The sequence below is a fragment of the Lethenteron reissneri genome, chromosome 61 (genome assembly GCF_015708825.2).
Source record: "Lethenteron reissneri isolate LAM-NWPU_2019-01 chromosome 61, ASM1570882v1, whole genome shotgun sequence".
In the NCBI taxonomy this organism is placed as follows: Eukaryota; Metazoa; Chordata; class Hyperoartia; order Petromyzontiformes; family Petromyzontidae; genus Lethenteron; species Lethenteron reissneri.
The window spans coordinates 1,939,729-2,010,864 of record NC_083839.1 but is presented as its reverse complement, the minus strand read 5'-3'; the positions used below and the strand labels follow the sequence as shown (position 1 = coordinate 2,010,864).

Genomic DNA, 71,136 nt, shown 5'->3' with positions numbered 1-71,136 from the left:
GGTGGCAGGGAGGGTGGGGCGTTGCAGGCTGCGGCATGGATACCGTGCAGGCGATTGAACGATAACGCGTCTAAACAAATTTTGCGGTGATACTGCGTTGAAAGCAGCGGTGTACACGTAACAAAAACAAACCCCCACAACACGTTTGTCAACAACAACACTGTGTGTGTGGCCTTGCAGGTAAAAGTATATGATGGACGACGTTTCGGATAATGGCCCTTCTTCATAGCAGATAGATCGAGGACACGGGGTGGTCTCTGTCTCTATCACGGTGGCTCGCGTGGTCTCGCAGCACAAAGCCGAGGCTTGTGCTGCGGCGTAGACAGGAGATTGATCGTAAGGCCGGTGGATTATTGAATCCGTCTGTGCGGAGCTTTGAGTTTCAGCCTCTCGTGCTTGCAGGAAATGGGCCAAACATCCCGTGCAGAGATTATAGATTTCTTGTCTTCACTTTTCCTTCAATGATACAAGGCGTTATTTTCAGATTTCCGTATTACAACTCAAATCTCTACTACTACTACTTATTAATCTACCGTATTACAACTCAAATCACTACTACCACTACTTGTTAAACTACCGTATTACAACTCAATCACTACTACTCCTACTTGTTAAACTACCGTATTACAACTCAAATCACTACTACTCCTACTTGTTAAACTACCGTATTACAACTCAAATCTCTACTACCACTACTTGTTAATCTACCGTTATTACAACGCAAATCACTACTACCACTACTTGTTAAACTACCGTATTACAACTCAATCTCTACTACCACTACTTGTTAAACTACCGTATTACAACTCAAATCTCTACTACTCCTACTTGTTAAACTACCGTATTACAACTCAAATCTCTACTACTACTACTTGTTAAACTACCGTATTACAACTCAAATCCCTGCTACCACTACTTGTTAAACTACCGTATTCCAACTCAAATCTCTACTACTCCTACTTGTTAAACTACCGTATTACAACTCAAATCCCTACTACTCCTACTTGTTAAACTACCGTATACAACTCAAATCCCTACTACTCCTACTTGTTAAAATACGTATTACAAACTCAAATCACTACTACTCCTACTTGTTAATCTACCGTATTACAACTCAAATCCCTGCTACCACTACTTGTTAATCTACCGTATTACAACTCCAAATCCCTGCTACCACTACTTGTTAATCTACCGTATTACAACTCAAATCCCTACTACTCCTACTTGTTAATCTACCGTATTACAACTCAAATCCCTGCTACCACTACTTGTTAATCTAACCGTATTACAACTCAAATCTCTACTACTCCTACTTGTTAATCTATCGTATTACAACTCAAATCCCTACTACTCCTACTTGTTAATCTACCGTATTACACATCAAATCCCTACTACTCCTACTTGTTAAACTACCGTATTACAACTCAAATCCCTCATACTCCTACTTGTTATCTAACGTATTACAACTCAATCCCTACTACTCCTACTTGTTAAACTACCGTATTACAACTCAAATCCCTACTACTCCTACTTGTTAATCTACCGTATTACAACTCAAATCACTACTACTCCTACTTGTTAAACTACCGTATTACAACTCAATCCCTACTACTCCTACTTGTTAATCTACCGTATTACAACTCAAATCACTACTACCACTACTTGTTAAACTACCGTATTACAACTCAAATCCCTACTACTCCTACTTGTTTAAACTACCGTATTACAACGCAAATCACTACTACCACTACTTGTTAATCTACCGTATTACAACTCAAATCCCTACTACTCCTACTTGTTAAACTATCGTATTACAACTCAAATCACTACTGACTCCTACTTGTTAATCTACCGTATTACAACTCAAATCCCTGCTACCACTACTTGTTAATCTACCGTATTACAACTCAAATCTCTACTACCACTACTTGTTAAACTACCGTATTACAACTCAAAATCCCTGCTACTCCTACTTGTTAAACTACCGTATTACAACTCAAATCCCTGCTACTCCTACTTGTTAAACTACCGTATTACAACTCAAATCACTACTACTCCTACTTGTTAAACTACCGTATTACAACTCAAATCCCTGCTACTCCTACTTGTTAAACTACCGTATTACAACTCAAATCACTACTACTCCTACTTGTTAAACTACCGTATTACAACTCAAATCCCTGCTACCACTACTTGTTAATCTACCGTATTACAACTCAAATCACTACTACTCCTACTTGTTAATCTACCGTATTACAACTCAAATCCCTACTACTCCTACTTGTTAAACTACCGTATTACAACTCAAATCCCTGCTACCACTACTTGTTAAACTACCGTATTCCAACTCAAATCTCTACTACTCCTACTTGTTAAACTACCGTATTACAACTCAAATCCCTACTACTCCTACTGTTAAACTACCGTATTACAACTCAAATCTCTACTACCACTACTTGTTAAACTACCGTATTACAACCTCAAATCCCTGCTACTCCTACTTGTTAAACTGCCGTATTACAACTCAAATCACTACTACTCCTACTTGTTAAACTACCGTATTACAACTCAAATCCCTGCTACTCTTACTTGTTAAACTACCGTATTACAACTCAAATCACTACTACTCCTACTTGTTAAACTACCGTATTACAACTCAAATCCCTGCTACTCTTACTTGTTAAACTACCGTATTACAACTCAAATCACTACTACTCCTACTTGTTAAACTACCGTATTACAACTCAAATCCCTGCTACTCCTACTTGTTAATCTACCGTATTACAACTCAAATCCCTGCTACCACTACTTGTTAAAACTACCGTATTACAACTCAAATCCCTACTACTCCTACTTATTAAACTACCGTATTACAACTCAAATCACTACTACTCCTACTTGTTAATCTACTGTGTTACAACTCAAATCCCTGCTACCACTACTTGTTAATCTACCGTATTACAACTCAAATCCCTGCTACTCCTACTTGTTAAACTACCGTATTACAACTCAAATCCCTGCTACTCCTACTTGTTAAACTAACCGTATTACAACTCAAATCCCTGCTACCACTACTTGTTAAACTATCGTATTACAACTAAAATCCCTACTACTCCTACTTATTAAACTACCGTATTACAACTCAAATCACTACTACTCCTACTTGTTAATCTACTGTGTTACAACTCAAATCCCTGCTACCACTACTTGTTAATCTACCGTATTACAACTCAAATCCCTACTTACTCTACTTGTTAAACTACCGTATTACAACTCAAATCCCTACTACTCCTACGTGTTAATCTACCGTATTACAACTCAAATCACTACTACTCCTACTTGTTAAACTACCGTAGTCCAACTCAAATCCCTGCTACCACTACTTGTAAACTACCGTATTAACAACTCAAATCCCTACTACTCCTACTTGTTAAACTACCGTATTACAACTCAAATCTCTACTACCACTACTTGTTAACTACCGTATTACAACTCAAATCCCTGCTACTCCTACTTGTTAAACTACCGTATTACAACTCAAATCACTACTACTCCTACTTGTTAAACTACCGTATTACAACTCAAATCCCTGCTACCACTACTTGTTAATCTACCGTATTACAACTCAAATCCCTGCTACCACTACTTGTTAATCTACCGTGTTACAACTCAAATCACTACTACTCCTACTTGTTAAACTACCGTATTACAACTCAAATCACTACTACTCCTACTTGTTAAACTACCGTATTACAACTCAAATCACTACTACTCCTACTTGTTAATCTACCGTATTACAACTCAAATTCCTACTACTCCTACTTATTAATCTACCGTATTACAACTCAAATCACTACTACTCCTACTTGTTAAACTACCGTATTACAACTCAAATCACTACTACTATTACTTGTTAAACTACCTATTACAACTCAAATCCCTACTACTCCTACTTATTAAACTACCGTATTACAACTCAAATCACTACTACTCCTACTTGTTAATCTACCGTATTACAACTCAAATCCCTACTATACTCCTACTTATTAAACTACCGTATTACAACTCAAATCCCTACTACTCCTACTTATTAAACTACCGTATTACAACTCAAATCACTACTACTCCTACTTGTTAAACTACCGTATTACAACTCAAATCACTACTACTCCTACTTGTTAAACTACCGTATTACTAATCAAATCCCTACTACTCCTACTTATTAATCTACCGTATTACACTCAAATCACTACTACTCCTACTTGTTAAACTACCGTATTACAACTCAAATCACTACTACTATTACTTGTTAAACTACCGTATTACAACTCAAATCCCTACTACTCCTACTTATTAAACTACCGTATTACAACTCAATCACTACTACTCCTACTTGTTAAACTACCGTATTACAACTCAAATCCCTACTACTCCTACTTGTTAATCTATCGTGTTACAACTCAATAAATTCTACAACAACCACCCGCCCCTCCCCCCCAGCTGTGGTTTGTGACGTCACCGCGGTTGTGTGGTGGCACGTGGAGGGGAGCAGCGAACGATGAGTGGAGGCAGCAGCTTCTGAATTGGTGAATTCGCCCAAACTTTAAACCACTGCCACGCTGCTGCTGCTGCTACTGCTGCTGCCGAAGGCTTACGGAGGCTGCTATCCCGACGAGAAGAGGCTCGTGGCGACCTCGTGCACGGGCAGAAGCTCCAAGATCCGTCGCTCGCTCGACTCGGCGAGGTGCATTGTACGCGATCGGCTCCAAGTTTGTATCTCTCACCGATTATATTGGAAGCTGATTGTGAATATCGCGTAATGTTACTCCGCGTTCCTGTGCGTGACACTGGGTGCATGCGTTTGATGTTGTGGGGAGCGGTCGTGTCGTGGTTAGCGCGCTGTACTACGAACTCAGCAAACCGGGTTTCGATTCCCGCTCACGGCCAACATCGGTGACGAATATCTGAACCGGTCCTGAGCCTCCCCTAGGTCGACTCAGCCTCAAATGAGTAGCTGGTGCGGTGTGTAAACATCGCCACTGGGGAGACAAAGGCGGCCGGGCGTGGTGCTGGCCACCCACTCCCTCGTGTACCGTGCCTGCCTTCATAGGTTGCTCGCTAACAGCACTCTGTTAAGGCTATCCGGGGGATCTTTGTCTTTGTGTCTGACCGCCCTAACGAGGTGCCCGCTAACAACGCGGCCGTGTGCGCGCGTGTTGTTGTTGTTGTTGCAGGCGTGGTGGTGGTGGTGCTGAACGAGGACGACCGGGTCCCCCGCTATGGTGAGTGACGCCAAAATCGTGCACATCGCGCTGAGTGAACGCCGAGGGTGGGGGATGGGGGGTGGGGGGGGGGTCAAAGGCGCAGGCCTGCAACTTCTCACTCACGCCACTGGCGGTGGAAGAAGCCTCCTCCACTCCTGGGGGGCTCGCTCAACCCCAGAGCCCCCCTCTCACGAGAGGCAACTTTGGCCTACTCTTCCACGCTGGCCTCCTCTAGGGGGCCAGCGTGGCTTGGAGGAGGTGAGAGTTACCCACGTTTTACCCCACCACGCACACGATCGAACGGTAACGACGTTTTGCTATTGGTGATTAAATGAATGATTTAAAAAAAACACAATAAATTGGCAGCAATTGTTTCAAACTGCCGCGTCAAGGAGATCGAACCGAACGGGCAATGGTGATGGTGCATTCACCATCACTATTAAGATCACCATTACCATCACCATTACCATCACTATTAACATCACTATTAAGATCACCATTACCATCTTCATTACCATCACTATTAACATCACTATTAACATCACCATTACCATCACCATTACCATCACCATCACAACCATCCACGGAATTTCTATCGCTGCATCGAGACTGCGTCCTTTGTTTCACCACCACGCGCGTGACGACAGCCGATTGCCCGCACCTCCGATTGGCGCGGTCGGCTACGTACGGTGCGAAAGAAGTTCAACGCGCGTGCGTGCGTCGCGTTATCCGCGGTGTTTATGCTACCCCCAAACCACGCAGGAAAGCACGTACATACAAAGACAAAGATCCCCTGTATAGCCTGAACAGGCTGTTGGGGTAAGTGCTGTTAGCGAGCACCTATGAAGACCGGCACGGCACACGAGGGGGTGGGTGGCCAATACCAGGCCCGGCCGCCTTTGTCTCCTCGATTGGCGGTGTTTACACACCGCACCGGGTACTCATTTGAGGCTGAGTCGACCTCTATGAACGCGCGTACACAATAACACTGGTTTTAGACTAATTTCAGGGTGCTGATTCCAAATCTGATCTCAGATTTGCTCTATCACATCTTATTTTTATGCTATCGGCATACCCCATTTTCATTGATTTTACCAGAAATTAACTCTGTCACTTATAATTGCAAGTTGTTGCGAGTCAGTGACTGCTTTAGGGTTGAAATATGGTGCTGTATTTTTAGGATAGTGTGTTTATAATATCATTTTATGTAGATATCCACATTTATTTAATATTTTTCTTCTGCAGTTTTTATTGAAAATGCAATATTCGATATCTCAAAAACCTGATGTGATAGACAAAAACTGATGCCAGATTTGGAATCAGCACCCCAAAATTACCTTAAACCCGTTGGAATACCTTATGCCAGAAAAAGTGTGGTGACCAGTGTAATTTAGCGGTGATTGTGGATACACTTAAGTGAGAGAGCTCACACGTAACCTGATCTATTGACGCCTCCTTCACAAATGTGTCGCTCCAAAATACCGAAATAAAATACAGAACCCGATTATGTAATTATGCTGAAGGAATCCGATGAGCTATAAAGTTCCCAATGTCCCGTGGGTGCAGATGTGAAATACACATCCCATCGGCCACACGAATCTCTGTCTCTCTCTCTCTGTGAGTGCTTCTCTGATTGATTCGTTCTAGAAGTGCGTCTGAGCTCACTGAAGGCGCCTTTGCTACCAGTACAACACAAGCATCACTTAACGATGAAATCGGCTTTGACATTCGGTCTCTCATCAGCGGCGTCGCGTGAACCGATGTCGTGGAAGGAACTAAGCCCAGAATTTTGACCGCCAAAAAAAACTGCATAACACACACACACACCATAAAACTCTTAGCTCTTCGTCGCGTTCACGTCGTTATAATCGTGATTCATTTGCGATGATAATGAATTTACAATTGTAAGTGATGGTCATTGATTATATTGTGTTGCTTGTATTTGCCAGCAGGGCTCTTAGTGATCGTTTTTCGTCGTGTGCGAATAACGAGTGGCATTGGATGATTAGAGAAGGCGACTGCAAATTTGAATATTTTATTTGGAGGGAACAGAGTTCATGGATGTGAGCATTTTCACGTTGTTGGTAGAATTATATTTGTATCATCATTTATTTAAGTTGTATTACGAGATTTGTCCATTAATTAAAATTCATTTATATTATTATTATTATGAGATCAAACGACTACGTAGTTGTATATTTTATACGGAAGAACAGAGCTAATGGCTGTGAGCATTTACATGTTCTTGGTTTGAATTATATATAATTTATTACCACTTATAGAAGCATTATTTAGGGATTAGTCCATTAATTAAAATGCATTTTATTATTATGTTGTCTATTTTATATAGAGGGACAGAGTTAACGGATGCGAGCATTTTAATATCCTTTGTAGAATTATTTTTATTCGCAATTATTGAAGCTTTATTGCGGGATAAGTCCATTCATTAAAATGCATTTGTATTATTAAAGGTTAAGCAAAGCAGCCCACCCTTGATATTTCACATAAAAAAAATGTGGTGCACGAACTACAACAACCAACCCACACACACGTGCCGTGTCGGCGCGCAGCCTTTACAATACAAACAAGATCGATGCAGCGGGCAACGTTTCAGGCAACGGTCCTTTCTCAGTAACGATGACAAAGAACACGTCCCGATGTATAACGCGCGCGGACACAAACCGTAGCGGGCCACAAAGTGATCACAACCAACGTGTTCATAATGCCAACAACAACAACACGAATTTAACTATTGTCCGTTGACAACTTTGACGGTCGATTTAAAGCTTTCGTGACTGCAGACTCTGTCTTCTCGACAGACCTGTTGTTCACCCGAGAACGGCTGCTTGCGTTGTGGCCGAAACGTCGTGATAATTATTTTATTATGTTTTATTTTTATTATTTTATTATTTCCATTCTACGTGCTGTTTATTGCTCACCACTCGGCGTTTTGGGGTAATTTGCTACCACTACCATTTGATATTTGACCAGGTACGGTCCCACTGAGCTGCTATGTAGCTCTTATTCAGAAGCGACCCTGGCCACCACAAATGATAGCTCAACGAGGTGGGCTCATCGTCATCATAATAATAATAGTACAATTTGTAACGCGCGCAAATTTGCAGACGTAGTGGCCGCAACTCATCATCGTCATCATCGTCATCATCATCGTCGTCATAATCGTTATCATCATCGTCATTATCATCGTCATCATCGTCATCATCGTCCAGGCGAGGTAGTTAACATCCCCTAGCCACCGTGATGATGACGAGAGAGAGAGAGACTGCAAACTCCAAATATACAGCAGGCGTCAGGGTCGGGATCGAACCCACGACCTCCTGCATACCAGGCGAGGTTGTTAACATCTCCTAGCCACCGTGATGATGATGAGAGAGAGATGCCAACTCCAAATATACAGCAGGCGTCAGAATCGGAATCGGACCGATGACCTCCTGTAAACCAGGCGAGGTAGTTAACATCTCCTAGCCACCGTGATGATGATGATGGGAGAGAGAGACGCAAACTCCAAATATACAGCTGGTGTCAGGGTCAGGATCGGACCCACGACCTCTTGTATACCAGGCGAGGTAGTTAACATCTCCTAGCCACCGTGATGATGATGATGAGAGAGAGACGGCAACTCCAAATATACAGCAGCAGGCGTCATAATCAGAATTGAACCCACGACCTCCTGTAAACCAGGCGAGGTAGTTAACGCTCGCCCGCTCTAGACGGCACAGAGCCTCGTCAGTGACTCTGAGCGCGACATCCGTGCAGGAGAGGAGGGCGCTGAGAGAGATATCACGTGTGCGGCTTTCACCACCAATGTTATGGTTCATAATTGATGGGGTGGTAGTGGGGGGGGTGAGTGAAGGGGCTGATCGGGAGACGCTGAGTGCCCCCCCCTCCTCTGCCGTGGCTCTACACAGAACGTAGTCGGGGCCACAACTGCACAACATCGGCCACGCGAATTCGAGAAATTAATTTACGAAATTCACGACGAAATAAACGCGGTGGTTCTTCTTATTCTTCTTCACCTGGGGCTGCACGCTGCACCCCCTGGGGGTGCGAGATGTCCTTTCTGGGGGCTGGCGAGACGTGGCCAGATTTTTTTTTTAGGTCAATCATCGCAAATACTAATTGAGCGCGGCGCATGTAAGTTACAAATTCACTTTGTTTCATCAAACCCCTACGTAGTTTCAATTTAAAGCTTTCGTGACTGCAGAGATTTATATTCTTGGTTCTTTCGGTAAAGTCACGTAGAAGGGAAATAATAAAATAATAATAAAATTACTTTTTTTAATTATTTCCCTTCTACGTGACTTTACCGAAAGAACCAAGAATATGAATCTCTACGTAGTTCATCTTCTTGGTTCTTTCGGTAAAGTCACGTAGAAGGGAAATAATAAAATAATAAAAATACAACATTATAAAATAATATATAATGTTTTATTTATATTATTTTATTATTTCCCTTCTACGTGACTTTACCGAAAGAACCAAGAAGATGAATCCCTGCAGTCACGAAAGCTTTAAATGGAAATTTACCCTACGTAGTTATGAATATCGTAAAATGTTGTACCGACTGAGAACGAAAGACTGCGGTGAAGGTTAAGAAGCACTGATGTAGATTGTTGTTGTTGTTGCCTCTGTTAATGTTTTGTGGGGTGGGTGTTGTGGGGTGGGTGGGCGAGTGGGGGGCGGCAGATGGGTGGAAACGTTTTGTTGATTTGTTTTAGCTGCGCGTGTGTTTGCTCCGACAAAAACAACAACACAAATGTAAAACCGCGTGAAAACAAAGCAAAGTAAACACGACGCAACCAAAATAGATTTTAAAAAATTTCCAGCGGAAATAAAAACAATCTTACCAGAGATTTTTTTCCCCTGAACTAAATCCCACGTAAATCTGGATTTAATATTCAAAGTTTCGCTTTAATCATTACAGCCAATTCTGCGGCCGTCTGGAACGCTCTGCCTTTGGATATCAGGAAGCCCACTGGGAGCGATACACTTGTTAAACATCTATATTGACATGATAATTGTTTTTTTACCCTTCTATCAGGGAACAAAACTGACACCTTTTTTTACAAGGAGTCATGTTTACATAGATCACAATACCTGCAGTCATAATGCAAACAAAAAAACATAACTCTGATAATGTGCACTGTCCTTGAAGTTGATTGGTCCACACCCGAGACAGCTTTCCTTAGAGCCTAGTCTCACATGGGTTAGACCAGATGACTGCAGGTATTGTGGTCTATGTAAACATGACTCCTTGTAAAAAGGTGTCAGTTTTGTTGCCAGATAGAAGGGTAAAAAACAATTATCATATTTTTACTGGCAAATGAGGTTCCAATGATCTATATTGACAAACACATTTTTTTTAGAACTGCTTTTGGTGCGTTTATTTTGTTGTACTTGCGCCACGCACCTCCGATTCAGCACGGTTGGCTGCGTACGGTGCGAAAGAGGTTCAACGCGCACACACACACTACACTATACACTACAATTCAGCACCGTAGGCTTTCGTGACCAACGTTATGATTAAAAAAAAATGTTCTAGGTCAGATCGCGTCAATGAAATGTCTGTCGTTAAAAACCCTCCTTCGCCCGACACTGCCAATTAATAAAGCTGTCACGTGGTGAACAAACGTGCTAATTTATTAATGTGCTGTATCGGGTGGTGGAGGGTGAAACGACACACAATGTGTGATCTTACCCCCCCCCCTCTCCCCGCCCAAAAATAATTTTACTTCTAAATCGCAAACAAATATTCATGATTCGTAATTAGATTTGGAATGGGATTTCATTTTAAAATCTCGCTCGCTTTTCAACTGTAACCGGTTCTGGCGAAAAAAACCCGAGCTAGTGGGCCTTACTTTGTAAACTAAAACATAGTTTAGTTTAGATTTGACAAGCTTGACGAACTTTAAACCGACTGGACTGGATGAGACGAAGCGGCCAGTCTCGAGAAGTCGAAAGGCAATCAGACACATTCGAGATTTGAAGCTTTCGTGACTGCAAGGAATCATACTCTTGGGTGTTTTCGGTAAAGTCACGTAGGAAAAAAATAAAAAAAAATCCTCTCTCTTTACTTGATACAGCAATCGTGCTGTGACGGTTCCACCTGAAGACGGAAGCTTGTGTTTCCTCCGAAACGTCGTGATTTTTATTTTACTTTATTTTTTTTTTTTTTTTTTACCTACGTGACTTTACCGAAAATACCTAAGAGTATGAATCAGACACATTTCAGAAAAATCTGTAGAGAAAGGCAAAACATCCACACTCACCACCAGACCTGGCTCCCAGTTCCTTCCACGTGTCTCGCAGTTCCAGCACGTGTCACAGCAGCAGAACGTGTCTCGCCGTGTCTCTCAGCAGCTCAGAGACTAGCTCGCTCACTCGCTCGCTGGAGACACAGCGACAAAAGCTTCAGAGCGTCGAGTGGAGGTGTCCCAATGAGGCGATGATGGCGATTCTGATGCTGACGATGACGATGATCACGGTGCTGACGATGATGCTGATGAATTCAAATCTGATTACGGTGACGACGTCGATGATGATAACGGCAACGATTCCAGCCTCGCCGCTGTATCGTGACGACGATCCCCGCAAGAAAGGTGGCGACGATGACGACGACGATGATGACGACGACGATGGTGACGACGACGACGATGACAGAGAACCGAGTGCCTTGGAGTCCGTGGCGGAGGGACAGAACTCAGACTCAGCGGCTCCCTCTCCCCTTCTCTATCTTTTTTTAAAAACACATTTTTAAAAATAATGCTAATATTTAAAATAAAGATATTTTTATCACTCTCTCTACCAATCTCTTTCTCCCTCTCTATCTTTTTTGTTTTTTTTACACATTTTTTTTCAATAATGGTAATACTATTTAAAACAAATAGATTTGTATCACTCTCTCCCCCCCCTCTCTCTTCCTCCCTCTCCCCCTCTCTCTCTATCTCTCTAGTTTTTTAAAACATTTTTTAAAAATAATAGTAATAATATTTGAAACAAATAGATTTTGTATCACTCTCTCCCCCCTCTCTCTTCCTCTCTCTCCCCCTCTCTCTCTAGTTTTTTTAAAACAATTTTTTAAAAATAATAGTAATAATATTTGAAACAAATAGATTTTGTATCACTCTCTCCCCCCTCTCTCTTCCTCTCTCTCCCGACGACTGAAACGGCCGCTGCTTAATGGCAAAGGGGCCTTCCGAACCAAAGGAGGTCGTTCCCACGACCCACAGCGACTCACGGCGCCGGGTTAATTACGTTTTATTCCCACGGCTGGTGACTCCGTCGTTCCAACGAAAGCGGGCCGAGTGATACGGGGAATCCGGGACGCGCCGCGGTCAGATTTCGCCGATTTCACAGAACTCGGTTCAACGACACAAAACTGGTTTCGACCATTACGCGGCGCACACCTACTTACCTGCCTTTCCCACACACACACACACACCCACCGTGTTCACACGAGCACACATATTTACATGAACAGGGCTACTGGCGTAAATTTCCGACGATTTCAAATCGATTAATCGCAATTTTAAACAATGCGATTAGCAAATCTCAAAGATTTTTTTGCGATTTGAAAAGTCCATTTACTTTCTTATTGGGATTGCTTTATTTTTTATTCTTATTATAACTTTATGTATTTAACTTAACAACTGTTCTATGTTTGATTGTTCAATTTCAATTAAACATTTTAATAAATACATGTTGGAAGCAATTCATATATGTTAATTTCTCACCCTTGCATTAGAATCAGACGTCGCAATCGGATACCCGATACCCGTACCCTACCCGATACCCGGCTACCCGTACCCGTCTGGGTACGGGTACCCGTTTGCGACCCTGGTGCGGCCGGGTACGGGTAGGCCGTGAGTCACTGGTGAGTAACCGTTTGTCACTCATTTCCCAACGTCTTGTCTCTTCTCACAATTCAAGTTCCTGGAATCAACCCACCCGCGCCTGCAACATGGCTTCATCCCAGAGGTCGCAATCAGGTACCCGATACCCGTGCCCTACCCAGCTGGGTACGGGTAGGGCACGGGTATCGGGTACCTGATTGCGACCCTGGTGCGGCCGGGTACGGGTACGGGTAAGGAATCAAAACCCGTTTACGACCTCTGATGAGAATGTCTAGAGCAGTTCGTATCTTGATGGTATAACGTGGTAATGCTCCATCACGTGTTTTAAATCTAATACACAGCGAATCAAATCTCAGTAAGTGTCAAGAAAAATCGCAATTTAGATAATGTACCCCAAATTGTTTGATTGTTCTATTTCAATTAAAACATTTTAATAAATCCACGTTGGAAGCAATTCATATATTTTAAGTTAGCACCCTTGCATTAGAATATATAGAGCGGTTCATACGTTGATGGTGTCACGTGGTAATGCTCCATCGCGTGTTTGAAATCTATGATACAGCGAATATTGAACTGAAACACCGCAAATGAAATCGCAAAAAGTGTCAAGAAAAATCTCAACTAGATCATATCCCCAACTAGATCATGTCCCCAAAATCGTTCATCCCTAACCCCACCCCACCCCCACCCCCTATCTCTGAATCAAGGCGGACGACGACGAATTCGACCCCAACTACTCATACGACGACGACGACAACTCCACAGAGTTACCGAACAACCTCCTGGCCGCAATCATCGACGTCCCGGCGTGCACGGGCTGGCTTCAAGACTCGGCCATGAGCCTCGTTCCCATCGTGTACGCGGCCGTGGCGCTCGCCGGGATCGCGGGCCACCTCCCGCTGCTGCTGGTGCTCGCACGAGGACCACGCACCAGCACGCGTCTGCACCTGCTGCACCTCGCCGCTTGCGATGTCCTCTTCCTCGCCATGCTGCCCGTGCAGGCGGCGATGCGCGGCGCGGAGCGGTGGAGCCACGGGGAGGTTTGCTGCAGGTGAGGAAGGGTCGGTCGGTCGGTTGGCACGGTCGGATACATACGGTGCGAAAGAAGTTCGGCGCACGTGCGTTGCGTGATGCGCGGGTGTTTCTGCCGGCCTTCATAGGTGCCGCTCGCTAACAGCACTTGCCCCAACAGGCTATGCGGGCGATCTGTGTCTTTGTACCCTCCTTGGCTCGCGTGATGCAGCGGAGGGGGGGGGGTACGTTGAACTTCTTCCGCACCGTACGTAGCCAAATTGGGTGTGGACCGCTAACCTGGCCGTAGTCACCCTGAGTCAACCCTCCTCCTCCCTCCCCCCTCCCTCCTCCCTCCCTCCTCCACCCTCCTACCCGCTCCCTCCTCCTCCCTCCTCCTTTCCTCCTCCTCCACCCTCCCTCCCTCTTCCATCCCTTCCCCCCCCTCCCTCCCTCTACGCCCCTCCTCCCTCTACCTCCCCCCTCCCTCCATCCCTCCCTCCATCCCCCCTCCTCCCTCCCCCCTCTACCTCCCTCCCCCCTCCCTCTAACCTCCCCCCCTCCCTCCCCCCTCCCTACCCCCTCCCTCCATCCCTCCTCCCTCCCCCCTCCCTCTACCTCCCCCTCCTCCCACCCCCTCCCTCCACCCCCTCCTCCCTCCTACCCCCTCCTCCCTCCCCCCTCCCCCTCCCCCCCTCCCCCTCCCCCCCCTCCTCCCCCGCCCCCCCCCCGCCCCTCCCCCCGGTGCAGTCTCCTGGGCGGCCTCTTCAGCACCAACCTGTGCGGCGCCTCCCTCATGCTCCCCCTCCCTCTACCCCCCCCGCCCCTCCCCCCGGTGCAGTCTCCTGGGCGGCCTCTTCAGCACCAACCTGTGCGGCGCCTCCTCATGCTCGCCGCGCTCGGGGTCGACCGCTACCTGGCCGTGGTGCGCGCGCGCGGCTGGGCGCGCGCGCCGCGAGCCGCCGCGCGGCGCGTGCACGCCACGTGCGCGTGCGCGTGGCTCGCCGCGCTGCTGATGAGCGCGCCCAGCTTCGCCAACTACCGCGTGCTCGCGGCCGAGTGCGTGTACGGCAACGGGAGTGGCAAGGCGACTGTGCGGCTGTTGCAGGTGAGCTGTGTGTGTGTGTGTTTGTGTGTGTGTGTTTGTGTGTGTGTTTGTGTGTGTGTGACTGTGTGTGTGTTTGTGTGTTTGTGTGTGTGTGTCTGTGTGTGTTTGTGTGTGTGTGTTTGTGTGTGTGTTTGTGTGTGTGTGTTTGTGTGTGTTTGTGTGTGTCTGTGTGTGTGTCTGTGTGTGTGTTTGTTTGTGTGTGTGTCTGTGTGTGTGTGTTTGTGTGTCTGTGTGTGTGTTTGTGTGTGACTGTGTGTGTGTGTTTGTGTGTGTTTGTGTGTGTGTTTGTGTGTGTTTGTGTGTTTGTTTGTGTGTCTGTTGTGTGTGTCTGTGTGTTTGTGTGTGTGTTTGTGTGTTTGTGTGTGTGTGTTTGTGTGTGTGTGTGTTTGTGTGTGTGTGTTTGTGTGTCTGTGTGTTTGTGTGTGTGTGTTTGTTTGTGTGTGTCTGTGTGTGTGACTGTGTGTGTGTGTGTCTGTGTGTGTGTGTCTGTCTGTGTCTGTGTGTTTGTGTGTGTGTCTGTGTGTGTGTTTGTCTGTGTGTGTGTGTGTTTGTTTGTGTGTGTGTCTGTGTGTGTCTGTGTGTGTGTCTGTGTGTCTGTGTGTCTGTGTCTGTTCGTGTGTGTCTGTTCGTGTGTGTCTGTGTGTGTGTTTGTTTGTGTGTTTGTGTGTGTCTGTCTGTGTCTGCGTGTGTCTGTCTCGCTAACAGCACTTGCCCCAACAGTCTGTTAAGGCTACACGGGTGATCTTGTCTATCGTTGTCCATTCTACCCCTCCCCCCACCCTCTCTGCTGTCCCTCCCACTCCCCACCTTCTCTGCTGTCCCACTCCCCCCCACCCCCACCCTCTCTGTTGTCCCACTCCCCCCACCCCCACCCCCTCTGTTGTCCCACTCCCCCCCACCCCCACCCTCTCTGTTGGCCCACTCCCCCCCACCCCCACCCTCTCTGTTGTCCCACTCCCCCCCACCCCCACCCCCTCTGTTGTCCCACTCCCCCCCACCCCCACCCTCTCTGTTGTCCCACTCCCCCCCACCCCCACCCTCTCTGTTGTCCCACTCCCCCCCACCCCCACCCTCTCTGTTGTCCCACTTCCCCCACCCCTCTGTTGTCCCACTCCCCCCCACCCCCACCCTCTCTGTTGTCCCACTCCCCCCCACCCCCACCCCCTCTGTTGTCCCACTCCCCCTCACCCCCACCCTCTCTGTTGGCCCACTCCCCCCCACCCCCACCCTCTCTGTTGGCCCACTCCCCCCCACCCCCACCCTCTCTGTTGGCCCACTCCCCCCCACCCCCACCCTCTCTGTTGGCCCACTCCCCCCCACCCCCACCCTCTCTGTTGTCCCACTCCCCCCCACCCTCTCTGTTGTCCCACTCCCCCCCCACCCCCACCCTCTCTGTTGTCCCACTCCCCCCCACCCCCACCCTCTCTGTTGTCCCACTCCCCCCCACCCCCGCCCTCTCTGTTGTCCCACTCCCCCCCACCCCCACCCTCTCTGTTGTCCCACTCCCCCCACCCCCACCCCCTCTGTTGTCCCACTCCCCCCCACCCCCACCCTCTCTGTTGTCCCACTCCCCCCCACCCCCACCCTCTCTGTTGTCCCACTCCCCCCCACCCCCGCCCTCTCTGTTATCCCACTCCCCCCCACCCCCACCCTCTCTGTTGTCCCACTCCCCCCACCCCCACCCCCTCTGTTGTCCCACTCCCCCCCACCCCCACCCTCTCTGTTGTCCCACTCCCCCCCACCCCCACCCTCTCTGTTGTCCCACTCCCCCCCACCCCCACCCCCTCTGTTGTCCCACTCCCCCCCACCCCCACCCTCTCTGTTGTCCCACTCCCCCCCACCCCCACCCTCTCTGTTGTCCCACTCCCCCCACCCCCACCCCCTCTGTTGTCCCACTCCCCCTCACCCCCACCCTCTCTGTTGTCCCACTCCCCCCCACCCCCACCCTCTCTGTTGTCCCACTCCCCCCCCACCCCCACCCCCTCTGTTGTCCCACTCCCCCCCACCCCCACCCTCTCTGTTGTCCCACTCCCCCCCACCCCCACCCTCTCTGTTGTCCCACTCCCCCCCACCCCCACCCCCTCTGTTGTCCCACTCCCCCCCACCCCCACCCTCTCTGTTGTCCCACTCCCCCCACCCCCACCCCCTCTGTTGTCCCACTCCCCCCCACCCCCACCCTCTCTGTTGTCCCACTCCCCCCCACCCCCACCCTCTCTGTTGTCCCACTCCCCCCACCCCCACCCTCTCTGTTGTCCCACTCCCCCCCACCCCCACCCTCTCTGCTGTTCCACTCCCCCCACCCCCACCCTCTCTGTTGTCCCACTCCCCCCCACCCCCACCCTCTCTGCTGTCCCCCTCCCCCCCACCCCCACCCTCTCTGCTGTCCCACTCCCCCCCACCCCCACCCTCTCTGTTGTCCCCCTCCCCCCCACCCTCTCTGTTGTCCCCCTCCCCCCCACCCCCACCCTCTCTGCTGTCCCACTCCCCCCCACCCCCACCCTCTCTGCTGTCCCCCTCCCCCCCACCCCCACCTCCTCTGTTGTCCCCCACCTCCTCTGTTGTCCCCCTCCCCCCCACCCTCTCTGCTGTCCCCCTCCCCCCCACCTCCTCTGTTGTCCCACTCCCCCCCACCCTCACCCTCTCTGTTGTCCCACTCCCCCCCTCACCCCCCTCACTCCCCCCCCCCTCTCCCCCCACCCTCTGCACTCCCCTCCCACCCGCCCCGCTCTGCAGGTGCTGGGCTCGTGCGTGCTCCCGGGAGCCATCATGAGCTTCTGCTACGGCAGCATCGCGTGGCGGCTGCTGCGGCTGAGAGACGCGAGGCGTCAACGCGCCCTGCGCATCGTCTACGCCGCGGTGGTCGCCTTCGTGAGCTGCACGCTGCCCTACAACGCAGTGGCCCTGGTGGACGTCTACGCCTGGTCCTCCATCCCGCCCGGCAACTGCCAAGAGCAGACGCTCAGGTGAGCTACTTGGACGTATCTGTGTGTGTGGGTGTGTGTGTCTGTGTGGGTGTGTGTGTGTGTGTCTGTGTGTGTGTCTGTGTGTGTGTGTGTCTGTGTCTGTGTGGGTGTGTGTGTGTCTGTGTGTGGGTGTGTGTGTGTCTGTGTGTGTGTCTGTGTGTGTGTGTCTGTGTGTGGGTGTGTGTGTGGGTGTGTGTGTGTCTGTGTGTGGGTGGGTGTGTGTGTGTCTGTGTGTGTGTGGGTGTGTGTGTGTCTGTGTGTGGGTGTGTCTGTGTGTGGGTGTGTGTGTGTGTATGTGTCTGTGTGTCTGTGTGTGGGTGTGTGTGTGTCTGTGTGGGTGTGTGTGTCTGTGTGTGGGTGTGTGTGTGTCTGTGTGGGTGTGTGTCTGTGTGTGGGTGTGTGTGTGTCTGTGTGGGTGTGTGTGTCTGTGTGTGTGTGTCTGTGTGTGGGTGTGTGTGTGTCTGTGTGGGTGTGTGTGTCTGTGTGTGGGTGTGTGTGTGGGTGTGTGTGTCTGTGTGGGTGTGTGTGTGTGTCTGTGTGGGTGTGTGTGTCTGTGTGGGTGTGTGTGTCTGTATGGGTGTGTGGGTGTGGTGTCAAGTGGGGAACGGTAGTGTAGCGGTTAGCTCTACGCTGCGCTACGAACCTGGCGACCCGAGTTCGATTCCCGCTCACGGCCAAAATCAGTGAACCGGTCCTGGGCCTCCCCTAGGTCGACTCAGTCTAAAATGTGTACCTGGTGCGATGTATAAACATCGCCACTGGGGAGACAAAGGCGGCCGAGCGTGTTGCTGGCCACACACCCCCTCGTGTAACATTCTGGCCTTCATAGGTGCTGCTCGCTAACAGCACTTGCCCCAACAGTCTGTTACAGGCTATACGGGGGATCTTTGTCTTTGGTGTGAAGGATAAAAGAAGAAAGAGCTTCATAGCTCATCGGATTTCCTTCCGATGCTGATTGTTGTGTCCGCTCGTCCTCTGTTGCCCATCGCCCTTTGTGCTCCAGAGCCGCAGGTTTTGCTGACCCCTGATCATGGTAAACTGAATTCCCATGGTAATTTGGACTCCCATAGTAAACTGGACTCCCATCAACATTCAAAGAACCTCAACGCAGTCCTTTTCAGAGCCGCATTCTCTGCCGACCCCTCATCATGACGACGACGATGATGATTTCGATTTAAAGCTTTCGTGACTGCAGGGATTCATCTTCTTGGTTCTTTCGGTAATGTCACGTAGAAGGGAAGTAATAAATAATAAAAATTAAACATATAATAAAATAATATATAAAATAATAAAAATAAAACATATAATAAAAGAATATAATAATATATATTTCATTATGTTTATTTTTATTATTTTATTACTTCTCTTCTACGTGACTTTATCGAAAGAACCAAGAAGATGACGACGATGATGTTCATTGTAGTGAGACACTCAGATGACGTTGATGATGATGATTACACTGGTCAACAAAAAAAACATTTTTTTTCTGGCCTGGACTTTTGCAGCTGTTTTAGACTAATTTCAGGGTGCTGATTCCAAATCTGATCTCAGATTTGCTCTATCACATCTCATTTTTATGCTATCTGCATACCCCATTTTCATTGATTTTACCAGAAATTAACTCTGTCACTTGTGATTGCAAGTTGTTGCGAGTCAGTGACTGCTTTAGTGTTAAAATATGGTGCTGTATTTTTAGGATAGTGTGTTTATAATATCATCTTATGTAGATATCCACATTTATTTAATACTTTTCTTCCGCAGTTTTTATTGAAAATGCAATATTTGATATCTCAAAAAAACCTGACGTGATAGACAAAAACTGATGCCAGATTTGGAATCAGCACCCCAAAATTACCTTACACCCGTTGGAATACCTTGTGCCAGAAAAAGTGTGTTGACCAGTGTTATCAAGCAACACATTTCGCTCAAGGACGCAGACACGTGACAGTAACCGGCCACCGGTTAGGATCGACCAGTGTTATCATCACCACAGATCATCGTCGGGCAAGACAGACCTGTCATCACCACCGCCGCCACCACAACAACTCGTCCGCTTGTATCTGACCCCGCAGATTCACGGCCAATCTGGTCACGGAGGTGCTCGCGTACAGCCACTGCGCCATCCACCCCGTGCTGCACGCGTGCCTGAGCCGCGCCTTCCGCCAGCAGCTGCTGGCCATGCTGCTGCGGCCACCGGCGACGTGGGGACGACGGCCACGGGGCCACAGGGCCACGGCCGCCGGGCCCGCGTCCGAGGGGGGGTCGTCGGGCAAGACGGAGCTGTCCCTGTCTGCTCGGGACACCGTGCTGGTGCACACTGTGATCTGAGTGTGTGTGTGTCTCTCTCACTGCTGTGATCTGGGTTTGTGTGTGTGTGTGTCTCTCTCTCGCTGCTGTGATCTGAGTGTGTGTGTGTGTCTCTCTCTCGCTGCTGTGATCTGAGTGTGTGTGTGTGTCTCTCTCGCTGCTGTGATCTGGGTGTCAATGTCACAGTGATCTGAGTGTGTGTGTCTCTCTCTCGCTGCTGTGATCTGGGTGTCAATGTCACAGTGATCTGAGTGTGTGTGTGTCTCTCTCTCGCTGCTGTGATCTGGGTGTGTGTGTGTGTCTCTCTCACTGCTGTGATCTGGGTGTCAATGTCACAGTGATCTGTGTGTGTGTGTCTCTCTCTCGCTGCTGTGATCTGGGTGTGAGTGTGTGTGTCTCTCTCACTGCTGTGATCTGGGTGTCAATGTCACAGTGATCTGTGTGTGTGTGTCTCTCACTGTTGTGATCTGAGTATGTGTGTGTGTCTCTCTCGCTGCTGTGATCTGAGTGCGTGTGTGTGTGTCTCTCTCACTGCTGTGATCTGGGTGTCAATGTCACTGTGATCTGAGTGTGTGTGTGTGTGTCTCTCTCTCTCACTGCTGTGATCTGAGTGTGTGTGTGTGTCTCTCACTGCTGTGATCTGGGTGTCAATGTCAATGTGATCTGAGTGTGTGTGTGTCTCTCTCTCTCTCACTGCTGTGATCTGAGTGTGTGTGTGTCTCTCACTGCTGTGATCTGAGTGTGTGTGTGTCTCTCACTGCTGTGATCTGAGTGTGTGCGTGTGTCTCTCACTGCTGTGATCTGAGTGTGTGTGTGTCTCTCACTGCTGTGATCTGAGTGTGTGTGTGTCTCTCACTGCTGTGATCTGAGTGTGTGCGTGTGTCTCTCACTGCTGTGATCTGAGTGTGTGTGTGTCTCTCACTGCTGTGATCTGAGTGTGTGTGTGTCTCTCACTGCTGTGATCTGAGTGTGTGTGTGTCTCTCACTGCTGTGATCTGAGTGTGTGTGTGTCTCTCACTGCTGTGATCTGAGTGTGTGTGTGTCTCTCACTGCTGTGATCTGAGTGTGTGTGTGTCTCTCACTGCTGTGATCTGGGTGTGTGTGTGTTTCTCTCTCTCTCACTCACTGCTGTGATCTGTGTGTGTCTCTCTCTCTCACTGTTGTGATCTGAGTGTGCGTGTGTCTCTCTCTCTCTGTGATCTGGGTGTCAATGTCACTGTAATCTGAGTGTGTGTGTGTCTCTCTCTCTCTGTGATCTGGGTGTCAATGTCACTGTAATCTGAGTGTGTGTGTGTCTCTCTCTCTCTGTGATCTGGGTGTCAATGTCACTGTAATCTGAGTGTGTGTGTGTGTCTCTCTCTGTGATCTGGGTGTCAATGTCACTGTAATCTGAGTGTGTGTGTGTCTCTCTCTCTCTCTGTGATCTGGGTGTCAATGTCACTGTAATCTGAGTTTGTGTGTGTCTCTCTCTCTCTGTGATCTGGGTGTCAATGTTCCTGTAATCTGAGTGTGTGTGTCTCTCTCTCTCTGTGATCTGGGTGTCAATGTCACTGTAATCTGAGTTTGTGTGTGTCTCTCTCTGCTGTGATCTGGGTGTCAATGTCACTGTAATCTGAGTGTGTGTGTGTCTCTCTCTCTCTGTGATCTGGGTGTCAATGTTCCTGTAATCTGAGTGTGTGTGTGTCTCTCTCTGCTGTGATCAGGGAGTCAATGTTCCTGTAATCTGAGTGTGTGTGTGTCTTTTACAAGGAATCATGTCTGCCTAGTCTCAACACTGAAAGCTGTCTCTGGTGTGGACCAATCAGTTTCAAAGACAATGCAGATATTATCAGAGTATGTTTTTGTTTGCATTCTGACCACAAGTATTGTGGTTAACGCAGACATGATACCTTGTAAAAGTTTTCAGTTTAGTGTTTTAACATCTTAACACAACTGTTTTGTTGCCATAAAAAAGGGGAAAACCTATTCTCATATTTTGTTACTGGCAAAGGGGAGGTCCGGTGTTCCAGATATGAGAATTAAAATGTAGATTTGCGTCTGTCTTGCGACAATCTCATGGCATGTGGGCACAGTGGTAATTCGCGTGCGTCACACCTCACAACAACAAGGGGCCTGGGTTTGATTCCTGACTTGGGTAACGTTCTGTGGTGTGGAGTTTGCATGCACTCCCCCCCCCCCCTGTTTTGCACGGATGTTCCCCGGGCTCTCTGGTTTCCTCGCATAGCTAAACAAAAACAACACCCTCCTCCCGAACATAAAGTGAATCTGATATTAGCCAAAAAACATCTCAAGTGCTGACAAAAAAAACAACCTCCAAATTACGTTAAACTTCTTTCGCGCCGTACGTAGCCGCCCATGCTAATCGGAGGTGCTAATCATAATAAAGGTTTTTGGGTTCGATCGCGTAAGTAGAAATGTGTCCTGACCCTGCACCACCTATGATCACTGTTTCATTGGTTTAATGGCTTTACTTTGGTGATTTAAAAAAGTGTATTGGTTTAGCCATGTTTGTTTGTTGTAGTACAGAGTTAGACTGGTGGCCTTAATCTAAGTTGTCTTGTGGTTGTTGTTGGTTGTTTGACTTGCATCCCACTGGGATTTTTGCACACAGCGTTGGTGTACGGTGTTTTTTTTTCTGCAATATTTTGCTGTATATTCATGGATTTTCTGTTTGCACTCAGTCACATATTCACTTTAAGATGTTTTTTTGTTCATGTTTTTGTTTTTTGTTTGTTGCGGTTGCACCCGATTCAAGAGCCGAATGGCTCACAGGGCTACACCTAATCAATGAACTTGAACCACCCGACACAGCCAATAAGGTTTTGTCACGCAAACTAAATGCGTCAATTCGTTACTACTTTAGCCCACCGGTGTGTCGGAGAGTAAATACACAACATTTACCATGTGAGTACGACGTTTCGCTGGTAATTACATCCAGCATCGGGCGCTGTAAAATGATTAAATGAATCCGACGACAGAATGAGTGATAAATTATGTTGTTAATATATTATGTTTTTTATGCAAAATGTGTCCAATCTGTGTCAAGGGACGGTCTCATTTGGGGTTTTCCGATCCACAAATCGTCTCTTTAGATCCAGAAATCACGTGACAGGAATAACTTTATTCTAAATATCACAGCTCCGTGTTCGAGCATGGATCAAGCATGGATCAACCTTTGTATCCTTAAACATCGCCGATTCCTATTCCAGGATCCCTTATATGGGCAAAGTCACACCCGATTATTCCATGTATGGGCCTAAAACGTCAACAAAATGTATCATTCATTCTGTCGCGGATTCATTGAATCAGTTTCAGTTTTTCAGTTTAATTTATTCGGTATAGCCCAGTGAGCCATGAGGCTCTTGACTCGGGTGCAACCGCAACAAACAAAAACATGAACACAGAACATCTTAAAGTGACGACGCACAACAGAGACATCCAGGAAAAGCCAGTAAACATCTTTCAGAAAAAGGCACCGCACATCAACGCTGCGTGCAAATAATCCCAATGGGATGCAAGTCTAACAATAACAACCATAAGACAATTGAGATAAAGTTCCGATTTAAAGCTTTCGTGACTGCAGGGATTCATCTTCTTGGTTCTTTCGGTAAAGTCACGTAGAATGGAAATAATAAAATAATAAAAGATATTATATTATTTTATTATGTTTTATTATTTTTATTTTATTATTTCCATTCTACGTGACTTTACCGAAAGAACCAAGAAGATGAATTGTATTAATTTTATTATGTTTTATTTTTATTAGTTTATTAATTTTATCATGTTTTCTTTTTGTAATTTAATTATGTTTTATTTTTATTGTTTTATTATTTCCCTTCTATGTGACTTCACCGAAAGAACCAAGAAGTTAGATAAAGTGATCAGGCCAACTGTTATGGCAGCGCCACTGCTCTCAGAAGATTTCCGAAATGACTTTGTCATCGCACGGCATGGCAGCACGGTTAGAATTGGCGAACATTTGTAAAGTATGACCTGAACTATTTTGTTGTTGTTGTTGTGAACAGATGGCTAATTGTCATTTATATGTGCAGAATTTAACTTTGTATGTTGCCCATCCTTATGAAAACGAATGTACGCCGAATACTGTGCTATTTTGAAAAGCTGACTGCTCTACCATTACTGTAATAATATCAGTTTATAGATTTCGAAAGTCTTACGTTGATGGTTAGCAATTCCCTGTGTGACTGATCATTATGAGTACGCATTAACACTGGACTCTGGCGTGTCTGTATGTGAACATTTAATACCGCATTGTTTAAAAAAACGCATTAAATACTCTAATCAAGTTGGCTTCATACTTAAAACAAGAACGCGTGTGTGAGTTGTCTTGGCCGTGGCTAGAATGTGTGTCCCTCCACGTAAAAAAAAATAAGAGATGTATTCTGTACTATTTGGATATTTCGGCAAAGTCACGTCGGTAGAATCAAAAAATATATCACGACGTTTCGATCACAACACAAGCGGTCGTCCTCAGGTGGAAACAAAAATAATCCAGCAGTGGAACTCCTGAACCAACGCGCTTTTGTTGCGATCGAAACGTCGTGATATAGTATTTATTTTATTACCTACGTGACTTTACCGAAAGAACCAAAGAGTATGGATTCCTGCAGTCACGAAAGCTTCAAATCAAGATTGTATCATGTACCGTGTTTGAAAGTGTTTTCTACACATCCCATTAGCCGCACTGCCTCCTGCATATTTGCGGGAGCGTTTGTTTAATACGTAAAATAATCCTCCTGCTTCAAATTCGTCATTCATTGTCTTGTCGGCAATGTCAGCTTTGAATATTGTGAGTGCTCTCCATGAGTTCATTTCCCCTGGCTCTGAACGGGTAAGCTGCATTATCATCATAGTCATCACCATCATGCAACACCATCACCTCTATCACCACCACACACTCATCACCACCAATTATTCACCACCACCACCACGATCATGATTTTCCAACACCGTCATTATATCACCAACACCGTCATGCCACGATCATTAATTACATCATTATCACTTCACCATCAACAACCATTATGCATTGATATTATTTAGATTATACTGGTAGGAACCTCCTGGTTATACCAGCCCACAGGGGATTATTGTGTCCGTCGTGCAGGGACGGACACAATAGGGAGGGGCTGGGTGGGGAGGGGAGGGTGGGGAGGGGCTGGGAGGGGGGTGGGGCTGGGTAGGGAGGGTGGGGAGGGGCTGGGTGGGGAGGGTGGGGAGGGGCTGGGTGGGGGGTGGGGCTGGGTGGGGAGGGAGGGGCTGGTCACCCCGTGGTGCCCTTATAAAACTCAACGTTTAACCTACTCACGCCGGCTTGTGCCCGCCCTCACAGTCAGGCATACTTGCGGAATACACCACGCCGCCGTTGACCCTGGCCATTGACCGAGCAACCCGACGTTCCTACCAGCTCCCTCCGCAGGACAATGTGTTTTTGGTGCTACACATGTCCAAACCACGGGCCACTTTGCTAAGTTGGTGGCCAGGTCGATTCTGAAAAGTAAGTTAAGACCTCAGTGGGCTTCGCCTGGTAGGATGGGGATGGTTTAGCGTTGTTTTTGTTTGCGTTTGGGCGATTTGTTTACCTTTCTTACCAAGTTGGCACAGTAGGGGGGGGCACAGGCGGTGCATCGGCCGGTCATCTCAGTCAGTCGACCCGTGGCACCTGCTGGGTCTGTCCCGTGACCTCCTTCCTGCCGGCGGGCGTTCGACACTTTCACGTGTCCATTAAAGTGCACCTAGCCTGGCACGGGCGCCTTTGTGGCGACACTGCCACTTTAGTGGCGAATGGCGGCAGTTGTTGTTGGTGTTGTTTAGCTTTATTGTACTGACGGCTCCTATCATTGTTTTTGCATCGTTTGTTGTTGCGACGTTCTTACCCCTGTCGGACATCTGTGAAGAAAAGAGCTTTATAGATTAATCGGATTTCTACTCCAGAAGTATGAATAGAGATTCCGATTGTGACCATCAATCACCATCACCACCGTCAACCACTACCACCATCATCACCACCATCAACCACCATCACCACCATAAACCACCATCATCACCATCACCACCATCACCATCATCACCACCATCAACCACCATAAACTACCACCATCATCACCATCACCACCATCATCACAACCATCAACCACCATAAACTACCACCATCATCACCATCACCACCATCACCACCATCATCACCATCACCATCATCACCATCACCACCATCAACCACCATCACCACCATCAACCACCATCACCACCATCAACCACCATCACCACCATCACCACCATCAACCACCATCATCACCACCATCATCACCACCATCAACCACCATCACCACCATAAACCACCATCATCACCACCATCAACCACCATAAACTACCACCATCACCACCATCATCACCATAACCACCATCATCACCATCACCACCATCATCACCATCACCACCATAACCACAATCACCATCATCACCACCATCATCACCATCACCACCATCATCAACCACCATCATCAACCACCATCACCACCATCAACCACCATCACCACCATCAACCACCATCACCACCATCACCACCATCATCAACCACCATCATCAACCACCATCACCACCATCAACCACCATCACCACCATCAACCACCATCATCATCATCATCAACCACCATCACCACCATCGACCACCATCACCACCATCAACCACCATCAACCACCATCAACCACCATCATCATCATCAACCACCATCATCAACCACCATCACCATCATCAACCACCACCATCAACCACCATCATCATCATCAACCACCATCATCAACCACCATCACCATCATCAACCACCATGAATCACCACCATCACCACCATCATCATCGTCACTCACCCATCACTGACAGTTGCCAGGGGCAACGCCTCGTGACGTCGCGCCGCTCTCGTCCAATCGCGTGGCTCCACGCTGCCCCCACCACTCGGCCCCCCCTAGAAGCCCGGCCGAGGCCTCCACTCGACACAGCCCAACTCACGCCGCCGCCTTCAAAGCTCGCCAGCCTCCTCCTCCTCCCTCCTCATCGACCTCCTCATCACCCTCACGCGTCTCTCGCGTCTCCTCTCGTCCGTCACAAGGCAACGCACGACCCCCCCCCCCAAGCTCACGCCCTCGCTTTGACGGCCACTGTTGACCGCTGCGGCCTGTAGTTTTACCGGTCTCGGATAGAATCCTCAGCCGGGGTTACCCCACCCTCGGCCCGCCTTCGCGCTCCGCCGCGGCCGGGGCCGCATGAGCGCTTCGGGGTCTCCGCACGTGGCGTTCGAGGTTCCCGTGGAGGTGGCGGCCGCTGCGGCCACGTCGGCGGCGGGGATGCTGCGTAACGAGAGGCTGCGGCTCGGGGTGTGCTTCGTGGGAGTGTTCGTCTGCTACTTCTACTACGGCATCCTGCAGGAGAGCATGTGAGTGGGTGGGCACGGTGGGTGCGTGGGGAGATGTGGGGAGATGTGTGTGTACGTGGGGAGATGTGTGTGTACGTGGGGAGATGTGGGGGTACGTGGGGAGATGTGTGTGTACGTGGGGAGATGTGTGTGTACGTGGGGAGATGTGGGGGTGCGTGGGGAGATGTGTGTGTACGTGGGGAGATGTGTGTGTACGTGGGGAGATGTGAGTGGGTGGGCACGGTGGGGTGCGTAGGGAGATGTGGGGGTACGTAGGGAGATGTGGGTGGGCACGGTGGGGTGCGTGGGGAGATGTGTGTGTGTACGTGGGGAGAAGTGAGGGGCACGAGGGGAGATGTGAGTGGGTGGGCACGGTGGGGAGATGTGGGGGTACGTGGGGAGATGGGGGGTACGTGGGGAGAAGTGTGTGTACGTGGTGAGATGTGAGTGGGTGGGCACGGTGGGGTGCGTAGGGAGATGTGGGTACGTGGGAAGATGTGTGTGTGTACGTGGGGAGAAGTGTGTGTGTACGTTGGGGAGATGTGGGTACGTGGGGAGATGTGTGTGTGTACATGGGGAGATGTGTGTGTACGTGGGGAGATGTGGGGGTACGTGGGGAGATGGGGGGGGGGCACGGTGGGGTGCGTAGGGAGATGTGGGTACGTGGGAAGATGTGTGTGTGTGTACGTGGGGAGATGTGTGTGTGTGTGTACGTGGGGAGATGTGTGTGTGTGTGTACGTGGGGAGATGTGTGTGTGTGTGTGTGTGTACGTGGGGAGATGTGTGTGTGGGTACGTGGGGAGATGTGTACGTGGGGAGATGTGTGTGGGGTACGTGGGGAGATGCATGGGGAGACGAGGGGGTAAATAGCAGCCACAGTAGCTAGGAGATGTTTACTACCTCGCCAGGTCTACAGGAGGTCGTTGGTTCGAACCCGACCCGGTCACCTGCTGCTGTATATTTGGAGTTTGCGTGTCTCTCTCTCTCCGTGGTCGCGTGGATTTTCCTCCCTGGTCCTCAAGGTTTTTCCCCTCCACATTTAAAATCAACATCACGCGTTTCGAGTATTTGGCTGCTATGAATGTGATCGTTTTAGTTTACATGAGTAGACATTGGGGTGGGGGGGGGGTGCATGGCGAGATGAGAGTGTACATGGGTTTAGGGGTGGTACGTGGAGGATAAATGGTGAATGAATGGGGTGAAAGAGGGGGACGGGTAAACCAAGGATCGGCTCTGATGCCACTCGCCACTGATGTTAGCCGTGGCCAGGGGAATCGGCATCCGGCAGAGGTCGCAAACGGGTTTTGATTCTATTTCAATTTAAAGCTTTCGTGACTGCAGGGATTCATCTTCTTGGTTCTTTCGGTAAAGTCACGTAGAAGGGAAGTAATAATAATATTTTATTTTATTATATTATTTTATTATGTTTTATTTTTATTGTTTTATTACTTCCCTTCTACGTGACTTTACCGAAAGAACCAAGAAGAGGGTTTTGATTCCTTACCCGTACCCGTACCCGGCCGCACCAGGGTCGCAAACGGCTACCCGTACCCGGCCGGGTACGGGTAGCCGGGTATCGGGTAGGGTACGGGTATCGGGTACCCGGTTGCGACCTCTGGCATCCGGTCACCGGGTTCAGAGAGTGCAGTGCTAACCAACGTGCCGTTACTCTCTCTCTATGGGGGTATAATGGGGACGCAAGGGGGTATGTGGGAGGGGGGGGGCACGCATGAAGGATAATGTGGTGAACCGGTGGATACACATGGGAAACGAGAGAATGGTGGATACGGAAACGCGGCAGACAGCGGGATGTATGGGAGACACGGTGGGGGGTGGTGGTGGGAGGGGGGGACAACTGGAGGACACGTGGACAATAAGAGACGTGGGCGATAATGACACGGGGAAATGTGAGACGTGGTGGTGCTTTGTAGTAGGGCTGAACGATTAATCGATTTCAAATCGAAATCGTAATTTGAAACAATGCAATTTTTTGCGATTTGAAAAGTCCTATTACTTTCTTATTGGAATTGTTTTATTTGTTATTATTATAACTTTATTTAACTTAACTATTGTTCTATGTTTCATTGTTCTATTGCATTTTTTAAAATAAATACATGTTGGAAGCAATTCATATCTTTTAAGTGCTCATCCTTGCATTAGAATACATAGCTCAGTTAATATTTTGATGGTATCATGTGGTAATGCTCCATCACATGTTTTAAATCTATTACACAGTGAATATTGAACTGAAGCTTGACTTTAAAAAAATGTAATTGCAAATCAAATCGCAATGAGATATTTTCAATCTTGATTCGAAGCTTTAGTGACTGCAGGAATCCATACTCTTTGATATTTTCCCCAAATCGTTCAGCCCTATTTTCTTGGAGCGTCCTTCTTGCTACTTGGAACTGCTGAACCGCTTTAGGACGGCGCGAGACGAGGCGACGGAGACATCGGAGAGAATTTCACCGGGGCCGTCCCAATCCAGACAAATATGTTATGACATCTTAATTTGACCACATTTGTGTTTGGTTTGTTGTCCTTAGCCCGCACCTCCGATTCGCACGGTCGGCTACGTACGGTGCGAACGAAGGTGAACAAACATTTCCACATCATATACTTTGCATCGATTTTACCTTGTAAATCGTAAATGCATTGGCCTCACGAAAGTTTTGGCAGCTTAGTCCTGCGTATCCAGTTGGCAGTGTGGGCAATGGCTTAGTTCCAAGTACAGTAGTTCTGACGTGGCATGGTTTACCTCGTGCTGTTGTGTATTTGACAGTGGTTAGACGCACTGAACCCGGGCCACCGGGGTTCGATTCCCAGCCAAGGCCAACACCGTTTGGAGAGTGGTATCTGAACCGGTCCTGGTACCCAACAACCTTTGCTTCCCCAATCCAGCTCCGTCCCTCCGCCTTGCCTTCTACCATCCCACAAGGCCAGCCTGGTGAAGTATGGTCAAACAACAGCCGTGACCGATATGGCGTGTGGGAGACCTTCATGCAGTCGTAGACTCAACCGAGATGTGAATGTCACCTTGGTTATGAATGAATGAATAACTATTTAGCTTTTTAAATTTTTTTTTTATTTTACCAGGTAAGGCCCACTGAGCTATATCGCTCTTTTTCAGAAGCGACCTGGCCACAAATGGTAGCGCAAAGAAGTGGCTTATCATGTGGACATTTATAGCAGCCAAAGAAACTAAACGCACGTTGATTGTAAATGTGGAGGGAAAAACCGGAGGACCCGGAGAAAAATTCAACACGAGACCACGGGGAGAGAGTGAGACACGCAAACTCCAAATATACAGCAGGCATCAGGGTCGCTATTGAACCCATGACTTATTTCATACCAGGCGAGGTAGTTAACATCTAGCCACCGCGATGATGATGAGAGAGAGAGAGAGACACGCAAACTCCAAATATACAGCAGCAGGCGTCAGGGTCGGGATCGAACCCAAGACCTCCTGCATACCAGGCGAGGTAGTGAACATCTCGACGCTGCGGCAATCTAATAAGTTGGTTGCCTCATCCACATTGGTGGTGCCCAGCTAGTGGTGTCAATTCCACGGTTATATGGTGGGCGACGGTGTATCCTTAGTTAACTCTGAAGCAAGCACACGACGGTAATTGCCACGTTTCGGTGGTGAGAATGATTGTTCTTCAGCGGACCAGCGTGAGCGGAAGCAATCGTAACGGGCGCGGTTATTTTGTACTCTACACGTGAGAATTTTTCTTGGGCTTAATGATAGATTAGCACAGTTGGACAGACGTTCAACACACGTACATACACCGCACTTCCGATTAGCACGGTTGGCTACGTACAGTGTGAAAGAAGTTCAACATACGTACGTACGGATCGTTTACGAGGCCTAATCTAATTATCAATGATGAATCGGCAAGCACTGATGTTGTCTGTCGTGGTGACTAAGTGGTACCGCTTTATCGACCTCGGACGGAAGGATTGATGTTTGAGGGTGACGCAGGGGAAGGATGTACTGTGTATGTAATGTTGGGAGCCGATGATGTTATGTTGTCTCTGAGTGTGACACGTTTTATTTGGGTTTTGCGTGTTGTTTGTCTGTGTGTGTCATGCCTTTCTGTTTCCCCAAAATGTACTCTGCCTTAAATGAGTACCTGGTGAGGTGTGTAAAAATGGGCTACGGGGAGACAAAGGCGGCCGGGCATGGCGCTGGCCACCCACCCCCTCGTGTTCTGTGCTGGCCTTCATAGGTGCTCGCTAACAAAAGTCTGTACATGGGGTATATCTATCACGTGTATGTTGCCTGGGTTCGTCGTGTTGCATGTGTGTTGTGTTGATGCGCATCTCGTGTGTGACGGTCTATGTGCGGCGTGTTCCGTGTACGTCTGGCGTGTCTGTCTGTACATGCGACACGTATGGGCGCGCGTTTAAGTGCTTCCACGTGCGCACACGCACGTCATACCTGAAAGTGCGGCTTGCCCGTTTACACGCGCGTGTCGTATCGTCACGCTTGTGTGGTTGAGTGTGCTAACAGCGCTTGGGGGGATCTTTGTGCGGTATGACGTGCGCACACGCACGTCATACCTGAAAGTGCGGCTTGCCCGTTTACACGCGCGTGTCGTATCGTCACGCTTGTGTGGTTGAGTGTGCTAACAGCGCTTGGGGGGATCTTTGTGCGCGTGTGTTTGTGCGAGCGAGCAGCACGCGAGGACAGTACGGCTCGGGAGATGTGGAGGAGCGCTTCCGGTTCGCCATGTCGCTCGTCTTCGTGCAGTGCGTGATCAGCGCGCTCTTCGCCAAGCTCGGTACGGCGAGCACCGACCGCCCTGAGCAACGGCAGTGAAGCCAATTGCCTCCCTGAACACCAGTCGCTCGCAGCCGGTGCGGTGGCTATGCGCGTGAACACGGAGGCATTGAGGTTTTGGTGGATCGCCGCACCAAATGTTGTGAAACTCCCTATTCCCGCGGGTGTCGAGGAGGTAATCCGCGGTGTTCCTGTGCTCTGTCCTCCGTCACCGTGATCATTGTTGCGATTATCGTCGTCGTCATCTGGCTGGTGCGGTGCGTGCGCGCAGTGATGAAGTACGTGACGAAGCCGGCGCCCGACCGCACGGCGGGCTGGCTGTCCGCGGCCTGCGCCGTCTCCTACCTCGGCGCCATGGTCTCCAGCAACTCGGCGCTGCAGTACGTCAACTACCCCACGCAGGTGCGTGCCGTCACACCCCCACGTCACACCCCACGTCGACCACGCGTCACACCCCCCACGTCACACCCCCACGTCACACCCCCACGTCACACCCCACGTCGACCACGTGTCACACCCCCCACGTCACACCCCCACGTCACACCCCACGTCGACCACGTGTCACACCCCCCACGTCACACCCCCCATGTCGCACCCCCCTCGTCGCACCCCCCTCGTCGCACCCCGCGTCACACCCCCGCGTCACACCCCCGCGTCGAACCCCCGCGTCGCACCCCCGCGTCGCACCCCCGCGTCGCACCCCCGCGTCGCACCCCCGCGTCGCACCCCCGCGTCGCACCCCCGCGTCGCACCCCCGCGTCGCACCCCCGCGTCGCACCCCGCGTCGCACCCCCGCGTCGCACCCCCCGCGTCGCACCCCCGCGTCGCACCCCCCGCGTCGCACCCCCCGCGTCGCACCCCCGCGTCGCACCCCGCGTCGCACCCCCGCGTCGCACCCCCGCGTCGCACCCCCGCGTCGCACCCCCGCGTCGCACCCCCGCGTCGCACCCCCGCGTCGCACCCCCGCGTCGCACCCCCGCGTCGCACCCCCGCGTCGCACCCCCGCGTCGCACCCCCGCGTCGTACCCAACCCCGCGTCGTACCCAACCCCGCTGCACTGCGATGTTGCCCTGAAGTGGGAGTACAGCAAGTGGGTCCGCGAATAGTTCTCTCAAGAGCTCTTTGGTTTCTGCCTTTTTTTTATTTACAAAAGGAAATTCGCCAAACTTCCCAAATGCAGCAACGTTCATGAAAACGATTGAGAGACTCGGCGAGTCTTTCTAGGGTAAATAAATGTTCTAGATTTGAAGCTTTCGTGACTGCAAGGATTCATACTGTTAGGTTTTTTTTCGGTAGTCATGTAGGTAAAAAATAACAATATTATTTATTATTTTACTTCTATTATTTATTATTTTACTTTTATTATTTATTTTTTACCTACGTGACTTTACCGAAAAAACCTAAGAGTACAAACAAATGTTGTTGTTGTTATTATTATTATTGCACGTGGTTTGTAACTTGCCTTCACCGTTTCAGGTGCTGGGCAAGTCCTGCAAGCCTATCCCAGGTGAGACACGGCGCTGTCAAACGTATCTATGTTGAACTTCTTTCGCACCGTACGTAGCCAACCGTGCTCATCGACACGTTTTACATTACACGTTGGCAGTGACTTTAATGCCGGTGTTCATGCCGGAGCTGTCGAAAGTTGCACGACTTAATTATGGCCTGCAACTGCTTTGTCTGCATCCGTAGAGAGAGAGTAGTTGCTCAACCAGGGCATGTTTCTTGACATATGGCCACCCACTTCCCTCCCACCCACGTGACGTGGCATGGCAGAGCGTGCATGTTGCACGTCGAGGTGTAGTGTAGCGGGCGGCATGGTCCGCCGTTCCTCGTGAATGACGGACCCTCTGGAGGTGCAAGCATTTGGATCGGGGGGGGGGGATCGTTTACAATCCAAGACGACCACATTGGCTGTTACAGGGCGTGCAAGGACGATGACGCGTCACATAGTAGGTTTTTACCCTATTAAACTGGTACAAAACTTACACCTTTATACATGCATCATGTTTGCAATAACCGCAACACAAGCAGTCAAAATGCAAACAAAAAGAAACAACTCTGATAATGGTAATGATATGCACTGTCCTTGAAGTTGATTGGTCCACACCCGAGACAGCTTTCCTGAGAGCCTAGTCTCCATTGGTGTTGGACCAGATGACGCCAAAAGGCCTTGTATAAAGGTGTCAGTTTTGTACCAGTTTAAAGGGTAAAACCTACTACTATATTTTGCCACTGGTAAAGGTCTCGTAGTGATGACGCGTCCATTAACCGTTTTTAAAATAGATTGCGCTCGTGTCTGCGCGCAGCGAACATTGCACGAAGGCGATGAGCCTGGCTTTTAAGTGCCGGCTTCAAGTGTTGCTTGCAGCTGCTGGCACCGTCAGATGCCGGGAGAGCTCTAGGGATGTGACCTCTTAATTTCAAGCGCTCTCGATGAAATGTCCGGGTGGTTCAGCGGTTAATACGCGCGTTTGCGCACCGATGTATATGGAACGTGTTGCCCGCCGCGCTCATCGTGGGTCTGCGAGTTCAAATCCTGGCTGTGGCTTGGCACGTCCATCCCCTCGGGGTGGATAACAATGCCGAGCTCCGTGATGGAGAGAGAAAGAAAACTGAGGTGATGCGATCCGGATTCGATTGGTTTTCACTTGCTTGTGACTTTAGCAATGTATCTAGTTTAGATTTAAAGCTTTCGTGACTGCAGGGATTCATATTCTGGGTTCTTTCGGTAAAATCACGTAGAAGGGAAATAACATTTTGTTTAATTTTTATTATTTTGTTATTTCCCTTCTACGTGACTTTATCGAAAGAACCAAGAATATAATATATCTAGTGTCCGGAGACTTTGGCCCCAGTGGCAGTGGCGATGGCTACGCACGTGTCCTGTAATCCAGCACTGGGGCGCGCCAAGTGAGGTCTGGGTGGGGGAGGGAGGCAGGCAGTTTTACAGGTAGGAACAACAGTTCCACACTGCCTACCAGGGATTCTGTCTGTCGTGCATAGCCACGCCCTCGATTTGTATTTCATAGAGCGCTTCGGGCGGGCTCGGCACCACGTGACGCGCCGCCCCACGCAGCTTGCGCCGCGTGACACGGATCGCACGAATGCGCCGTCCAACCAAGTTCCTACCGGCCCACTCCGAAGGAACGTGTTGTGGATGCAGTTTCTAGAAATCCTCTCCGCCTCTGTCCACCCAGCGGTATAAACGGGGACGCCGCAGGAGATCGGCGGGTAGCGTGTGGTGTTGCTTCAAGACGTCCCGCCCAGCGTGGAAGAGAAGGCCAAAGGCCGTCTGGAGAGGGCACTCGAGCTCTGTCGAGTGGAGGCGCTTGCAGCAGCAGCAGTGGAGCGAGCAAGAAATTGCAGGGCTGCACCTTTGCCCGCCTCGATTGAAGTGTCATTTCGATTAATTCCAAAAGAGGACCAGGGAAAGGGAAGCTCTTACGCACGCACTGCCCCCCCTTAGACCGCGTCATGCCACACACGACACACGGATGCGTAACCGTCGGACCACAACGAACCACGTTCAGGGAGGCGCCACGCAGCACACCCAAGTTGCTCACCCTGCCGCCCCCCCCCCCCTCCCCGCCCTGCCACCCCCCCCCCCTCCTCCTCGCCCTGCAGTGATGATCCTGGGGGTGCTGCTGGCGCGCAAGCGGTACCCGCTCATCAAGTACCTGTGCGTGCTGCTCATCGTCGTCGGCGTCGCCATGTTCCTCTACAAGGGGAAGGGCGGCGCCAAGGGTGGCGGCGGGGGCGGCCCTGAGCAGGGCTACCTGGGCTACGGCGAAATTCTGCTGGTGAGGACTGCACAGCACGAAGACCCCCCCCCCCCCTCCCTCCCCGCTGGGGCGATCCCCCCCCAGCATTGGTGTCGTCGTTGTCGCCGTGGTCATTCACGGTTTATTATTCACTAATACTGGTAGGAACCTCCTGGTTACACCGGCCCACAGGGGATTATTGTGGCCGTCCATCCGTCGTGCATCCAAAAATGGGAGGGGTGGGGCTGGGTGGAGAGGGGAGGGGCTTGGTGTGAGGGGCTTGGTGTGGAGGGGCTTGGTGTGGAGGGGCTTGGTGGAGGGGCTTGGTGTGGAGGGGCTGGGTGGGGAGGGGTGGGGAGGGGCTGGGTGGGGAGGGGAGGGGCTTGGTGATTGGGCTGGGTGGAGAGGGGAGGGGCTGTTGAGTGGGGAGGGGCTGGGTGGGGCGAGGGGCTGGGGTGGGGGGTGGGAGGGGTGGGGAGGGGCTGGTCACCCCGTGGTGCCCTTATAAAACTCAACGTTTAACCTACTCACGCCGGCTTGTGCTCGCCCTCACAGTCAGCCATATTTGCGGAATACACCACGCCGCCGTTGACCCTACAGGCCATTGACCGAGCAACCACGTTCCTACCAGCTCCCTCCGCAGGACAATGTGTTTTAACGATGCGCGCGGTTTGTACAACCTCGGCCTGTAAGCCGAGGGAGAGGCTTGTTGCTGCACCTCGCCCCTGGTGCCTCACTGCTTGCGTCTCGGTGGGCGGCGGGGGTCCAGTTTGGTGTCCCTGACGCTGGACGGGCTGACGGGCGTCACCCAGGACAAGATGAAGTCTCGCCACCAGACGGGGTCGCACCACATGATGCTCAACGTGAACCTGTGGTCGTCGCTGCTTGCTGGGAGTGGGTACGTGCCCGTGTGTGTGTGTGTGGCGTGGTAGTCCAGTGGCTACGTGCATTGTGCTGCGTACCCGGCGACCCGAGGTCAACATCGGCGACGATTATCCGAACCGGTCCCGAGCCGCCTACTCTAGGTTGAGCGTGTACGTTGAACTTCTTTCGCACCGTACGTAGCCAACCGTGCGAGTCGGAGGTGCGAATACCTGGTGCGGTGGCTAAACGTCAGCACTGGGAAGACAAAGGTGGCCGGGAGTGGGGTGCTCGCCCATCCACTCCATCTCGTGGCGGCCTTCATTAGATGCTTCCCTCGCTGCATTGGTCCCACAGCCTGTTTAAGGCGATACGGGAGATCTTTGTGCGCACGGGAGTCCTGGAATGGTCCGGTGTAAGACTCGCAGCAGGGCGACCCGTGTCCTCGTGTGTTGTGTCGACGTCCTCCTCCGCGTTGTTACGCGAAAAGCCACGGCCACGTTCTGCTCGTCACCAGGTCGCGCCGTTGAGGGGTCGAGGGGTCACGGTGTGACGAGGTCGCGGCCTTACCAGGGTCGCGGCGTCACGAGGTCGCGTCCTTGAGGTTACGAGGGGTCACGGTGTGACGAGGTCGCGGCCTTACCAGAGTCGCGGCGTAACGAGATCGCGTCACGAGGTATCGTCGTCGAGTGGTTTCATCCTTAGGAGGTCGCGTCATTAAGAGGCCGCGCGCGGCGCGTTGCGTTGTCCCCGTTGTCCCCGTTGTCGTGCTCGCAGGCGTGCTGGCGACGGGGGAGATCTTCGAGTTTGTGAGCTTCACTGAGCGATACCCGGCCATCCTCTACAAAATCCTGCTCTTCAGCATCACCAGCGCCCTCGGACAGGCACGTCCAACAGACTCGCTTGCAAAGACACACGCACGCACACAGACACGCGCACAAACTACCGCTTGCTCGCGCCACTTGCTGGCGCGAGGGCCCTCACTAATGGGAGCTCAAGATAACCCCTCCGGAGAGGGTATTTGGCCGGTTCTTCCAGACTAACCCGACGACAACTGCCGGGTGGTTGTTGTTGTTGTCGTCTCCGCCGTAGAATTTCATCTTCATGACGGTGGTGTCGTTCGGGCCGCTCACGTGCTCCATCATCACGACGACGCGAAAGTTCTTCACCATCCTCGCCTCCGTGCTGCTCTTCTCCAACCCCATGTCCAGCTTCCAGTGGGCGGGAACCGTCCTCGTATTCATGGGTGCGTGGGGCGCACGGGGACACGCGGGTGGGGGAGTGGTGTGGCGTGGAGACAGGGCGACGCAACATCGACAGGAACACGGAGGGGTTGGTTTGAAGCTTTCGTGACTGCAAGGATTCATATTCTTATGTTTCTTCGGTAAAGTCACGTAGGTAAAAAAATTAAAAATTTATTAAAGTAAAATAAAAATAAAATAATCACGACGTTTCGGAGGCAACACAAGCTTCCGTCTTCAGGTGGAACCGTCACAACACGACTGCTGCATCAAGTAAGAGAAATTCCAAGAAAACAGTCCTTGTATAATACTGGGTGAGGGTGGGAGGAGCCATTGTGAGGTTCGGTGCGGCTGAAGCACGCTGCAAGGAATGAGCCTCTGTTGTGTAGACTGGTTGAAATGGGAGGTTCCAAGAGTTGTTAAGGTGCGGCTGATGTAAAGGTGCGGTTGCTGTAAATGGGACTGAGCCTTTGTTATGTCGAGGTGGTGCGGCTGAAACCTCTGTTAGGAATGATGGGTTGGTGGGGACACACGAGGAATGGTGACATGAGGGAGGGAGGGTTTGATGGGGACACGAGAGAGAGGGGCGGATACTGAGGGACAGACGAGAGAACCCCGGGACTTGGGGCTAACGAACGCAGGGACGTTAAATGGCGTCTGCGACAAAGGGCTTCGTAGCGCATCGGATTCCTCCAGTTTAAATAAAGATTATGAAAGGTATGGTGAGAAAAGGGGGGGGGGGTATGGTGACATGGGAGACACCAGGACAAGGTGGTGGGGGGGGGGAGACAAGAGACAGGGCATGAAACGCAGGGATGAGAGGCATGGAACAACAACGGCACGCTGCGCAAGCAAGCGACGCTGGCTCTGACGTACCAGCGGAAGAAACGAGTGAGGACCCGCGTGGGGAGCGGTAGTGCAGCGCTTGGCGCTACAAACCTGGCGACTCGAGTTCGATTACCGCTCACGGCTAACACCCGTGGTGAATACCTGGGTTGACACGGCCTCAAATGAGTACTTGGTTTTGTGTGTAAACGTCGCCACCGGGGAGACAAAGACGGCCGGGCGTGGTGTCGGCCACCCACCCCCTCGCGTGCCGTGCCGGCCTTCGCAGCCGCTCGCGAACAGCACTTGCCCCAACAGTCTGTTCAGGCTATACAGGCGGGGGATGGATCTTTGTGTGTTTCCGCAGGCCTCGGCATGGACTCGTTATACGGAAAGGTCCCCAAGAAAGTTTGAGGCCACCGACAGCGCAAGCCATCGAGCACGGCTCTCTGCTGGGACCAAGTCTCACCCCTGCTCCTGCTGATCTGCACGCCCCCCCCCTCAACCCCTCAACCTGCGCCTCTTATCTCTCCTTTGCACTCCTCCGTCAACTGCGCCCCGCTCTCTAATTACATGCCTTGTTTTATCCCAGCAAAGCCTCGGCACTCATATTTTATTTATTTTTTTGCGTACGAGAAGGGACCCTCTTGCCATACTGGGATGTTTGGACAATTCCGTTTGGCTTCGTGCGGTCAGAACGAAACCGGTGGACAACCCCGGAGAAAACCTCGCACCCGTCCCAAGAGGGGTGGGTCAAGGGTGACACTTGGCGTCACGTGCAGATAAAACTGAAGGATCCGTTGGTGCCATCTCGTGGTCGCTGCCTCGCAGCCCGAGTCTACACCACGTGGTATCCCCAGGCAGTTTCCCATCCACACACTCGCCAGGCTCAAGTCTGCTTAGCTTCTAAGTTGCCCTCCTTGACACTTAGTGCCTATACCGGTCGACCGCTTACTCCTCTGCTGGCTCGTCTCCACTGACCACCGTCAATGCCGCTCTCCTCCCGATCCCCGCTCCATCCACCTTACCCTTCCACCCGTTACTTACCCCCACACAACAACCCTTCAAAGTTTCTCTTTCCCAACCAGTTTATTTCACTATTTATTTGTTTCCCTATTTCACATCAACCCTGTCGTCCTCGCTGGGCGTTCCTGCGCGAGGTGGAAACGGCGACTTGGTGAAGCCGGTGGGGGACGTTGGCGCCCCCCTCTCTCCCCGGCGTCCCTCCGACCAAGCGGCGGTGCGGCACGCACGTAAGGAGGCACGCGGAGAGAACCACCGCGCAAGTCTCTCTCTCTCTCTCGCGCGCGTGCCGTCCAACGGACTCCACCAACGGAGCACTTTCGTCTGGGGTGGGGGGAGGCTGGGGGGAAAAGGAATCACTTTCTCCATCGGACTGACTTTATTTAAAAATACCGTCAAGTAATTTTAATATTGCCGCGTGGCGGGTGTCTTGAGTTTTTGTTTTTAATTGTCGTTGCGTGCGTGTAAAATGATCGTACGGGCGTCGCTACTTCCGGAGACTTTTGCGCGCGCTTTGATAATCATGAAGATGATCGTTTCCCATCACTTGGTTCCCTTTATGCTAGGAGCACCGAACATCTCATCTCGATGCACTTGAAAAGGGATTTCATCTGCAGGAAAGGGGTAGTACAAAACAATTATGGATTCTTGCCAGCGAGGCCCCAGGCAGATCTTCACCGTTCACCAGCAGATGACCTGTCGTCTCGTGGTTAATACGCCTGCAGGATTAACCAGGGCGGCCACACCACTTGAACTGTGAACCTCCTAACTAGCAGCAGCTACTGCTGGCCTGTGTGTGGCAGCTGAGACCGGCACAGCTTTGCATCTCGTGCCCCCCTCCAAGCCACCTGTGGGCCAGTTGGATTGAAACATTTGATGTGGAACTTCCCCCTTTGTTCGTGGTGCGATTCCAAGCGATCAAAGGAAAAGCCTCACGGGAAGCACTGCCAGCCCTCTGCAGCTGCCCAATCACTGTTAGGCCCTGGTCAAGAGGTGGGAGAAAATTATAGCTGAGAGCCAGAGACTGTGAACGAGTGCTTTTGTTGTCCATTGTGAAATAAACCCCCCCCCCCCCTCCCATTATCACTTTCTCCCTGCTGGTGGCGCGTGTACATTTCTGCGCGCGGCGCTTTCGCGTTCATGGTGGAGTGGGTGATTTTACTGGTAGGAACGAAGTGAACCAGCCTACAATAGATTATATCGTCCGTCCGATGTCCGATTAGATGTAGCAACATCGCCCCCTACTGCAAACACTTGGCAGGACCCTACAAAAAACCTTGACTCAGCGAGGCTTTCCTGGCTAAACAAGTGTAACATTCCCTTATTCCCTTAGATAGCTTTCAATTAAAACATTTAAATTAAAAATTAACTTACAGCGGCCTAAAGCCTAGAACTAGGCCTCAAACTCTCCCTTCGTATCGTCCGATTAGGTGTAGCAACATCGCCCCCTACTGCAAACACTTGGCAGGACCCTACAAAAACCTTTAGACTCAGTGAGGCTTTCCTGGCTAAACAAGTGTAATAATACATTGTTTATATTCTTTGGTTATTCGTTCCTACCAAGCCCACCCCGCAGGGACCTGTTTGCAAGTGCGCCGCCACCTGCTGGTGCAGTTTGACACGTGGTAGGCTTTTGAGACGAATATTCATAATGAAGGTTGTTGGGTTACAGTGTGTAAGTATAAATGTTCGTCTGCCACCAACCAAAACAGCCAACCAGTAAGGTTTGTCATGCAAACAAAACGTGCCAATTAGTTTATGGTTTAGACGACCGCTGTATTGGAGAGTAAATCCACAACATTAAGCGTTTCGTTATGACGTTTTGCTGGTAATTACATCCAGCATCATGGGTCAATGTACTTACCAGCGAAACGTCACAGGTACTCAATGGTAAATGTGGATTTACTCTCCCACACCAGTGAGCTGAACTAGTAACTAATTGGCTGTGTCGGGTAGTGGTGGGTGACCTAACCCTAAAAAAAACCTTTATGAATCACAAGTGTTTAACTTTACATTCAAATTGGTATGGTGGCTTCCTGGAATTTCTCCTGCCTGGTTTGAGAAGGCAGCATCTTTAGGCAAGAGGGGAGGGTGGGAGGCCTCTTTGCTGGGCGTGTTAAGAGGATACTCGAGAAATCCACCCTGTCACTGCGTGCAACTCCCTCTGCACCACAGAGGCGACAGTTTAACACAATTTCGTAATTTTAATGAAACTTTTGCGCAACATTTTTCCGATACAAAGTTACATGCAATGAAGACGCACACGTTCAACTTCAGATTTAGTTCATAGTCTTGGTACAAAGGGAAAACATCACTCGACAGTTTTTTTTTTTAAATCCCCAAAACGGCCCAAAAGTTCACCTCCAGTGCGCTCACCTCCGTAAGAAAGAACCCACCACCCCTCTGGTTCTATCCAACAAATGAACACTCGGACACACAATATTTTCCACTCCCGATTTGGGAAAGAATAAAAAGCCAGCGATTCCCTGCTCCCAATGAGTAACGTGGAGGGCATTGGTGCAAAAAAAAAGATCTGCTTCACAGCTCTGCAGAAGCCAGTGGTGGACATTCCACCTGACTATGACAGGGCCGGATTGACAGGCGGCCACAGAGGGAGGGAGAGAGGAGCCTGTGACAACTGGAGTTTGAAAAGCAACGACTTAAGAAAATATCATTCGCAATTCCCAGCCCTGGTGGGCCACAAATTCATAGTTGAGACGCCCCCCACCCACCCACCCACCAGTTGAAAAAGGGATTCATTCATTCAATCCGTCGCATTGTAAACTTGTACGTGTATTTTCCAGGAACGCCAACAAATGCACATTTGTGGGGAGCGTACACACGCACGCTCACACAAGCAACCAACGTGCATGGGTGCCGAAACAGAATTATTCGCGAGCACCCGTTGATGTTAACCATGGCGGAGGAAGTAACACCTATTCTTCAGAAGTTCCAACAAGGGGTCGCGCACCAAAGACGTCAACATTGAACGATTAGATGCATGCTATGTTCTTAATTAAAATCAAGAATCATAACCCAAGATGTCTAAAACTAAAAGGAAAGTAAAGAGTTGGGCCTTGTGGAATTGTAAGACCGTTGAGGTTATTGTAGTGGGTTAAGGTAATATCGTTGAGGCGTAACAATGCAACTCTTCTCGGCTCACAATGAATTCCCACCATCCGTCGAATCGATTTACTTCGTGGTGGCGAATGCAAGCGTTCTTGTAGCAGCTGGTGCAACATGACCCCACAACAGACACACAACATGACCCCACAGACACACAACATGACCCCACAGACACACAACATGACCCCACAGACACACAACATGACCCCACAACAGACACAACATGACCCCACAACAGACACACAACATGACCCCACAGACACACATGACCCCACAACAGACACACAACATGATCCCACAACAGACACACATGACCCCGTGACAACATACATTCCACTCAAACCTTCCACTCAAGGCCTTCCCTTCCCTCAAAGTCACATCGGTCGTTGAAAAGGGCCAGGATCAGTTCGGATACTCGTCACGGAGTTTGCCGCGGCCGGGAATCTAACCCCGGGGGTCGGCAGATTCACAGCGCGGGCGAGCTAAGCCACCGGCGGAGTCACCGCTCCACCCCATGTACAACAGACGAATCGAGAAACATGGAGAGCTATGTAAGACGCACGCGATTCGTGCATCACAAGGCAGCGAACGTGAGACCCCCCCTAATCAGACTGCAGCACTCTCCCACCACCCACCTCGTCACACGAGGGCTTGTGGCAAGCTTTTGCATCAACTCCCAACTCGAGCGGGAACCAAAGCTCCCCCGTATAGCCTCTAACAGACTTGGGGCAAGTCCTGTTCGCGAGCACCTATGAAGGCCGGCACGGCACAAGAGGGGGGGTGGGTGGTCGGCACCACGCCCGGCCGCCTGTCTCCCCAGTGGCAGTGTTTACACACCACACCAGGTACTCATTCGATGCCGAGTCTACCTATGGGAGGAGGCCCAGGACATGGTTTAGACAATCGTCACTGGTGTCAAACCTGGCTCGCTGGGGTTCGTAGCACTGTGCTAACCGCTGCGCCACCGCTCACACACACACACTGGCCTCTTGTTCGTCATGAAGGCGGTTGGGGGCGGTGGGGGCACGGCACACACAGTTACCTCCATTAACAGAAATGACCTAAAGGCAAGCGGGGGGGGGGGGGGGGGGGGGGGGGGGTTGGCAACCAAAATAAACAACTCAACGTCTCAAAAAGGAGTTGCAATGCACGCGCTAGTACGTCCGTACATTACTTCACAAAGCAGTTCCTTTTTGTTAAAGCTCCACACACGGCTCCGGAAAGCCACCGCGGGTGGGGGGGGGGGGGGAGTTGCCAACGCCCCTGAGAGCTCGGGTAAGAAGTCTCAAAAAGAGTGGTGGTCAGGACGCAGCAGCGGTCCCCGGTTTGGCCGCATGTTGCGGCAGAGAGCAGAGGGGGTGAATGAAGATCAAGGCCTGGGCCCGTAGCTCGAACACGGATTTAAAAAAAACTACTTCAGTGGAGCTAGAATCAGGGGTATAAGAATGGTTATAAGGCTGAAACTTTAGGCCCGTCTTGGTTTGTTCCTTGTGTTGGGGGAGTCAAGGCTACAAAGCCACAGGTCCTACTCTCCTTGTAAATGCCCTCTGTGGCACAATGAAGCGCTGTAGAAAACAAAAGGCCAAACTCAACGCCCGACTGCGCGCAGAGGAGGAATGCTGTAAACGTGAATTCAAGACGAGTCGCTACAGTCGCGGGTCCGGTCTCTTGCTTCAAGGGCCAGGGGCGTGCAAACCAGAGCCATCCGGTATGCGAATCAAACAGTTGTCGAAGTCACGCAACAGAAAAAAAAAGAAAAACGGCCTCATTATTACGCGTTGAAGTCTCCGGTTGCAGAGACGTCCGTGCAACCAAAAGGCGAAGTTGCATGCAACACAGTTGCGCGCAAATCGATCGTCCGGCAGCGCAAGCCGACTTTAGGCGTGGGTTCACACTGGGTCGTTCGACTTCACAGGGTTGGTGGTGGTGGCGGTGGTGGCTCTTCCTCTGGCAATGGGGACCGTCAAGACACACACAGCCGCCTCGCTCGGTGGACAAGCAGCCTGGCTGCGTTTCCACCCCTCACCCTCGAAACGGCTGCCGGTTCACCCAACTTTTACCCGTGCCTTCTGAAGTTCAACCGAGCGAACGGATCGCATTTCGCGGCACATCAGGTGTACAACCAACGCGCTACATCGCTTGAGCGACGCTTCGGCGACTCGTGAAGTTGAACCGGGTGTTGCGAGTGAACCCACGAGAAGGTCGACAGGAGCGACTGTCAGAAGTGGCACGGGGCCCCCCTCACCTCAACACGCTCGCCCTCCCTCAACCCACACCCAAACGATACCTCTCATCCACATTGCACCTGCAGGTTATTCAGCAGCACAACGCCGAGCAAAACCTTAAAAAGCAAACTCCCCGGGTGTCGCTTCTGCCGTCAAAAGGGGATGGGGGGGGGGAGCCGGGAAGAAGGGCAGGCGTGCGAGCCGCCCGCTTCGTAGGACGCAGGGCAGCGAGCGTTTGACCTGTTGCCATTCGCGAGCCGCGACGGTCGCCGCTGTTGTCCTCAATTCGCGTGTGGCCACCCAGCCGACCCCCCCACAAGCGGGAAAAACTTCTTCGCTCGTAGGCGAGCCCGAGACAAACAAACGAAAAACAAACGAAAATAAAAAACAACAGCGTCCGGCTTCGCTATTGCCCAACACGGCTTCTCGCTGCTGCCCAGCACCTGCCGATTAGCGCGCTCGGCTACGCACGGCGCGAGAGAATGCTCAACGGGATCACGCGCGCAACATTCGGCGCGAGTCCGGTTTGCATTTTCCACGGCAGGTCGGTCTCGTCGACAGACTGCGGGAAGAATCGGCCAAGGCTTGGGGCGTGCGGATTTCGTGCAGCCATTCGCCACAATCAGGTCAAGCAAGTCAGCTAAATATTTGTCTACGCGAAGTCATTCAGCACACGGTTTGATCTTCCTCCGTACCGCTGCAGTCTCTAACAACGTTAACTAAATTATCTTCGCCTCCCGTCTTCATTGAACGTCGTTATAACTTGCGTCTCGTCAGGTCAAGCTTTGGTCTCTTGTTTTTTTTGTGTTTGCCGTCCACAATCGCCGACGAAAATAAACGCTCCCGACGAACGGTTTTCGCCGCCGATCCCGGTTGACGCACGTCACCGCCGGCGTCATCACACCGTGCAACCGCAGAGCATCAACTCCCCGAGCTGGCGCTTATAACTCGTTCGCAAGCCCCCCCCCCCCCCCTCCACCACCCCACCATCATTGGGACACTCCAGAAACACTTTTCATAATCCACGACCGCGGGGTAGTGCGCGGCAAACTTGGCAACGACTGCGATGATCGCGTCAGGCTCTCCCGACGCGATCATCGCTTTCGTCGTGTCGTCGTCATGCTCGGGGCTGCGGCTTTCGTTTTGGTCACGGCGTCGGGGACTCGCGTTTCGGCAGATGGACGGTGCAGAGTGGCGGCGCGGGCGGACGGGCGGGCGACACCGAACCCCTGGGAGGTTCCGATTCTCCACGACCCTCGGGCGGCCCCAGCGAAGGGCGACGGGAAACGCGTGGGGCCGGGGAGCGGTCTCACTGCGCCAACCAACAGGGTCCGACCCCCCGACCCCCCCCCCTACCCCCAACGTACAAGGTGGCACGGAGCGACAGGCAGATGTCACGGGGTGATCATTGAACTAAAAGGCGAGGAAGTTGAGAAGGGTCGGGGGGACGGAGCACACCAGGACAATTAGCGACGAGGACTACCCCCCCCCCCCCCCAATGCGTCCACTAAACGAGCGAACCCGACCAACGACACGAGCCACGACCCTCAACTCCGACCACATCACCGGACGAGAGCCTCCTCCCAAACCCAAACGAACCAGCCAATCAGATCCCAGCGATCTCACGAACCGCAAACCAAACTTGTCACGGCCTAACCAGCCACCATCCCCGCTCCTAGTCCTAACGAACCAAAACGGCGAGCAGTAGCCCTGTGGCGAGCTCGCCTCACCCCCGCCGCCCATCTCGACGCTTACCGCTGCCGGCCACTTTGCGCGTTCCAGCTCGCTTCCTACTGGAGGTGTTCACACCGCTCGTGAAACGGCACGTCGGCTTGCGCGTTGTTGTTGTTGTTTTTGGGTCGACAGGCAACGGCAGCAGAAATTAGAACGCAATTTCACTCGGCAACTCCCCCCTCCGTCCTTCACCGGGAGGGGAGGTCCCCAACTTTATTGTGAGCTCGGCGCGCAGTCGCCGACAGTAACCAGGGTCGCTCTCCAACCGTGACGGTGACTCCGCCAGTTGGCACGAAACGCAACAACAACCACCACCATCACTACCACCACCACTACCACCATCACTGGCACTAACCAGTGTAAACGGGGGGGGGGGGGGGGGGGGGGTGCAGAAATTTAATTTGGTCGACCCAAAATACAACATCCACCCTTCATTTTATCGAATTTCGACGCGTATCGTCGGCTACTTTAATGCACGAGCATCAAGTCCATGAGGAACGATAATCACGAGCTCATCCACGGTCCTCGCGCTGAATAACAGTCCCCCCCTCCCTCCCCTCACTCCCTCTCCCTCACTCCCTCTCTCCTCACTCCACTCCCTCATCCCTCTCCCCTCACTCCCTCTCCCCTCAACATCCCTCTCCCTCACTCCTCTTCTCCTCCCTATCACTCTCCCCTCACTCCCTCTCCCCTCACTCCCTCTCCCCTCACTAATCCCCTCTCCCCTCACTCCCTCTCCCCTCACTCCCTCTCCCCTCACTCCCTCTCTCCTCACTCCCTCTCCCCTCACTCTCCTCTCTCCCCTCACTCCCTCTCCCCTCACTCTCCCTCTCCCCTCACTCCCTCTCCGTCACTCCCTCTCCCTCACTCTCCCTCTCCCTCACTCTCCCTCTCCCCTCACTCCCTCTCCCCTCACTCCCTCTCCCCTCACTCCCTCTCCCCCTCACTCCCTCTCCCCTCACTCCTCTCTCCGCACTCACTCCTCCCTCTCCCTCACTCCCTCTCTCCTCACTCCCTCTCCCCTCACTCCCTCTCCCCTCACTCCCTCTCTCCTCATCCCCCTCTCCCCTCACTCCCTCTCTCCTCACTCCCTCTCTCCTCACTCCCCTCCCCTCCTCCCCTCACTCCCTCTCCTCCCCTCCTCCCTCTCTCTCCCCTCCTCCCCTCTCCCCTCACTCCCTCTCTCCTCACTCTCCTCCCTCTCCCCTCACTCCCTCTCCCCTCACTCCCTCTCCCCTCACTCCCTCTCCCCTCACTCCCTCTCCCCTCACTCCCTCTCCCCTCACTCCCTCTCCCCTCACTCCCTCTCCCCTCACTCCCTCTCTCCTCCTCACTCCCTCTCCCCTCACTCCCTCTCCCCTCACTCCCTCTCTCCTCACTCCCTCTCCCTCACTCCCTCCTCCTCCTCCCTCTCCCCTCACTCCCTCTCCCCTCACTCTCCCTCTCCCCTCACTCCCTCTCCCCTCACTCCCTCTCCCCTCACTCCCCTCTCCTCCTCACTCCCTCTCCCCTCACTCCCTCTCCCCTCACTCCCTCTCCCCTCACTCCCTCTCCCCTCACTCCCTCTCCCCTCACTCCCTCTCCCCTCACTCCTCCCTCTCCCCTCACTCCCTCTCTCCTCACTCCCTCTCCCCTCACTCCCTCTCCCCTCACTCCCTCTCCCCTCACTCCCTCTCCCCCTCACTCCCTCCCTCTCCCCTCACTCCCCTCCCCTCACTCCCTCTCCCCTCACTCCCTCTCCCCTCACTCCCTCTCCCCTCACTCCCTCTCCCCTCACTCCCTCTCCCCTCACTCCCCCTCTCTCCCTCACTCCCTCTCCCCTCACTCCCTCTTCCTCACTCCCTCTCCCCTCACTCCTCTCCCCCCTCACTCCCTCTCCCCTCACTCCCTCTCCCCTCACTCCCTCTCCCCTCACTCCTCCCTCTCCTCCTCACTCCCTCTCCCCTCACTCCCTCTCTCCTCACTCCCTCTCCCCTCACTCCCTCTCCCCTCACTCCCTCTCCCCTCACTCCCTCTCTCCTCACTCCCTCTCCCCTCACTCCCTCTCCCCACTCCCTCTCCCCTCACTCCCTCTCCCCTCTCCCTCCCCACTCCCTCTCTCTCTCTCACTCCCTCTCCCCTCACTCCCTCTCCCCTCACCTCCCTCTCTCCCTCACTCCCTCTCTCCCCTCACTCCCTCTCCCTCACTCCTCTCTCCCCTCACTCCCTCTCCTCACTCCCTCTCCCCTCACTCCCTCTCCCCTCACTCCCCTCCCCTCACTCCCTCTCCTCCTCTCTCCTCCCTCTCCCTCACTCCCTCTCCCCTCACTCCCTCTCCCTCACTCCCTCTCCCCTCACTCCCTCTCCCCTCACTCCTCTCCTCTCCTCCCCTCACTCCTCTCTCCCCTCCCTCTCCTCCCACTCCCTCCCCCCTCACTCCTCCCTCACTCCCTCTCCTCCTCACTCCTCTCTCCCACTCCCTCCCCCTCACCTCTCCCCACTAACCTCTCCCCCTTCACCTCTCCTCACTCTCCGTCTCGTCCATCCCTTGCTCCGAGCTCACGTTCCTTTCATCCTCATCCCCAGAGTTCCAAGATCCTCGTCCCCCGGTGTCTGTCTCCCCATAATCCTCCTTGTGTCTCCCAGCCACCCACCTCGTCTCTGCATCACCCTGTCCTAATACACCCCCCCCTCCACCCGTTCCGATCTCTCGGTCTTCCGCCAACGCCACCCCGTCTGCCCCCCCGACCGCGACGCGAGTCGCCGTCGCCGTCCTCACGTCCCCGGGTTCCCCTCCGTCCCGAACGCCGAATAAACCGAACGCCTCCCCCCCCTCCCCACTGCCGTGTCCCTTGAATCCCGGCGGCGGGCCTCAGACCGCCGGCCGCATGCCGCGCAGCCTCTTGCGCAGGTTTTCGGCGAAGTCGAGCATGACGCCCGCCAGACTCTGCTGCACCAGGTAGCCGGGCAGCTTGCCCTGCGGAGAGCGCAGCACACACAGCGCGCACGCCGCAACGTCACGAGCCGTCGCAGCCGCTCGCGCGCCCGACTGACGGCGGGGGTTCGGTTACGCAGAGGTGTCGCGGGTGGTTAGGAGATGTTAACTACCTCGCCTGGTCTACAGGAGGTCGTGGGTTTGATCCCGACCCTGACGCCTGCTGCTGTATATTTGGAGTTTGCGTGTCTCTCTCTCATCATCATCACGATGGATAGATGTTAACTACCTCGCCTGGTCTACAGGAGGTCGTGGGTTTGATCCTGACCCTGACGCCTGCTGTATATCTGCGTGTTCTTCCTGTGGTAGCGTGGATTTTTCTCTGGGTCCTTCCGGTTTTTACCTCCACATTTGGAATCAACGTGCGTTTTAGAGTATTTGGCTGCGATAAATGTCCACGTGATCATAAGCCACTTTTGGCTGGTAGCCAGGTAGCTTCTGAAAAAAAAGAGCTATATAGCTCAATGGGCCTTACCTGGTAAAATCATCGTTTAGCTCGCAAACTCTTCTTCGTTTATAACCGCAAAACCCAAGAGCGCGGCCGTTGCAGGACCACGCCGCCAGACGGCCCAGCGGGAGGAGGGAGAACAACTCGCGAGCGCGAGAGAACTGCTCTTGGGCTGTCCGGCAACACAGACTGGAAGCTCGCGGAGCGGCTGATTCGTGTGCTGCTGCTGCTGCCGCCCCGTAGAGGGCGAGGAGGAGGAGGTGGTGGCGGTGGCGGTGGCTTACCTTGAGGTCGGTGTTGAGGATCCAGTGCAGGACGCTCTGCTCGTGGTTGTGCCGATTGCGATCGACGACAAAACCGCCGACCCCGTTCTCTCCACTGCGGGAGACAAAGACACAGATCCCCCCGTGTAGCCTTAGACTGTTGGGGCAAGTGCTGTTAGCGAGCACCTATGAAGGCCGGCATGGCACACGAAGCGGTGGGTGGCCAACAGCACACCCAGCCGCCTTTGTCTCTCCAGTGGCGATCTTGACACGCCACACCAGGTACTCATTTTGTTTAGTCGATCTAGGGGAGGTCCACGACCGGCTCAGATAACCGCGCACACACACGCACGTAAATGTATGTCGTGAAGAATATATGAAGCAGTGTGTATACATCGCAGGAGGCTCGTGAAGGACGCTACCTGGTCAGTATGAGGCAGTCGCCCTCTAACAAATGGGAGGGCAGAGGAGCGACGCTCACAACAACGAGCGGAGCAATGGGCAGCTAAAATGCAGCAAGTTGGCACAGTAGGGGGCACAGGTGGTGCTTCTGCCAGTCATCTCAGTCGGTCAACCCATGGGCACCTGTTGGATCTGTCCCGTGACCTCCTGCGAGCGAGCCTTCGACACTTCACCTGGCCTCAAAGTGCTCCTGGCCTGGCACAGGCGCCGTGGTGATGTCACCGCCATTTAGGTCACGAAATGCGGGTGTTGTTGTTGCCAGTGGGTTGTTGTGACCTGCGGTATGGTGAGTGAGTGGGTGAGCGAGTGGGTGAGTGAGTGGGTTAGCGAGCACATGGGTTATTGTAATCTGCAGTGTGGTGCGTGAACACGGTATGGATGAGACGAAACAGTCAATGTCGGGTAGACCGAGCGAGTGCTCAACTTGGGGGGAGGAATTATCGAAGTCCACGGGAACAGTGATCAGACGGCAGTAGCAATAGCAGTGAAACGCATGCGACTGACCGCCGGTGACTAAACGAGCAGGTGAGCGCGACAGGAGTGAATCTGCGAGTTCTGGATCATCAACCGCCCTATGGTTGGACGCCATCATCAAGTGCACCGAGGTAGGCAAGCAATGTGCTCAATCTCGCTTGCCTACCCTATCTCAGATACAACGACAGCGGTGAAACTTCGGCCGAAGACTGGTTGTGCGCGAACCCCGAGTGCGGGTTTGTGGCGCAGTGGTTATCGTGCCGCGCTACCAACCCTGCAACCCGAGTTGCGATACCCGCTCACGGCCAACACTAAACTGGCGACGATCATCTCAAACGGTCCCGGGCCTCCCCTAGGTCGACCTCGGCCTCCGGCCCGAAAGATTGCAGCCACGATCACGGCGAGTGCAGCGATCGTCACCGATGCCGTCGACCGCGGCGCGTAGCGTACCGTACGATGCCGTCGTGGACCGGCCGGGCGTCGTGAGTCGTCGACATCCCCGAGGATATGAAGCGATCCGGCCGCCTCTCCACTCTCCGCACGGTCACAAAATCCCTGCAGTGGCGGCGACGCACGGTTCAGCACAAACACAATCATACGCAACACTGCATCGGCTACGACAGCCTACACGTTTTAAGTTATCGGAGTTGGTCTTTAAGGGCAAGTGGGGGGAGGATGAAGAGGAGTACGAGGAGGAGGATGAGGAGGCCGACCTGGGAGAGATGAGGCCCCGCGCGGCGCTGGCAGCCACCTCGTAAGTGACGAAGGTGTGATCCTCAACCCGCTGCAGCACCTGCACACAAAGACAGAGACCCCCCCCCACGGAAAACCTTAACAGACTGCTGGGGGCAAGTGGCACTACACCCGGCCGCCTTTGTCTCCCCAGGGCTGATGTTTGTTACACGGCGGGACGGGTACCTGTCCGTTCAAGGGGGACCCGGACCTACGGGGGAGAGCCCTCCCCCTTCCTCCCAGGACTGGTTCAGATGGTAGTCGCCCCATGTTGGTCGTGAGCGAGAAACGAACTCGCGTTCCCGGAAATGCACAAACGCTAATGCTCCCCCCCCACTACACTACCGCTGCCCGCAACCTCCACACACGCAGAGGACTGCGTTACCCGCCGACCGGCTGACCGACAAGAATGTACGAATGGCTTCAGTGAACGGCTCGATTTCCTGTCTGGCCGAATAATTGACTGTAACGAGGGAATGGATGACCGAATGAACACGTGAACGACTGGTACGGCGGGACTTCACGACTACTGGATGAGCAAACGACCGAGCGAACACGCAGAACGACGACTGAGATCATCGAGCGGATGACCGAAATAGCGACTCGCTTGAGGAAAATACCGACCGGCGGAAATAACGGGAAAGACGCCCGAGTCCGTGGACTCGGGACGACCGTGCGGACGAAACGAACTGCTCGCCCCTGCCGTCCCCCCCCTATCCACCACCCCATGTGCGCACGCACGCACGTGTAGTGACATAAGAGGGGAGGGGCTGCTGGGGGCTCTGGGACCCTAGGCAACCCAGACGCTTAAGCCCCTTGGCGCTAGGCGCTGGGATCCCAGACAACCCAGCCAGTTAAGCCCCTTGGCACCACCAACGGGGGGGGGGGGGCTGTATGTGCTCTGTGGGATATCTGGGGGCGCACACAACCCCACCCCTCGTTGGGGACGAGGCATAAAAGGGCAGCTCCCTGGCCGATCAGGGCCAGTTGTAGCTCAAGACCCAAGACCAGCCATCTCAGGACCCTGGGACGCTATGAGGGCCAGTGGTGGGACTGGAACTCCCGGCTCTACGTCCTTGTGAGGGTGAGTTCCAGAGCATAGCCAGAGTAGTGTATCTAGGCTGCGTGTCTAGGCTGTAACAGAGTATCAGGACTGTTGGAGTATTGGATTGTAATAAAGAAGTTACCTCTCCAAGTGTCTCCGGAACCCATTACACACGCACACGCGCACGCGCGCACCTGGCTCTCCGTGATGGCCTTGTTCCACTGCGGCATCGCCTCGATGTTCACGACCACTTCGTCAAACACCGCCTCGGGGGTGGCATCCAGCACGGCCTGCGAGCACCCGTCCCAAGTAACCGCGTCACGCGCACAATCCACCAACCCTCACACGAGGGGCATCGTCACCTCGCCCCGTGTCGACTGGCAACCGCAGTTTGGTGATAAACCGGCGCTGAAATACATGCTCACGTGATGGTAATGATGGTCGTAACGACGCCTTTTTTATTTAAACCGCGAAAGTCTCGCCGAGTCTCCGGGTAAATTTATTTCAGGAGGATCCTGCGCACTGGAATGTTTACCCAAATCCATTTGTGAAAACTGTGCACGTGGGATAGACATTGGAGCACCCGGAGTAAACGCACGTAAAGATGGATTCGAAATTCCACTGATTTTGCTGCCATCTTCATCGCCACGTCCCCAGCCTACGCTGCCTGGTATTACTAGACCGTCTTCCATTAATTCTAGTTCGAACCAGGGTCACAGCCCTGCTTAGCCTCCAAGATCTGAACAGCCCTGGTGGCGGAAGATTTTTTTTTTTGCTCCACATGCGACTTGCCGATCGACGAAAGGGCGCACGCCACACTTTCAGCTCTCTGCCGAGTTGGTGGTCTAGACAAGGCTGAGAGCTGTACATGCAATGGTGGTGATCACACATGGCGTGCACGCAAGGCACTCGTACAGCAGTCGTGCCGTCCTGCCTTCCTGCTCTGCGAGCAGTGCACCCTTTTTGCGCGACGACATTTCTAATTGTTACCAGCCCGCACGCGTTTCCTCGCGTTGCGATGGGCTCTCTCAATTACCGACGCAAAAGTGTTGGATGGGAGTGAGGGTCCGTGACGGTGCGGTGCAGTGGGTGCAATCGACCTTGAGGACGTAGGTTCGCCCGTAGCCAGTGACGTCCGTGATGTAAATCACGTCTCCATACTCCTGCATCGGCAAACAAAACGACAAAGATCCCACGAAGAGCCTTCGACAGACTTCGGGAGCAAGTGCTGCGAGCGAGTCACACGTGTCGGCCGAGTGGCCAACGCCAGGCCCACCGGCGTGGAAGGGCCCTTCACTGTAAAGCAGCTCCTCCAGAGCAGAGCAGTGGTTCTTAACATTTACCGCAGCCTTGGTTCTCAATCGTAACACAAAATTACGTTACTAAATACATCGGGTTTGACGAAACAAAGTTGTAACTTGCGTGTCCGTGCTTCGTTTGTGTTGCGATGATTTACCTAAAAAAAAAACCTGGCCATGTCCCGCAAGCCCAGAAAGGGCATCTCCCGCCCCCAGCGGGTGTGTGCATCCCAGATGAAGAACCACTGCTCTAAAGGCCATCTCTGGCCCCACTCTTCCACGCAGGCCACAAGTCTTGCTAGAGGTGGGAGTAACCCACAATTTACCTCACCGCACGCGATCGACTCCGCGCTGTACTCATCTACACTCCTGGGCGGGATAGAGCCGGTGAGGGTGGGGGCGGGGCATTTTTAAATCCTTTATATTAAGTTCGCTTGCTTGCTTGCTTGCTTACGACCGTGCAAATCTTTCGGTCGTTTTTTAACCCACTTCCCGTGATCCCCATCGAGCTGACATTTCCCACACAGACTCGTTATGCGTGACAATTAATGTTCGTGAAATTTTTTTTCCAAAATTTTACACTTTTTAGGACAAAAAAATTATATCTAATTACCAATTGCTTAATGCTGCCATGCAATCATCTGACCCATAGGTGGCAGCCATCTCAAGCCAGAGGACGAGAGGACTCTAGCTGCCACGCATATAATGGATTTATAGTGAAAAACTTTGTTTTTACGGGTTATACTTGTTAAGAATCAGATGATTTATTTATACTGGAGGAATCCAATGAGCTATGAAGCTCTTTTCATACATGTCCATGGATCGTCTGTGACACATTAAGAAACATCTCTCACTGTTTCAACTGCCGTGCCGGGAGAGCGAGTCGAACCGGTGACCTCTGGCTTGCCAGCCCGGTGTGCTGACGATCACACCACAGGCAGCACCACATGGCAGAGGTCGCAACCGGGTACCCGATACCCGCACCCTACCCGATACCCGGCTACCCGTACCCAGCTGGGTACGGGTACCCGTTTGCGACCCTGGTGCGGCCGGGTACGGGTAGCCGGGTATCGGGTAGGGTACGGGTAGGCCGTAAGTCACTGGCGAGTAACCGTTTGTCACTCATTTCCCAACGTCTTGTCTCTTCTCACAATTCAAGTTCCTAGAATCAATCCACCTGCGCCTGCAACATGGCTTCATCCTAGAGGTCGCAACCGGGTACCCGATACCCGTACCCTACCCGATACCCAGCTACCCGTATCCGGCATCGGGTAGGGTACGGGTAGCCGTTTGCGACCCTGGTGCGGCCGGGTACGGGTAAGGAATCAAAACCCGTTTGCGACCTCTGCCCCATGGATTGTGAAATATATTATTGACTAGCTTTAACTACCCGGCTTTGCCCGAGACTTGTATTCTCGTCTTGATTAATACACGGCCTACGCGGTGGGTGGGGGGGGATGCGTCAGCAGGCGCACTGCGTAATGTCATCAGGCACACTGCGTGACGTCAGCAGGCGCACTGCGTGACGTCAGCTGACACACAGCGTGACGTCATCAGGCACACAGCGTGACGTCATCAGGCACACTGCGTGACGTCAGCAGGCACACTGCGTGACGTCATCAGGCACACTGCGTGACGTCAGCAGGCGCACTGCGTGACGTCATCAGGCGCACTGCGTGACGTCAGCAGGCGCACTGCGTGACGTCAGCAGGCGCACTGCGTGACGTCATCAGGCGCACTGCGTGACGTCATCAGGCGCACTGCGTGACGTCAGCAGGCACACTGCGTGACGTCAGCAGGCACACTGCGTGACGTCAGCTGGCACACTGCGTGACGTCATCAGGCACACTGCATGACGTCAGCAGCAGGCACACTGCATGACGTCACAGGCACACTGCGTGACGTCAGCTGGCACGCTGCGTGACGCTGCCGCATGCGGGTGACATCACAGATGTGACGTCACCGCTCACTTGCCGTGCAAAATATATCCATTATTGCCCCCCCCCCCTAATATAAAAGTCTATTTTTATACTTTTAGCATTGTGTACAGTCTGGAAACTACCCACATGCCAAATTTCAAGTGTGTTGCATGCTGGGAAGTACGCTAAACATTTCCAACAGACACACATATTCAAACATTTCCCCTTTATATTTATTAATACGTATACTGTATATTAAAAAAAGACCGGCGGCTCAGACATCAACGTTAACAACGATTTTTTTGTACAAATGCTAAAAAGTGCGCAAAGAAGCGTGAAGTGAGAAAGAGGAACACACAGGTGGCAAACTCAAGTAAAAAAAAAAGTTTGCTTGGGCAGGACAAGTCACGAGAAGGGAATGAGGCCAGAAGACAAGACCAACTACAGAGTGGGAGCCAGAGGAGGAGGAAACACGCCCGAGAGATCGGACGTCCCAAGGGTTTCCGTGTGAATCTGTCGCGGGAGGACGTACGCTCTTCTTGTCGAACGACCAGAGGTCCTGCCGGGACAGCGTCTGCTTCATCACCTCCATCGATATCTTGCCCTGCCGCACATAGTCCTTCTCCTGCAGCCGTCGCCACCGCACGGGAGATTGGTTAGTACCAAGGTCGACATCGTCCAACCGGCGACGGCCTCGTCAACGATTCAACAACCCGCGCCCCTCTACCATCCCCCCCCCCCCCCCCCCCCCAGCGATCAAGATCGAGACATAATCGAGCCGTTTTCATTCCCCCCCCACCCCCACTTATCGTCATCAACGCTCGTGACCTGCGACCGGTTCCCGCAGCTGCTGCACAGCAGAAACACCCAGCGACCTCCAAGATATGTTGGTGTCCTTCCCCCGCACCTCAAATTAGCACGGTTGGCTACGTACGGCGCGAAAGAAGTTCAACATGCATACAAACACATCTGCCGTGACCGTATCCCATCATTTGAGCTTAGAAACAAACAAAGGCACCCGCAGACTAAGAGACTCGGGGAGAGCCATAGATCTGCCCGAACAGTATCTCACCATCTGCTCTTAGAAACCCACAGAGACACCTGCAGACTAAGAAACTCAGGGAGAGCCATAGATCTGCCCTAACAGTATCTCACCATCTGCTCTTAGAAACCCACAGAGACACTTGCAGACTAAGAAACTCGGGGAGAGCCATAGATCTGCCACCACCTCATCCGATAGCTTCCCCCTTTGGTTGCCAGACTCGTGGAGACCACTCCATTGCCCGGCTGGGGTACGCGTCGGTTTCGTCCGGCTACTCCAGTTTCCTCCTCCTAATTAATGGAAATGGCCAAATATCCCAATCAAGGACCAAAAGAGATTGGGCAAATGTTGGTGCTGGTTGCAACTGCCTTTTCTCAAGCATAATTCATCATCACGCGTACTCTCGTCATCTTCACAGCAGCAGCAGCGGCGGCGGCTTTTGGCTGGCCATCGAACAAAGACGGTGGTTCTGCGGCCGTCTGGAATGCTCTTTCTACCAATATTAGGAATCCACTGGGAGCTATGCACTTCTAAATTATCTAGATTGAAAGCGAATTCCTTTATAACTGCCGTTTGTGTTCTAGTTTGTTGTTCTTTCCCCGCACCTCCGATTAGCGCGGTTGGCTACGTACAGTGCGAAAGAAGTTCAACGTGCATGCAAACATTATCCGTGGCTTACCACGGCTCCGACTCATTCTCCATATCTTGACGGCAAATGAAAACTGCGTGCGCTACGAACTCGGAATCATCATAAATTACGTTCGAGGTGATTTTATCACAGACATCGCATGTAAATGCACACAGTGGGTAAACATCATCTAGGCTAGTAAGAGCGTGCAAACGGGAGGCGCGGACGGGGGATCTCACCCGCCAGGTGAGGTTCTTCTTCGTTTCGTCTTCGTCAGAGTCGTCGTCCGAACCTGCGTCACGACGAAAAACAGAAATTGCACACAGAACACGTTTGGCAAGCTGCGAGTTTCAATTTGACTGCGTTTGACCGGCTGGAGAACTCAATCTAGGCCGGGATACACACTCATTCGCAAGAGTGATCCCGGGCTCGTCAAAATGGCAAAGGCGAGAACGTAAAACAAAATAAAGCAATGACGCGAACAGAAAATCGGAGAAAACTTAAAAAACAACCAAATATGTAAGCGTGTATATTGAACTTCTTTCACACCGTACGTTAGCCAACCGTGCTAAATCGGAGGTGCGGGGGGGGGGGGCAGGGCATGGACAACAAAATTAACAAAAATAAATTCTAAATTAACGAGTTCTCAATATAGAAAACATCGCAGACAGCCACAATAAACGTGGTGCATTGTGGGAGCCGGCACAACCGGCTACGTGGTGGGTTACGAGAATGAGAGTTGGGAGTACCTTGCATGCCAGGTCCTGCGGGTAGTGATGGTGGTTTGGGGGGGGGGTCATTTGGAGTATTCGGGGGGGGGGCAGCTCACCAGCCAAGGAGGAAGGAGGAGAGTAGAAGTGAGGATCTGAGAGAGGGCGGGGGTAGATCAGGGGTGCTTGGCCTGAACCACTCTGTTGGGATTGTAGTTGCCCTGCAAACAGCACACACAGTACACACGTGGTGCACACACACAGTACACATTCAATACACAAGGTCCTGCATGCACAGCACACACAGTACACATGATGCACGCACACGGTACACATGCAAAAACACATGGTCTGCACGCACAGCACTAATGCAATACACATGGTTCACGCACACGGTACACATGCAAAAACACATGGTCTGCACGCACAGCACTAATGCAATACACATGGTTCACACACACGGTACACATGCAATACACAAGGTCCTGCGCACACACACACACGCAGTTACACATGGTGCATGCACACAGTACACAGGTCGCCATCTCCTGGCTTGCCAGGGTACTGTGGTACAGCAAAGTGGATTAACTTGAATCTGTACGGAGATCGAGTGTCTACCCCCCCACGCCCCCCTTGCACACTGCGAGGTTTTATCCGGTTTTCCTCCCACACGTCCAAACACTCGTTAAGGGAGTTAGCCAAACATCCCAAAAACATAGGATCACGGAGCTTGGGCAATTTATTTGTAGCACCGCTTTCTGGCTGTCTTGCCGCTCATTACTTCCCCGCCGCACGAAAAGAACAGCGCCCGTCGCAGATTCTACGGCGCTTTTAAATTCGCTTCGCGCAAAAGTCGCCGTACATAAACAATTAAACATTATTAAAAATCCAAACTTTGTGCGCTACGCGGCGTAACGATATCTCACGGGCGCAAGCGTCCGGGGGATTAGGTTCTCGGAGGGAGGAGGCGGCGGCTGTCACTTTGTGGACACGTTGCCGTCCCGTCTTGACGCGCAAACTCCGGCGACAAACCGCGGACCCTCTAAACAATGGCGCCACCAACCCCGCCCCCCACGGTCACCCATCGCGAAACGTGGAGCAAAGGAAATCAGTCGAGACGCCGGTGTATGGCAGCGAGAGCAGTCTATCCATAATCGAGGTTTTTTTTTGGGTTAGATCGCGTAAATATACAAATGTGTCGTTAAACCCGCCACCACCCGACACAGCCAACGAGTAAGGGTTGTCACGTAAACAGAACGTGGCCAATTCGTCACTGGTACAGCACCACCGGTGTGTTGGAGAGCAAAGCCGCAATATATACACAAATCCGAGTACGACGTTTCGCCAGTAATTACTACTAGCTTCATCAGGAGAGAGCCAGATTTGTGGAGAAATCCTCCTATGTAGAGAAATCCTCCTGTTTATATACGTGGAGAAATCCTCCCGTTTATATATTTACACGATCTAACAAAAAAAACCTGTATTACGGATATTGATCGCTAAAGTCAACGTGTTAAAGAGCAGTTCATGCGAACGCTGCCGCAGCAAGACAGACATGGCACGGTCAGCCACAGTCCGCGAGCGATGAACGAACGAAAACGTCCCGGTGGGGATCGCCGGCGCGACTCACTGTTCTCCTCCTTGATCTCCTGCGGCAGAACCTTGAAGTCCACGAACCAGGTCTCGACCCACACGAGGATGAACGACACAATGGGAATCACGTAGCCCAGGGCGCCCTGCTTCAGCAGCTGCACACTCGATCCGGCGTCGCAACTCGTGTTACCGTCGCCGTCGCCGCCGCCGCGTACGTTTTTCGCATTTGCGCCACGCGGTTCTCCCCGATCGCGGTTTTTCGGGCTGTTGGCGGCAGCCCGACGTTTCGATCCGCGCGAGGAATTACATACACACTGGTTTCATGCTTTAAGTTTTACCCACCCAGCAACATAGCAAGGGGCTGTTTCTTCCTGACCTCCTTTTCTGCTTCTACCATCTACATAACAAAGGCTCAGTCCCATTAGCAGCAGCCGCACCTTAACAACTCTGGCACCTCCCAGCTCAACCAGTCTACACAACAAAGGCAGCAGCCTCAGCCGCACCAACCTTACCATAATAATAAAAAAACTCCGATCCAGGGGCCTACCCTGGCTCCTCCCCCCTCAACGAGTATATATACAAGGTCGGGTCTCTTAGAATTTCTCTTAACTTGATACAGCAAGCGTGCTGTGACGGTTCCACCTGAAGATGGAAACTTGTGTTGCCTCCGAAACGTCGCGATTTTTTATTTTACTTTAATTAATTTAAATTTTATTTTTTATCTACGTGACTTTACCGAAAAAACCTAAGAGTATGAATCCTTGCAGTCACGAAAACTTAAATTCTAGAATCAAATGACATTCGTCAATAATGATGTGGGCCTTAAAAAGGGAAAAAAATATCAGATGCGACGTTTTGGGTAATGGCTCAACACGTGTGCTATGAAGAACGCAAAACTCAACATCTCATCAGTGCCCGACCTTATTACAGACCAATTCAGACATTAATAATGGTCACCCCAACGCCTTAGAAATCTCAACGTTCATCCTACAAAGCGAGAAACACAAATAGACAACAACATTGTTTTGCCCGTATCGAAACGGCTGTACGCTGTATGGGATGTGAAAATTGTATTTCCCATGTACAAGAACACGGCTAAAACCGTATGGGTTGACAGGTATGAGAAGAATTCGGCCAAGAAAGGTCCGAGAGCTCTGGGGGCGCGTCAAGCGAATCGTCGGTACACACCGTGCCCAGCAACACGGAGAGAGCCACGTCCCACAGTCATATAACGTCAAAGTAGATTCTGTTTAACCGGGCGAAACTTCAAGGAGGCTTTGGCACGGGTCGGCAACCAAAATAACAACGGGAGACTTTCTTCCCCCCGAATTCGGCCGCAATACGGTGGTCCTCAATAAACACGGTCACGAAGCAGTCCTGAAAAGAGCCGCAGGTTGCAGACCCCTGGGCTAGCGAATAGCGTCGTTTGCAAGAGTGAACTGGGGAATTACATACAGCATGTACATTGATAATGGGTTTTTTACCTTTTTACCTGGCAACAAAACTGCCACCTTTTTTTTACAAGGAGTCATGTTTGCATTGACCACAATACCTGCGGTCAGAATGCAAACAAAAAAAACACGACTCCGATTATGTATGCACTGTCCTTGAAATTGATTGGTCCACACCCGAGACAGCTTTTCTTAGAGCCTAGTCTCACATGGTGTTGGACCAGATGACGCCAAAAGGCGCACAACTCAAAGACAATGCACCATCAGAGTATGAGAGCTCGGGGTAAGCATTTACACCATTGGAACCTCCTTTGCCAGTAGCAAAATATGACAATTGGTTTTTTACCCTTTTATCTGGCAACAAAACTGACACTTTTTTTTCAATTTCAAGGACAGTGCACACATTATCAGAGCCGTGTTTATTTTTGTTTGCATTCCGACCGCAGGTATTGTGGTCAATGCAAACACGACTTCTTGTAAAAAAAGGTGTCAGTTTTGTTGCCAGATAAAAGGGCAAAAAAACAATTATCATATTTTGCTACTGGCAAGGAGATTCCAATGAAGCATGTACATTATGATGAAGAACTCCAACGATGGCGGCGATGATGAGGACAGCGTGGAGAGGCAGATGAAAAACGGGTGTCACACCTTTGCCAAATGCACAGCTTCCCAAAATCCAGTCCCAGCTATTCCCCCCCCCCACCTCGCCCGTGTAGGTGCAGTGGAGCTCACCTGTGAGATGATGACCTTGACGATCAGAAACGCCGACGACACGAACGTCGTTAACTGAAATGAAAGAAAACAAAACACGAGCGCGGGCGTCGATTTACGAGCGATTACAACGAGACTCGAGCTGCGCTTTGCCAGCGTTTGCCCGCTTGCAGAGGTCGCAAACGGGTTTTGATTCCTTACCCGTACCCGGCCGCACCAGGGTCGCAAATGGGTACCCGTACCCGGCCGTACCCGTACCCTACACCCGTACCCAGCCGGGTACGGGTGTAGGGTACCTGATTGCGACCTCTGAGATGAAGCCATGTTGCAGGCGTGGGTGGGTTGATTCTAGGAACTTGAATTGTGAAATTGCCAACACTTTGGCATGTTGCATAGTTGGATCTCGCCTTGACTATTGTAACTCCGTCCTTGTCCGGACCTCCGCTGGCAACCTAAGGAAGCTTCAAAGACTACAAAATAACCTAGCACGCGTCGTCATTGCCCACACTCATCCCCGCCTCGACTCACTAGCTCGTCTCCGCGCTCTCAACTGGCTCCCCATTGCCAGTAGGGTCACAAACAAGACCGCCTGCCTCTGCCACAATGCCTTCATATCCGCCTGCCCGCCGTACCTTTCTTCATTACTGACAACTTGCAGCTCAGCACACGGCAGATGCCTGCGCAGCGCGACTCACGACCTCCTCTCAATACCAAGATCCAGGATGGTCATGTCTATGCGCCGCTTCTCGGTGGCAGCCCCAACAGTCTGGAACGATATCCCTCTGCACATTCGCAGCATCACCTCAATCGCCTCCTTCAAGAGACACTTAAAAACTCACCTCTACAATCATGCTTTTGAGCGACTCTGAGCTTGGCTCCGCGCCTCTGAGTTGCGGCCACTACGTCTGCAAATTTGCGCGCGTTACAAATTGTACTATTATTATTATTGTTGGGAAATGAGTGACAAACGGTGACTCACCAGTGACTCATGGCCTACCCATACCCGGCCGCACCAGGGTTGCAAACGGGTACCCGTACCCGGCCGGGTACCCGGGTATCGGGTAGGGTACGGGTATCGGGTACCCGGTTGCGACCTCTGCCCGCTTGTAACCGTGGGCCATCGGCAGCGCAGTGGAGTTGATGGGATGGATGCGTGGGCCACACGAGAGACCGCATCTCAGCTTGTAACGCACCGCTCTAGTGCGGTGGGACTGGAGTCGACAGCGCAACTGGATCCGGAGTGACGCGGATCAAAAGGACGGAGCAACTCACCGCCACCATCCACCAGTGCTTGAGGCGGAAGAGCGCGTAGGCCAGAAGCAGCATGGTGCATCGAACAGCCCCCAGGCACTGCTCACGGCACGGCACAAAGGCAATGTGGTGATGGCAACGCGAGGCACAACGGCAAGGCAGCGCGATGGAAATGCACGACACAACGAGTAAATTTATTCTTACATCCCCCAGGACAGACATTTGAAAATATCATAATTTTAACTTGTAATGTGCACAACAGCATTGTCTCACTCTCGTGCAGATAACAACTCCAGAGGCCTGAGGAACCACAGACAAGCTGGAAGGCAGCCACGCGATGAGTCGGTGCCAACAATTACCCAAGCTTTGCAGTCCTATATATATATTCAGGCGTTATCACCCACTTAACGAGTACCCGAAGAAAACACACAAACCCGCGAGTGGGGAAACACTCCCCCGTACGGACGGAACAGGTGCGCGTCCACATTTTGCTGTGCCGCCTTATCCTGGCGAGCCAGAGTACGGATCTGCGATACCCAATGAAAGGGAGCAATTCACAAACCCTCGCTGCCTCCACACAATGCTGGATTACAGGACAAGTGCACAGCCACCACTGCCCAGATAGAGTAATAAAAACACAAAACTACTGAACACTCACAAAGATGTCAAAGAGGGAAGTCTGGTAGCTGTAGTTCACAACTTCGTTTATTAACTTGTCCTTGAGCTCCCCGTCAACCTGCGGGGGAGGTGAGAGAAACAAAAATAACGTACAGTGAAACCTTGGATTGCGAGCATAATTAGTTCCGGAAATGTGTTTGTAATCCAAAGCACTCGTATATCAGTTGTGATCACGTGACGCTCGGCAGACAAAGTGTATACACGTGCTACTCGTATTGCAAGACCTCGCTCGTTTATCAAATTAATATTTATTTAAAATTTTTGCTCGTCTTGCCAAACACTCGCAGACCAAGTTACTCACAATCCAAGGCTTTACTGTATTTAGAACTTATTTTGCACTCTACGTAGCCAAACATGCTCATTGGAGGTGCGGGGGGGGGGGGGGGGGAAGGACGACAAATTAAACTCAAAAAGCAAACATCACCCACACTCGTCCCAAATGATCCAACACCCCCACCGGACGCGTTCGTCTTGTCTGTAACGCCTTATCTTATTTTGTGACACGCTTTCTTTCAACTCACTGTCTGTTGTTGTTGTATCCTCAAATCTTGTAAGTCAATTTTAACCCACTTCCCAATGTGGTATCGACTGCAAACTTGGTATACTTATGTCACTGATGACAATACTATATTCTATCATAACAAATATATATTTTTAAACATTCTTTTTACATGTTATGTTTCGGCTTGGGTCTAATTGTCCACGGTCAACGGACGTTGGCTGTAAATTGGCCACGGCCCCTTTCTTTATGGTAAGCTTCGGGGCCACTTCCTGGAGTCGTGGAGTTCTTCCATTGCTAGTACGGTACATTTCATAAAAGCGTGTTTCTAAAAAAGTTTTTTTTTATATTACTTATTCTGTCTAAACTCAACAATACGATTTTTATTTTACTATCCAAGGCCCACTGAGTTAGATGGCCCTTTTCAGAAGTGACCTGGCTATCACAAATTACAGCTCAACATCACGCGGAAATTTATAGCAGCCAAATACTCTAAACGAGCGATGTTGATTCTCCTCTACACGTCCCGTCTGTACCGTCTCCTCCACACAGTCCCGTCTGTACCGTCTCCTTTTCACAGTCCCCCTACACCATCCCATCTCGTTCTGCCTCGTGTCAGCAGGCAACCGAGAATCCTTACGTTGAGCTCCGTGAGCCACAGGAGCCCGACGAAGAGGAAGTCAAAGGTCACGAAGAGGCAGAACGTCCGCCGGACATCCGAGATCTTCTTGTTCTCGGGCCGCGGCGTCGAATCGGCCGAGCCAACGAGGTAGGAAGAGTTGAGGCTGGACTCCGTCCAGTCCATGGTGGGGACACGGTGGGTGTGGACTTTGGACGAAGATGGCTGGGGTGCAACGGACGCCGCTCGGTGCCGGACCGGCGAGAGGTGGGCCCAGTCGCAGACTCGCACAGACTCGCACGGACTCGCACGGACTCGCACGGACTCGCACGGACTCGCACCGACGCACACCACGCACGTTTCTTGGCCCCCTTGCTCCCGTCACATTCTGGAACCTGTAACGAGCAGAGCCGAGAGATGCTGGGTCAGGACGAGACGGTACAAACGAGACAGAACAAATGAGAAAGGCCGCGGACAGGAGACGAACAGGGCAGTACAAATTTGACAGAAAGAAAAAAAACAACATTCAATGAGTCAGTACAAACGTGCCAGTAGAAAGCAGACAGACAAAAACAATACGGAATGAGGTAGGCAAAACCAAACGAGAAACTAGACATAAACGAGACCGCACATAACGAGGCAGCACACGCAAACATTTAAATCGTGACGATTCAGCACCTCAAATGGGGCGGGAGGGGTAAAACAGAAGGGTGCCACTAAATATACATGTCCAAGAATGTAAGTTCTGTATGCAGGTGTATTACGGGGAGCTGTGGTGCAGTGGTGAGTGCACTGCGCCACAAACGCGGCGGCCCAAGTTCGATTCTAGCTCATGGCCAATATTGGTGAATATCCGATCCGGTCCTGGCTCTCCCCTAGGTTGACTCCGGGTTAAACGAGTACCTGATGCGATGTGTAAACGTCAGCAATGGGGAGGCAAATGCGAAAGGGCGTGGCGTGGGCCACCCAACTCCTCGTGTGCCGTGTTGGCCTTCATAGGTGCTCGCTAACAACACTTGCCCCAACAATCTGTTAAAGCTATGGGAGGGGGGGGGGGTCTTTGTCTTAGGCTGCCACTCAATACGGGACATAGAAAACTGAAACTTCACTTTTCTGGGATCACATCCTCCTCTCAATTTGTTAACTTTCGGTGTAATAGTCAACAGCTCATTTTACTCTGTTCATATTTACAGGATGCTCCGGTTACACTCCTCCTATCCTCTGCATCTATGCCTCTTTACCACGACTCTACGTATTGACTGGAATTCATTTCTCAACTCCGTCAACTAACCGGCAAATACTGAGGGATTGTCTTTTAAATTCGCAGAGTCTTCAGTTTAACAGGAAAATGAATACAACCGACGAGGCACGACCTTGAAAATAACAAACCTTCGTTTTGCGCGGCACCACAGCGAATAGTTACGCGTTACATTGGTACTAAACGGTGGATGGGTACTGCCAGTAGGGTGAACGATGACTGAAGATGTATAATCTCAAAGCAATTTTTTTATCCCAAAGATTTGACTGTATACACGTGGCTAAGAAAAATCCAGCCTTCAGCCGATTTACCAGAATGACCCACTAAGGACCTTAGTTTAAACCCAAAAAAAACAGGCAACAGCAGAGAATAAATCATAACATTGCAGACACCAAGTGGCCAACACATTTGGCAAAAACTCGCATTCAAGTCATGCACAGCTCAAGACACACTGGCAGGTGACACAGAAACATAAACTAGCGCAGACTTCATCTTCTTGGTTCTTTCGGTAAAGTCACGTAGAAGGGAAATAATAAAATAATAAAAATAAAACATAATAAAATACAATTCTCACGACGTTTCGGCCACAACGCAAGCAGCCGTCCTCTGACAGACCTGTTCTTCACCCGAGGACGGCTGCTTGCGTTGTGGCCGAAACGTCGTGAGAATTGTATTTTATTATGTTTTATTTATTTATTTGTATATTTTTTTTATTTCCCTTCTACGTGACTTTACTGAAAGAACCAAGAAGATGAATCCCTGCAGTCACGAAAGCTTCATATCGAAATTTAGCGCAGACTTCGTTAACCACCTGTGCAAGAAAAGGGATTACGTTTTTTTTAAAGGCCACGGAGGGGTGGCGAGATGTTAACCGCCTCGCCTGATATACAGGAGGGCGTGGGTTCAATCCCAAGCTTGACACCTGTAAAGCACGTGGAGTTTGCGTGTTCTCCCCGTGATCGCGTGGATTTTTCTCTGGGTTCCCCCGGTGTTTCCCTCCACATTTAGAATAGTGCGTTTAGAGTATTGCGCTGCTATAAACCCGAACGAACCGGTTCATTTGTGGCCAAATCGCTTCTGAAAAAGAGATGTATGGCTCAGTGGGCCGTACCTGGTAAAATAAGTAATATTTTTAAAATATTTTTAAAAAACACGCTTTAATTAAATGTGCCGTACGAGTGATGTAAGAACTCCACGACTCCAAGAAGTGGCCCCGAAGCTTGCCATAACGTAAGGAACCGTGGTGATTTACAGCCAACGTCAGTTGAGCGTGGACAATTAGACCCAAGCCGGAAGGTAACATATAAAAAGTTTTCAAATATGTTTTTTATTTTTTTATGATAGAATATAGTATTGTCATCAGTATGACATAAGTATACCAAGTTTGCAGTCGATACCACATTGGGAAGTGGGTTAAAATTGAGTTACAAGATTTGAGGATACAACAACAACAGACAAGAGTGAGTTAAATAAAAGCGTGTAATAAAAAAAACAGTAATCTTGATTTGAAGCGTTCGTGACTGTAGTTGTAAGGCAACGTTTCAGGCAATGACCCTTCATCACAAACATAAGAGGTCACAACGCTTCTCGTTCTGCTCCTTTCCTGGCATTGTTCCACTTGGGAGTTTCCCTCCACTCCGTCTCTTTTCCCAAGTCCTGACAACATGGCTCAATTCAAGAAACCTTTAATCCTGATCCATCGCAACTTTGACGGTGCCATTTGTTACCGGCCGCCTGGCGTTGCGCGCATTTTGGGTCTGTGCTCGGCAACAGTTGACGATTGACGAATGTGCGGAGCTTTCTTCTTTACAAATTAAAAAAAAGCGGTTTCTAATGGTCTTATTCTTGGTTCTTTCGGCAAAGTCACGTAGAACAAAAACAATTCTTATTTTATTATTTCCCTTCTACGTGACTTTACGGAAAGAACCAAGAATATGAATAGTAGTAGGGTTTTACCCTTTAAACTGGTACAAAAACTGACACCTTTATAAAACAAGGCATCATGTTTTTAGGTGTCAGTTTTTGTACCAGTTTAAATGGTAAAAACTTACTACTATATTTTGCCACTGGTAAAAGAATATGAATCCCTGCAGTCACGAAAGCTTTAAATTCAAATCTAATGGTCTTGTTTAGGGTACGAGTCTGCATTCCCGAGGTCGCATTCCGGTTCACTCTCACAGTTAAAAATACCTGGAGCTCGGACGAGATTGTTGTGCGAAAAATCTTCTCGCAGACGCAGTACGTGTGGAATTCCTGAGTGAAGGTTTGAAACCTTTCCAACAGATGCTCCACGGGTTATTTGGCAGGAGCGCACGGGAGCCACGTACTGCGATGAAAACGGCAGTGTCTGCGTCAAAAAATTGGGACGGAAATTTCCGTAACAAAAAACGCTCGCGAAATCGGGCTCCGAAGCGAATTCTAAAGGAAGACTCTAACCGGATTTTAATTATTTGGTATTGCGGCTGCCACTGGTAGTGATGTACAAGTGTAAATGACAAAGACACGTCACACATTCATCAATAACAGTGTGTGGGCCTTTAAAGGGAAATAATAGATGACGTTTCAGGCAAAAGCCATTATTTAAAGCACAAATGACCAGATAATAGCTCTGATCCAATCTTACCAAACACTAGTCCCACCCCTAATGTTAACAAGCTTGCAAACTTGTCTGAGCCTAACCAGCAGTCCAACCCATAACCGTAGAAGCCACGTAACCGTAAACCTACACTCACCCTAACCAAATAGCAAACCAAACAGTCGGTTCTAGCATGGACCAAAATAAAGCTACCCCTAACACCGACAAACTAGCCAAACACAAGCACTAACCGTAACAAAAATAACCATCAAAACCTTCATACGAACCCAACCCTTAACAAACTTGCTAGCCAGACTAGCCATAACCCTAACAAACGAACAAGCCAGCTGATATCATGAGCCCAGCAGTGTAGAACCCATGGGTCATATCCTCCTAACCCTTTGGGGGGGGGGAGGGGCATGCTGTAGCATATATATACAGTGAGGGAAAAAGTCTTTGATCTCCTGCTGATTTTGTACGTTTGCCCACTGACAAAGAAATGATCAGTCTATCATTTTAATAGTAGGTTTATTTGAACAATGAGAGACAGACTAACGACAACAACATCCAGAAAAACGCATGTCAAAAATGTTATAAATTGATTTGCATTTTAAATGAGGGAAATAAGTAGGGGATCAAATACTTTTTTCCCTCACTATACCTTGCAGGACACATTTTGAACGTGCGTGGGGAACGTTAGCGCTGAAACAAATGCCATACCAACTTGCACAAAACACACCAATGCACAACGTGAAACAACACCGTGTTGACTGGAGGCGTGGTGGACATGTGATCTCTATGTACTGTGGAACTTGGGGGGGTGGGGGGGCGCGAGGGGAATAGTGGTCTTACGTCGGGGGTCGCCATGTGTCACTGCACTATCCATACGCCATATCTTATCAAATCGGACCGTAGCCCGACTAACCTCTAACCCGAGCCAACCGGTCAACATGACTGTCTATTAATT

General features: G+C 51.2%; 3 protein-coding genes across 7 annotated transcripts in view; 2 read left to right on the top strand and 1 right to left on the bottom strand.

Annotated features, from left to right (window-relative positions):
- Positions 1 to 11,778: 11,778 nt before the first annotated feature.
- On the top strand, positions 11,779 to 20,902 carry LOC133358240 (C-X-C chemokine receptor type 3-like). Its single transcript, XM_061576483.1, has 5 exons — positions 11,779 to 11,808; positions 13,846 to 14,189; positions 14,900 to 15,257; positions 17,991 to 18,220; positions 20,293 to 20,902. Exons 1-5 carry the CDS (start codon positions 11,779 to 11,781, stop codon positions 20,546 to 20,548), a joined length of 1,218 nt encoding a protein of 405 aa, XP_061432467.1. The 3' UTR covers positions 20,549 to 20,902.
- A 6,609-nt stretch (positions 20,903 to 27,511) lies between these two features.
- On the top strand, positions 27,512 to 40,421 carry LOC133358200 (solute carrier family 35 member B1-like). The gene is made up of 9 exons (XM_061576432.1): positions 27,512 to 27,975; positions 32,638 to 32,741; positions 33,012 to 33,142; positions 34,217 to 34,247; positions 36,368 to 36,542; positions 37,274 to 37,416; positions 38,143 to 38,249; positions 38,458 to 38,611; positions 39,799 to 40,421. Exons 1-9 carry the CDS (start codon positions 27,806 to 27,808, stop codon positions 39,843 to 39,845), a joined length of 1,062 nt encoding a protein of 353 aa, XP_061432416.1. The 5' UTR covers positions 27,512 to 27,805; the 3' UTR covers positions 39,846 to 40,421.
- A 9,608-nt stretch (positions 40,422 to 50,029) lies between these two features.
- Positions 50,030 to 71,136, bottom strand: part of LOC133358188 (stAR-related lipid transfer protein 3-like) — a 33,810-nt gene continuing 12,703 nt past the window's right edge. For 2 of the 5 annotated variants that reach the window (XM_061576404.1, XM_061576402.1), the window contains exons 2-16: positions 69,785 to 69,920; positions 66,358 to 66,731; positions 65,199 to 65,276; positions 64,562 to 64,639; positions 63,311 to 63,364; positions 61,165 to 61,282; positions 59,654 to 59,755; positions 59,064 to 59,116; positions 57,687 to 57,779; positions 55,038 to 55,100; positions 54,132 to 54,227; positions 52,874 to 52,953; positions 52,611 to 52,715; positions 51,246 to 51,339; positions 50,030 to 50,495 (exon numbers count right to left, since the gene is read on the bottom strand). In XM_061576404.1, coding sequence (XP_061432388.1) covers positions 50,391 to 50,495; positions 51,246 to 51,339; positions 52,611 to 52,715; positions 52,874 to 52,953; positions 54,132 to 54,227; positions 55,038 to 55,100; positions 57,687 to 57,779; positions 59,064 to 59,116; positions 59,654 to 59,755; positions 61,165 to 61,282; positions 63,311 to 63,364; positions 64,562 to 64,639; positions 65,199 to 65,276; positions 66,358 to 66,522 — 1,284 coding nt within the window. In that variant the 5' untranslated portion in view covers positions 66,523 to 66,731; positions 69,785 to 69,920 and the 3' untranslated portion in view covers positions 50,030 to 50,390. Of the gene's footprint in view, positions 50,496 to 51,245; positions 51,340 to 52,610; positions 52,716 to 52,873; positions 52,954 to 54,131; positions 54,228 to 55,037; positions 55,101 to 57,686; positions 57,780 to 59,063; positions 59,117 to 59,653; positions 59,756 to 61,164; positions 61,283 to 63,310; positions 63,365 to 64,561; positions 64,640 to 65,198; positions 65,277 to 66,357; positions 66,732 to 69,784; positions 69,942 to 71,136 lie in introns of those variants that run through there. The other 3 variants (XM_061576406.1, XM_061576403.1, XM_061576405.1) reach the window with 2 other exon arrangements.

Excerpts from the sequence above, each read along its gene's own strand:
- LOC133358240 (XM_061576483.1), top strand. The coding sequence starts at position 11,779 with ATGATGCTGATGAATTCAAATCTGATTACG. Across the intron at positions 15,258-17,990 it reads CGACTGTGCGGCTGTTGCAG|GTGCTGGGCTCGTGCGTGCT; the intron begins GTGAGCTGTGTG and ends CCCGCTCTGCAG. Across the intron at positions 18,221-20,292 it reads TGCCAAGAGCAGACGCTCAG|ATTCACGGCCAATCTGGTCA; the intron begins GTGAGCTACTTG and ends CTGACCCCGCAG.
- LOC133358200 (XM_061576432.1), top strand. The coding sequence starts at position 27,806 with ATGAGCGCTTCGGGGTCTCCGCACGTGGCGTTCGAGGTTCCCGTGGAG. Across the intron at positions 33,143-34,216 it reads ACGTCAACTACCCCACGCAG|GTGCTGGGCAAGTCCTGCAA; the intron begins GTGCGTGCCGTC and ends TCACCGTTTCAG. Across the intron at positions 36,543-37,273 it reads GGCTACGGCGAAATTCTGCT|TTTGGTGTCCCTGACGCTGG; the intron begins GGTGAGGACTGC and ends GCGGGGGTCCAG.